We start from the raw sequence: 72,089 nt of genomic DNA, 5'->3' as shown, positions 1-72,089 counted from the left end.
TGCAACCATCTCAATAGAGCATGAGCTGGCCCAGACTGTGGACCTTCAGCAGGAAGCAGTTCAAATCTTTGCAACCAAGAAGGCACGAATGCACCACTTTGATTATTCAAACAGATAAAAATGCCAGTGTTTACTATGCAGACAAGAAAAGTTACATTTGCTGTTCAGGCGTTTGAAAGTTAAGTGTTACTTAAAATTTTTGAACAAGGCATTTTAAGTTGTTAGTTCTCCTTTATTGGGGTAGGCAGCAGAGCAGTACCATGAGAGGAGTAGAACAGGAAGAAGGCAGAACGGAGACCTTTCAAAGTTTTGGCCCAAGCGAGAGGGTATGGGGCGTCATTTGAGCTCCCCACCTCAGGTGCCAAAATGTTGTGGGCTGGCCCTGAGGCTGTGCAAGCTACAAACCAGCCACTGAAACATGGACATCTATGAGCAGATTGCATGAGGGATGCAGGACAGGGACATGCAGCAGTGCCATGTGAAAGTGAAAGAACTGTGGCAGGCATATCAAAAGGCCAGGGAGGTCAACAGTTGATCCAGTTCTGAGCTGCAGACCAGACACTTTTACAAAGAGCTGCATGCCATACTTGGTGGACAACCCACTACTACCCTGCAGATCACCATTGATATCTTCAAAGAGCCCAAGTCACAGGCCCCTGGAGTGAACAGCGAGGAGGAGGAGGAGGAGGTGGAAGACGAGTAACTGGTTAAAAGACATGAAACAAAGGATAGGAATAAATGGTCAGTTTTCGGAATGAATGGAGATAAATAGTGGTCCCCCAGGGGTCTGCACGGGGACCAGTGCTGTTCAACATATTCATAAATGATCTGGAAAAAGGGGTAAGCAGTGAGGTGGCAAAATTTGCAGACTGTGAAGAGTTAAAGGGATCTCAAAACTGGGTGACTGGGCAACAAAATGGCAGACAAAATTGAATGTTGATAAATTCGAAGTAATGCACATTGGAAAATATAAAGCCAACTAAACATATATAATGATGGGGTCTAAACTGGCTGTTACCACTCAAGAAAGTGATCTTGGAGTCATTGTGGATAGTTCTCGAAAACGTCTACTCGATGTGCAGTGGCTGTCAAAAAAGCTAACAATGTTAGGAACCATTAGGAAAGGGATAGATAATAAGACAGAAAATATCATAATGTCTCTATAAGTCCATGGTACACTACAACTTGAATACTGCGTGCAGTTCTGGTTACCCCATCTCAAAAAAAGATATATTAGAATTGGAAAAGGTAGAGAAAAGGGCAACAAAAATGATTAAGGGTATGGAACAGTTTCCATAGGAGGAGAAATTTAAAAGACTGGGATTATTCATCATGGAAAAGAGATGACTAAGAGGGAATATAATAGAGGTCTATAAAATTGTGAATGGTGTGAAGAAAGTGAATAGGGAAGTTTTATTTACTCCTTCACATAACACAAGAACCAGGGGTCACCCAATGAAATTAATAGGCAGCAGGTTTAAAACAAACAAAAGGAAGTACTACTTAATGCAATGCACAGTCAACCTGTGGAACTCTGCCAGGGGATGTTACGAAGGCCAAATCTGTAACGGGCTTCAACAGAGAATTAGGCAAGTTCATGGAGGATAGATTGATGAAAGAATTTGTCCATTGACCTAGCTATCACCTCTTGAGGAAGTGGATTAACAGCAACAAGAGAACCCTTCCCATAGCTGTAGCGAGTGTCTACAACAAAGTGCTACGGCGCTGTAGCTGCGTTGTTGTAACATTTTAAGTGTAGACATAGTCCAAGTTAACAGAGGTAGCAATATGTTTCAGCAGCAGAGGGAAGAGCTAGCAGCAGGAGCACTTGAAGCAGCAACAGGTTATCATGGTAATTGTTATTAAATATATGCAATAGCAATATTAAAGAAAATAGAAAAATATTCCTCATGGATGTATGTTGTGCTGTCATAACAAGGAAGTAATGAAAAGAAGTAATGGAAGGAACAAGGAACTCAGCAACAGACAGATGGCTGCATAAATAGATATGAATACTAAATTGTTATGGGCTGTGCTAACAGAGTGCAATTAAAGTTTGAAAAAGTTAACGTTTATAGTTAAGGAAATCAATTTGATAAATATGGTCATGAACTTTTTGTTTACCTCTTCAAAAATCAGTAATAGAGAAGTCTAGAATGTTTCTAATCAGATCACAAATTCTTCCTGTTTGGCGCAGAAGTACCAGAGTTTTCTGGACCTTTAAGTTAGTCTCCTGCTTTAAACATTATCAGTAAGGAAAAATAATTACTAAAGACACTGGAGATCAGAATGGAGGAAGTGTCATATTTCAATGAAAATATTCTTAATGTATATAATGTTATGTACATTGGTTTCTACGGATGGCATATATTTTGATAGTGCCTAGCAGTCATTGTTTATTTTAAAGCTGTTTGTGTTTGTAACTAATAGTGTTCTATCAATACATTTTTTTTTTTAATTTGAAAACAAACACCACACTCTATGGTGGGAAACAATCCAGCAGGAGGAGCTTGTATTCCAATTACATATTTGAGAGAGAAACAGCTACCACATAAGTGGCTCAACCATTTATCTGTGTTGTCCTATCATGGTAAGATCTCCTCTATGTTGCTACTGTAGACAGCTCCTTTCACCTCAGGATCTCAAGCACTTTACTACAAGGGAGGGTATTAAATATCTCTATTTTACATGTCATATTAAACCTTCTCTCTTTCACTTTCTGCCAGCATCCAGGACATCCTCAGATATGAGCTATTTTGACAATTGCCTGTCCAAACCTTCCTTTGCAGGAAACAATCAGTGAACCCCAATTCCCGAGTTCCCTGGAGCCAACTCTCTGTATTATCCAGTCCCTCTCACTGGACACTCACAGAAGTCTGCTTGCTACAAAGAGTACGCACCAGTCTGCTTGGGCAGCTGAGAAGTCACCCTCCAGTTTAATGCACAGCACTGAGATGGTTGCATAATAAACCAAGAATGAGTTTATTAACAAAGAACAGAGATTTAAGTGATTTTAAGTATGAATAGAAGACAGGTATGGTTATAAATAAAACAAAATAAGATTCTTTCTAATGTCTAAAACTTAATCTTAGCAAGTAACAATCTTTGCCTAAGCAGTTCTCTTACTTACATCAAGTTGCTATCATCATAGGCGTTGACTTCCCCTCTGCCCAGTGGGCTTGACCCCCCTCCGCCCCTAGCCTCACCCCTGCCCCGCCTCTTCCCACCCCTGCACTACCCTCAACCCACCCCCTTCCCGCAAGTCCCCACTCCTGCCCTACCTCTTCGCCTCCTCCCCTGAGCGCACCGCATCCCTGCTCCTTCCCCTCCCTCCTGGAAAGTCCTAAGCACCGCCAAACAGCCGTTAAGCAGCGGAGGGCAAGTAGCACTGGGAGGGAGGAGGAGTGGAGACTGCCAGTGGGTGCGGAGCACCCGCTAATTTTTCCCCATGGGTGCTCCAGCCCCGGAGCACCCACGGAGTCAGTGCCTATGGCCAACATCCCTAGCCCGCCAGACTAAGGAACCCAATATTTTCAGAATCAAAGAGTGCTGTTTCCTTTCTTCCCTAAGTGATGGATAACTAAAATGACTCTTTGACCCCCTTATATTACCCAAAGTCTATTGTCTGTTTCAAGAACCAGAAAAGCTTCCTAGGGTGCAGATTCTGTCCCTCCATGCGATTGCTGAACAGTCCTCTCCCCCTCTTATTTAGCTTGATGGTTTTGTTTAGCTTTAGCACATATGTAAATGTACTTCTATTGCCTATGCCTGTTACCAAGCCAGTCAGACAAGTAAATACACATTTCTTTGTCTAGGGCAGGGTGGGTTGATGCTCTGTCTCCAAAAACATGTTTTAAGAATGTATTTCCAGTACACATCTGTAACTCATTGTGCACAATCCACACAGCTGGGGAGTGGTCCTTCTGCCACTAGTGAAGAGGGGAAACAGTGGAAGTGGTAGAGCAGCAATGAAGGAGAAGCAGGGCCGGCTCTAACTTTTTTGCCGCCCCAGGCAAAAAAGAAGAGCACCGCACCGCCGTACCCGCCCCCCCGCGAGCGCCGCCAAAATCCCCGCCCCCCCAGCACCACGCCACCGACGGCCTCCAAGCCAGGGTTCTGGCTACCACATGGGAAAAGGTTGGAAATAACCTCATCCTCAAGAAGAATCTCTCCTTCTCTCACCTCCAGTGGGGTAGATCCACAAAGGGGACTTAGATTCAATGTTGCAACACTTAATTTTTAGGTATCCTTCCACCAAGTGGAATCCTCAGCCCCAAGTTAGGCATGCCGGGTCCCTATATAATGCATGGGAAGAGTTAAGCACCCTAGATGCCATTCAAAGAAGCCAGCAAGCTGAGCAGGGGGCTGCCTAAGTTAGCCAGTAAAGAATGCTGAGGAGAGGAGCAGGGCTTAAACCTCACCACCAAAGGGAATTAGGTGCTTAACAGGAAGCACCTACCTCTGCTTCAGATTTACCATGAACAGTCCTTTCTTGCAAAACACTGAGGTGGTGGTGCCCCTTTATATCCAATAGTTCAGTGGTTAGTGCACTCACCCAGCATATAGGAGACCCAGGCTCAAATCCCCACACTGTCTGTTGTAGAGAAGGTTCTTGAACCCAGGTCTCCCTTCTCCCAGGCGAGTGTCCTAACCACTGAGCTATAAGGTATTCTGGGGTGGGTCTCAATCTTTCTTGTTGAGGCTGTTTCACTTTGCATAAAATACTTAAATAAGCATTAGGCCAGAGAAAGAATGACTACAGATCAGCAGTTAGGACGGTCTCCTAGGAGACCAAGGTTCCAGTCTCTACTCCAATTAATATTTAAATATTTTATACACATTAGAACACCTGGGAGGAGGGAGATCTGGGCTGAAGCCGCTGCTTCACATCAGCATCTGGAACAAGATGTGGTTCTTGCCCCACAAAGCAATGAAGATTACTTTGCATATCTTCCTGGATCTATGAAAAGGTTTAGTGATCAAAAACATCAGTACACAGGCTCCGAAAAGTAGAATGCTCCCACCAAAAATGCCTCTAGTGCTCATGTTTGAGCCAGTAGGATCTGAGGAGGTGGTTGATATACAGCTGACATGACCCCAAAGCAGCAGAATATACAAAGATGACCAGACAGACCACTTCCTGCTACTATCCCATGTTGCAGAAGATTGTTTGCAGCAATTCAGTTACCTTAGATGTGCGGGTAAGGGGGGGCGGGAGGGGGGAGTGTCCAGGCTGGCACTACATCAATGAACCCCCTAGGGTAACTTAAAATGGATAAATGTGCAGCAAACCATCAATAAGAGAATTTGGGTATAGAGGCATGGCACTTCCCACCAATAGGACAGTTCCACCAGTGGAACCTTCTAATGTAGACAAGCCTTTAGATCCCAAAGTGAGTCTTATGGAGGAGTCTAAGGCCTGGTCTACACTACGAGTTTAGGTCGACTTTAGCAGCGTTAAATTGAATTAAGCCTGGACACGTTCACACGACGAAGCCCGTTCTTTCGACTTAAAGGGCCCTTTAAACCGGTTTCTTTACTCCACCTCCGACGAGGGAATTAGCGATAAAATCGGCCTTAGCGGGTCGGAATTGGGGTAGTGTGGACAGAATTCGACGTTATTGGCCTCCGGGAGCTATCCCACAGTGCTTCATTGTGACTGCTCTGGACAGCACTCTCAACTCAGATGCACTGACCAGGTAGACAGGAAAAGCCCCGCGAACGTTTGAATTTCAGTTCCTGTTTCCTCAGCGTGGAGAGCACAGGTGACCACGCAGAGCTCATCAGCACAGGTAACCGTGATGGAGTCCCAGGATCGCAAAAGAGCTCCATCATGGACCGAACGGGAGGTACGGGATCTGCTCGCCATAGCGGGAGATGAATCAGTGTTAGCTGAACTCCGTAGCAGTAAACGAAATGGCAAAATATTAGAAAAGGTCTCCAAGGCCATGAAGGACAGAGGTCATAACAGGGACGCACAGCAGTGCCGCGTGAAAATTAAGGAGCTAAGGCAAGCCTACCACAAAGCCAGAGAAGCAAACGGAAGGTCCGGGGCAGAGCCGCAAACATGTTGCTTCTACGCGGAGCTGCATGCCATGCTAGGGGGTGCAGCCACCACTACCCCAACCGTGTGCTATGACTCCCTCACTGGAGAAACACACAGGGAAGCGGATTCGGGGTACGAGGAAGATGAGGATGAAGATAATGTAGATAGCTCACAGCAGCAAGGAAGCGGAGAAACCGGTTTCCCCAACAGCCAGGATATGTTTATCACCCTGGACCTGGAACCAGTAACCCCCGAACTCACCCAAGGCGTGCTCCCAGACCCTGAGGGCACACAGGGGACCTCTGGTGAGTGTACCTTTGTAAATATTACACATGGTTTAAAAGCAAGCGTGTTTAATGATTAATGATTAATTTGCCCTGGCAATCGCGGCCAGTACAGCTACTGGAAAAGTCTGTTAACATGTATGGGGATGGAGCAGAAATCCTCCAGGGACATCTCCAGAAAGCTCTCCTTCATGTACTCCCAAAGCCTTTGCAAAAGGTTTCTGGGGAGGGCTGCCTTATCCCGTCCGCCATGGTAGGACACTTTACCACGCCAGGCCAGTAGCACGTAGTCTGGAATCATTGCATAACAAAGCATGGCAGCGTATGGTCCCGGTGTTTGCTGGCATGCAGACAACTTCCATTCCTTATCGCTCTTTGTTATCCTCAGGAGAGTGATATCATTCACGGTCACCTGGTTGAAATGGGGCAATTTTATTAAGGGGACATTCAGAAGTGCCCCTTCCTGCCCTGCTGAACAGAAATGTTCCCCGCTGTTAGCCACGTGGTGGGGGGGAGGGGTGAAGTGATCATCCCCGAGAATTGGGTGTGGGGGCGGTGGGGGGTTAGTTGGGTTTGTGCTGCATGTTAACCCGGAAACCGCAGCCCCTCCTTTTACATTGCAAACCCATTTTAAATGGCCAACCCAACGGGTGCTTGGTATGGGAAATGAGGGCGCTACTGTTTGAAACCATTCCCACATGTTAAGAAGGTTAAAAAAGCCAAAAGACTGTGGCTTACCATGGTTGCCTGCAAGCCGAAATCTGTTGCCTGGCACTGCGTGAGTAATCTCTCACACCAAACCGGCAGGCCCTCAATATAAGAGGAAAAATGAGACTTTGTAACGAAAGCACATGTGCTGTGTAATGTGAACAGCAAAATTTAACGTGAAAGAGTGTACCCATTGTTCTCTAAAATGTGTCTTTTTTAACCACCTCTCCCTTCTCCTCCACCAGCTGCAAATGTTTCTCCTTCACAGAGGCTAGTGAAGATTAGAAGGAGAAAACGGCGGACTCGGGATGATATGTTCACGGAGCTCCAGATGTCCTCCCACGCTGACAGAGCACAGCAGAATGCGTGGAGGCAGTCAATGTCAGACTACAGAAAAGCACAGTATGAACGAGAGGAGAGGTGGCGGGCTGAATCGCGGGATGAACAGGGCAAGTGGCAGGCTGAAGATGATAGGTGGCATCAGCTTGCAGACAGAAGGCAAGAGTCGATGCTCCGGCTGCTGGAGCATCAAACTGATATGCTCCAGCGTATGGTTGAGCTGCAGGAAAGGCAGCAGGAGCAGAGACCGCCGCTACAGCCCCTGTGTAACCAACAGCCCTCCTCCCCAAGTTCCATAGCCTCCTCACCCAGACGCCCAAGAACACGGTGGGGGGGCCTCCGGCCACCCAGTCACTCCACCCCAGATGATTGCCCGAGCATCAGAAGGCTGGCCTTCAATAAGAGTTAAAGTTTTAAACTGCAATGTGTCCTTTTCCTTCCCTCCTCCCCCACCCATCCCGGGCTACCTTGGCAGTTATCCCCCTAGTTGTGTGATGAATGAATAAAGAATGCATGAATGTGAAGTAACAATGGCTTTATTGCCTCTGCAAGTGGTGCTCGAAGAAGGGAGGGGAGGGTGGGGTGGTTGGTTTACAGGGAAGTAGAGTGAACTGAGTGGGGGGGGGCGGGACCGAGGGTTCATCAAGGAGAAACAAACAGAAGTTTCACACCGTAGCCTGGCCAGTCACAAAACTCATTTTCAAAGCTTCTCTGATGCGCACCGCGCCCTGCTGTGCTCTTCTAACCGCCCTGGTGTCTGGCTGCGCGTAATCAGCAGCCAGGCGATTTGCCTCAACCTCCCACCCCGCCATAAATGTCTCCCCCTTACTCTCACAGATATTGTGGAGCGCACAGCAAGCAGCAACAATGGGGATATTCTTTTTGCTGAGGTCTGAGCGAGTCAGAAAGTTGCGCCAGCGCGCTTTTAAATGTCCAAATGCACATTCCACCACCATTCGGCACTTGCTCAGCCAGTAGTTGAACAGGTCCTGACTACTGTCCAGGCTGCCTGTGTACGGCTTCATGAGCCATGGCATTAAGGGGTAGGCTGGGTCCCCAAGGATCACGATAGGCATTTCAACATCCCCAACGGTTATTTTCTGGTCCGGGAAGAAAGTCCCTTCCTCCAGCTTTCGAAACAGACCAGAGTGCCTGAAGACGCGAGCATCATGTACCTTTCCCGGCCATCCCACGTTGATGTTGGTGAAACGTCCATTGTGATCCACCAGGGCTTGCAGCAGCATTGAAAAGTAGCCCTTGCGGTTTAGGTGGCTTGGTGCTCCGGTGCCAAGATAGGGATATGAGTTCCGTCTATCGCCCCACCACAGTTTGGGAATCCCATTGCAGCAAAGCCATCCACTATGGCCTGCACGTTTCCCAGAGTCACTACCCTTGATACCACCAGGTCTTTCATTGCCCTGGCAACTTGGATCACAGCAGCCCCCACAGTAGATTTGCCCACTCCAAATTGATTCCTGACTGACCGGTAGCTGTCTGGCGTTGCGAGCTTCCACAGGGCTATCGCCACTCGCTTCTCAACTGTGAGGGCTGCTCTCATCCTGGTATTCTGGCGCTTCAGGGCAGGGGAAAGCAAGTCACAAAGTTCCATGAAAGTGCCCTTACGCATGCGAAAGTTTCGCAGCCACTGGGAATCGTCCCACATCTGCAGCACGATGCGGTCCCACCAGTCTGTGCTTGTTTCCCGTGCCCAGAATCGGAGTTCCACGGCATGAACCTGCCCCAGTAACACCATGATTTGCACATTGCTGGGGCCTGTGCCTTGTGAGAGGTCTATGTCCATGTCCATGTCCTCATCACTCTCGTCGCCGCGCTGCAATCGCCTCCTCGGCTGGTCCTGGTTTTGCTTTGGCATGTCCTGGCTCTTCATATACTCCAGGACAATGCGCGTGGTGTTCATAGTGCTCATAATTGCCGCGGTGATCTGAGCGGGCTCCATGATCCCAGTGCTATGGCGTCTGGTCTGAAAAAAGGCGCGAAACTAGTATCTGACAGACGGAGGGAGGGAGGGAGGGAGGGGCAAGTGACGACATGGTGTACAGCTACAGGGAATTAAAATCAACAAAGGTGGCTGTGCATCAGGGAGGAACACAAAACTGTCACACAGAATGGCCCCCCCCAAAGATTGAACTCAAAACCCTGGGTTTAGCAGGCCGTTGATTTCATGGAGGGAGGGGGAAGCAAATGAATACAGAACAAATCTATTTTTTACATCTTAAGCTGGCAGACGACGGTGCAGCATGACTGATAGCCCTCGGCATCTTCTGGGTGCTTGGCAGAAAATACTGGGCGCTTGGCAGAAAATAGCATACTACGACTGATAGCCATCTTCATCAAGACAGTTCGACAGGACTGAGCATGTCTGCCCAGGTGCCCATGTTTGACAGCCACTGCAGTACGATGACGATGGATACCAATCGTAATATACCATCTTCTACCAAAAGGCAAGGGGCTGCTGCTGTGTGCAATGCAGCCCCACGTCTGCCAGCCCCACGTCTGCCAGCACCCAGATCGCCGATGAAGGCTACCAGTCATACTGCACCGTCTACTGCCAAAAGGCAATTAGCTGCTGCTGTGTAGCAATGCAGTACCACGTCTGCCGGCACCCAGAGGACATATGGTGACGCTGAGCTGGGCGGGCTCCATGCTTGGCGTGGTATGTTGTCTGCACAGGTAACCCAGGTAAAAAGGCATGGATCGATTGTCTGCTGTTGCTCTGACGGAGGGGGAGGTGCCCGACGACATGTACCCAGAACCCCCCGCGACACTGTTTTGCATCATTCAGGCATTGGGATCTCAACCCAGTATTCCAATGGGCGGCGGAGACTGCGGGAACTGTGGGATAGCTACCCACAGTGCAACGCTCCGTAAGTCGATGCTAGCCTCGGTACTGTGGACGCGGTCCGCCGACTTAATGCACTGAAAGCATTTTATGTGGGGGGACACACAATCGGTTGTATACAACCGATTTCTATAAAACCGGCTTCTATAAATTCGACCTAATTTCGTAGTGTAGACATACCCTAAGCAAAGGTCGGGCTAAAATTCAGGCCCCTGGTCTAAACATCAAGAATTGTTTGTGTGAATGTATTGGAAACTAATTGCCATCATGCAATTTAACATCCTATATTTAAATATTTGTGCTAGCAAACTAGATAACTACTCTTTCAAGTCAAGGTAATCTAATTTAGGTGAGAAAATGATTGACAGTCAGGATTAATAAACCTTCCTCCTGTATTTTTGTTTAGAAATACACAAATGCCTGCAAGTGACTTTGAACAGCAAAAGGAGAACACCACAAATCACAATGTTCAGTCTTCCAAAATTCCATCTCAATAACTTAGCTTCTTCAGTGGTAAAGACTGAAGACACTTGGATCTAGTAGAGGACTCTGCTGGAAGTTTTTGCCTGTATCAACTTGTATTGTTATTTATTGCAGAGCTATTTACCATCCCCTCCACAGACCATACCACAATTACTTTTGCTGCATGTCAAAAACCCTCAGGTTGAGCATTAACACATCTAACTGTTCACTATTACTTGATTTTCTATATCTCATGTTAAAGTGGCCTTATAAACCATTGGAAAGCATTTTATTATTATTACAGATATACTGTAACACTGACCTTACAGATGTATGAATTAGAGGTTTTAACTCCTTTGCATTCTCATGTCACAACAGCTATTGTAGTACCCATCAGGTTGCTCAAGACCCTCCCATACCTATACTCATAGCTTATTTATGGCACAACCCCTATTTACCTATGATCTTGGTACTCAAGCCATTACTCATTTTTTATTTTGTCCTGCCTGAGGCTGGAGTTCAGTTTTCCTTCTGAGACACAAAAACAGTGAATGCCCGGAACTAATATCCATAAAGAGACAAGAAGAAAGGAAGAGGTCTTGCTACTTCCATGGAAAAATGAAAAAAAAAAATACATCCAGAAAACAATAAAAGCAAGACCACTGGACCAGTAAATTGTCTTCTCACTAGAGACAGAATTTCTAGTAAATTACAAGATAAATAGAATTTAGCTTCCGGTGTCCTTTCTCTATCAGCACTGAATTCCCTGGTTTTGTAGGGATTAGCAGAGATGGCATGCTCAAAAAAACAATGGAAAACTCATCCTGATGTCCAAAGCTGACTCTAAACTCCATTTGCAGCATTGTCCCATAAATTGAGATCAAAGATGTAGACAACTGCAGGAAGTGTGGTCATTCTGGAAATTACTACCCATTCCTGATTCAAAATATTTTACACTGTGCTTTAAAACATCAGTTCATAATTCACTCAACTTCTCCCACACCTAACTAAGAAGGATTCAATACATTTACTAAATTAGTTTTACTTTCTGTACAATATACTGCATTTTTAAAATGTGTTTTTCCTCTCACTGTAGTATTTACATTGAATTTGGTCAAACAGTATTTTTACTAAGATCATCTACTCTATATACACAAGGATTAATGATTTGAAGACATCACAAAGCTAAAACTGAAACAACTTTATTCCAGAAATTCCTTATTTCTAATTTCAAAACACTAAACAGTTAAATGCATAATATGAAACTAAGGTCATTGTTAGTAAAATTTAACAAGGAAAAACATAATTACAATGATGTACAGTAGAATCTAATTGCAGGTGATCTCAAACCAAGTGTGTCAAATCTACACACAAAAAATTTAAGTTAAAGAATAAAAATCCATGTAGAAGTCAGTAGGCATCCAGAATATCTTAGTTGATGTAATGTATCAATGTTCCCACAGATAAAAACAGAAGGATTTTCTTATACTCTCTTTTCACTGCTGTTAAGGCCACTCATGATTTTTTTCTCTCGTGAGTGTTTTAAAGTATAGCACTCCAGTCCTTTCCAAAGTTTTAAGATTACATACCTTCCCTAAACAATAATGAGTGTTAAAAGGGAAAGTATGCTATCTATTCTACTTAAAGTTCAGTGAAAGATATCGCTGAACTGCTAGCCTTCCATCTTCCCCATCAAAGCAGTGCAGGAACTTCATGTATATCCTTAAAAGTCAAGTAACACAGTATGGGTCCCTATGTACATGTACCACAATACAAAAGCATATGTGCAGGTCAGAGAAGAGAGCAATTAGAAAATTAGGTCTTCAACAAAAGATGCTACTTGCTAGAACCCAAGGTTTTTGCCTTTGGCTTCAGCCTTTGAAAAAGCTTATTGACGTTTTCTTATTGCTGTACAGATGAGAAATAAGTAGCAATGAGGGAAGAATCCATTTTATGAAGAGGGAATTATGGGGTACACAGATTAAAAAGATAGTGGGGATGGAAACTTGCTCTGGAACAACCTTCAGGCAAGGGAGAACCTTCCTTCTCTTTCCATTCATGCTGCAAATTTAAATGCAATTTTTATTTAGCTAGGAGGTGCACCGTCTGCCCCATCAGTTGTCAGCATATATCCTGCTCTACCCCAATAATAAAAGTAGCCTTGAGCATCTAACTTTGAGAAATCTTCAACAACTACATCTGGAAAATACTGTTCTCAAGAACTAAACAATAAAATGTGAAATTCTAAGTCTAATTAATATTACACTAGTTGCTCCCAAACCTTCTGCTGCATTGGGCTGTTCTGAAAGGAAAGGGTCTATTTAACTGCCTACTGTACTATTTAAAACCCACCAGCAACTTCAGCCTGCTCCATTGTTGTAAACTTAACATTTAAAGTTTCAAAATTGTTTAGACATAAATTGCACACTGAACGTCACACAAATAAAACATACATCATTTTTCATTCAGTCAAAACCACAATAGCAAAATGCTGTTATCACACTTATTACTATGAGCTTACTGAAAACCTGCTCCGTTTTATTTTTATAATGCTAACTTTAGAGAAATGGTATCAATTCCAACAGCCCATTTCACTACATGGCTTTTCCCTCTTCTATTTGTGTAGGTGCTAAGCAGTGCTGGTTCTAGTGGTTATACAACAGATGTGTCTCAGCAGCCAGAACTGTAAAATTAAAGGAGAAAAAAAGATTAAGAAAATTAAAATAATCTATCCTTTCTCCAACAAAATTAAGCAGCAGCTTTTTTCTCTGATAGTTACCATCAAAACTGGTGAAAACACATAGTATAAAGACCAGGAAAAGTTTACTGATGATCTACCACAAGAAAAATATGACTTTACATGTCAGTATAATACCTCAAGTGTGTTACTGTATATTGTCAATCAGTTGTGTTTTTCTCTCCTAAAGGAATACGATCCCAAAGCTGTAGCAACTGTTCTCCAACCTGTGGTTCCAATTCCTGCAGACCAGAAGAAAGAAAGCATTAAATGTGTCATTTAAGTTAAGAGGCATGTTACGGATGACCACAACACAAAGAAGCCAATTACAGGAATGGAGGTAAAGACGAAAATTAGCAGTGTTTGGTTTTTGTTTTGTTTGAAAGAGTGAATCCCATTTGCTATTAATACATACTAAGTACAATCAGATACAGGTGTTCCACAAATATATTACAGAAATCATCACATTAGATACTCAAACACTATGGTGATAAGTGTGATATAAGAACCTTTATAGTACAATAGAAAAGTTGAGAATACAACCTAGCCTGGCTCAGCCAAAAAAGCAAAGGTAAAATGGTAAAGTGTCCATGTGGCTGTATTCTCAGAATTTTGAGATAAAACTGGATTCAGACTGTTTATACGTTTCCTCCATGACTTTTCCTAGAATAGTGGTCAGGGCTCTTTCCTGGTAGACCTGCTATAGAACTCTAACACTCTCACACAACATTATGGTATACAAAAGAACACTCTAAGCACAACTAAAAAAAAAAAAGAACACAGATGTAAAAAGTTGGAGTCCTTAAGCTCCACTCCATTCAAGAACAGTTCAGATGAATGGAGAGTGAAGCATAAGGAATTGGTTACACTTCACTAATTTGTGCTACCAACCTCCAGTGCGACTCAGGGTTGCACAGAAGCAACCCTAACTTGGGACATTGGCATAAGGATTTGTAGAAAATTGGGCACAGTAGAGCTCCATTCTGCCACACTCCTTCCCCTCCCATCCCATCCCGCGGACATAATTCACCCTCAGAACTAGGTGACTGGGGGTAGCTGGGCACAGGAGGTAGCAAAGTTGCCTCCACAAGTTTTCTGTCAGTGGCGAGTTTCCCTGCACAGGGTGAATTCTCCACAAGTTATCTCAAGTCCATGTTGCGCTTACGGACACAAAAACATCTTTGGGCTGAGACCAAGTTCAGGATCTCTCAAACCCGTGTACTGCCTGTATTGCTATGCGGACCCTAGAAGCATCCCATATGTGCTGTAAAAACCTGAGCATAAAGTGGTTTCACTTCGCATCAAAATGTGACAGACTTGCAAAGATCTGGCTTTCCTTCAATTGCTCATTATATTCAAAAGCAGCATTGCATGCTTTTTGGCCACATTGTCAGGATGGACAAAAAACACCCTAGCACACTATGCTCTCAAATCCTCCATCAATTCGTGAAGGGGTGCATGCCTTGATACTGCCCCTGGGGCCATCCCAGATATACATGGATTCGCAGGATTGAGCCAGATCTGGGAACTTCACTACATGATGCCAGTGGCAACACCATCAACTACGGTCACTCTGGCTGGTGCAATGGTCCCCAGCAGACTACATGTGTTTGATACCTCTAGTTGCTTGTGGCCTCAGTCTGGAGAATTGGGGCCAGAGAGAATCAAACCCCACCCACTAACTATCTCTCAAGATAGTGATACAGTCTCCTAAAACTATACAAAAAACTCAAGGTCTCAGCTTTGAATCTTCTTTGGGTGAGAGAGACTTTAACCATCATTGCTGACAAATCTGAGTATGGCTGGAAATGCATGTCAAGTTGTGGTCCTCTTAAACACTGTGAAAAGCAAGTTAGTTTCCAATTAAGTGAGGTTCTCTTGGACATGGGCAAACCTACTGTGTTGTTTTCAAATTAAACTAAAAGCTGGCTGGATTTTATGAGCTTATTTACTCTGTATAAAAACAAACAACCCCAATTCAGAACAAGCTTCAACCAAGCAGCACATAAAGGCAAGGCAAAACAGTGTAGGAGAAGGAGTAATTCCAGAGGATTTCTGACTACCATCTTAGCAATAGAATGTGGATGAGTAACACAAAACCATTATCTCTTTAGGACAAATGAGTTTCTAGAGCATAAGGACCTAAATTTTTTTTTAAAGTAAATTGCCATGTAGATACAACTGGCACATTTACAGGCTTTCGGAGGACAGCATTAGATGACAATTTTAATGTACTATATATCTAGATAAAATCACAGCTAGTCAATTTCTAACAAAATCAGATGTGCTAAAAATCCTCTCCAAGTCCATTTCCACAGTTCATGAAGTAATCAAACTACCTGCCATTTCCTTTTTGACATTATCGTTTAAAATATTACAGTCGAGCATGTAGCAGAAAGTGTTCAAAAGACCTATATTCTAGGATTTCCTTCCCTTTCATACCTAGTAAAAAGTATATTTATATTCCAGTTCATGCAAGAAGATACACTGACTTGATTGGTTTAGAGACATTTCTTAACAAAAAAACAGAGGCTTTACAGCATGTATAATTTATTGTGAGATAGTGTTCTCTACAGTTTTTAAATACATGGGTTAAACACACTGGGAATGATAAATTAGTATTGCTTCTGCAACACCACGTCTTCTGCTCTATATTGAAGATTTCAAACGTCTTTTGAAGAGAGGCTCCTCCTTCTTACCTAGCAAACCCTACAGCAAAGCCTTTAGTAAGTAAGTGGTAACACAACCCAGTGTGCCAATAACCTGAATTGAAGTTTACCAGATAGGAAAGGTAAGCGTGGGCAGAATCATAAAAGAAAAAAAACCATGCATTAAGATTATTATATAAAATGGAGAGTAATGAAACCACAAAAACCACCCCAGTAATATCCTTTTAAATACACCGTATATTCAACACTGAGCAGTGTAAACATATTTCAAATGAGAATAAATGCTACCTGGCCATCTCTGCTTATTTGTACTTTCTTATTATCATTCCAAGGGTTGAGTAAGTGGTGTGCAAACTGAAAGGGAAGACTTTCTTTCCGGATCCACTCCACCTTAAACACTCCTCCCAAGCCTGTAGAGCCCCAGTCCTGACTTTTCTCACGTCCTATCTCTGAAGACATTCTAGCAAAACCCTGTGGGAAAATATAAAATAAAAGGGAAACAACACATATTTAATTGAAAGACAAAGCTAATCAGATTGTATATAATCAAATAATACCTTTCCATCTTGGAATAAAATAATCATTTGTATTTACATTGACATTCTTGGATTAAAGGTACAAAGTACTTCACTCAAACATCAATCCTTCACCTCACCTCCATGAGGCACACAAGTATATTTTACTCCTTTTCCAGTTGAGAAAACAGAGGTATAGAATAGTTAAGTAGAGGAATCAAATTTTTCCATATGCAATTCATGTCCCTTGGTGCATATGAGTGGGATTTTTGGATCGGAATCGTCGATTTGTATACTGGGGTATTAGAATTTTCATATTTAATGAAGCTGAACAACAACTCAACGTACTTAAACACCTCATCCAGCACTATTTTTCTTTCTTTATTCAAAGACAGAAATAATCAACAAGATGTATAGATATATGAAAAGTATTTAATGATCTTCAAAAATATAAAAAAAAAAAAATCTAATAAAAATCTGTTCCATGTACTGGAATGTAATTAGGCCAAAACATGCAAAACAGCAAATTTAAGATTAGAAGGAATATTTGTTCAGCAGAAACTAGTTTTTGTAATCCACCTTGAAAACTTCTATGGTGACAACTGAAACTATTTGCAACTTGGCGTCAGTTTTTTCACCTAAATGCCTGATGTAATATATTAAACAGGGAGTCTAACACTGATGCGGTATTTTCGCCCCCCCCCCCCCCCCCCCCAAGATCTTGATAATTTAAACAAGAAAAATACTGACTAAAATTATTTTATTATCTTGTATATTGAAATGCAAACAAAGTCAAAAGTATAGTAAAGCAATAAGGTATATGGCAATAATATTTTAATTTTCCAGTCGATTTATATTTATGTCTAGAACATCTGATCACTGAACTAAAAAAAATCAGTTGTCTAGGTGCAAGCGATCACGACCTAATTACATTTGTAATTTACAAACAAAACACAGTCCCAACCAAGAAGCTCAATCTATATAGTTTATCCAAGAGAAGATTAAAATGTTACTTGATCATGGTCCACAAGTATCTGATTGCGGAGATTTCTGACCACAAGAGGCTCTAATCTAGCAAAGACATAACAAGATCCAATAGCTAGAAGGTGAAGCTAGACAAATTCAGACTAGAAATAAGGCACAAGCTTTTAAGATCCATGTTAATTAATCACTGGAACAACTAGAGATGTGGTGGATTCACCATCATGTGAAGTCTTTAAAACACAGTTGGAAGTATTTTAGGAAGACAGGGTCTAGCTCAACCAAAAGTTGTGGGCTTCATGCAGAAGTTACTGGGTGAAATTATATGGCCCGTGTTATGTCGGAGACCAGACTAGATGATCATAATGGTCCTACCATCTGGCCTTAAAATCTATGTATCTAGGACAAATATTTGGTGGGAGCGGTCTGTGTATTGGCATCTCTCCCAGTCTAGGGAGCCCCATGATTGTTAGAGGAAGTTGCCATAATAAGATCACAAATGTACATTTATTACATATATTTTTAGCAGTCAGAGAAAAAGAAAAGAATGAGGATACCCTTAATTATTTTCCCCCTTTGTTTTTAATTCCAGAGAACTCATGGAGGACACAAACATCATTCTAAGACTGAACTGCATCCAGAACTACTCGGCTTTTCAATGACTTTCCTGTGTTAGTTAGGGGAGACCCCAGAGGGATATGAAATGTTCTCTCTCCATCACTACTTCTTAAAACAGCTGTAAAGATTTAAAATCATAAGCAAAACTCCCATTCTATGCATGGTAATTTGTTGCACTGCTATGAGACCACCAGACTGACCTAATTTTAAATGCTAATTTAAGACTCACCTGAAAATGTCCTGATCCTTGAACTGAAAATACCAAGTAAACCATGCTGCTTTCCCAAAAGGCTCTATTTAGTTTTCTCTCATTACTTGGAGTTGTAGACCAGATACCTTTTTGTTGAGAAATATCAAGGTTTCTCAAGTTGCTGCTCTTCATAATGAAGTACCGAATTGGCATATTTGGTCTGGGTGAAGGAGACTTGGATCCCTGCAAAAATGAAGCAAATTGCGTTTCTAGTATTTGAACAAAGCAAAAATCCTTTGCTTAGCCATCTTTTCACTAAGTTCTAGAAGAACTACAGTCTTGCAGAAAGAGGAATTTCTTACAGCACCAGTGAAAACAGGATAGGTTTGTTTCCCCATCATGTAAAAATCAAGGAGGCCACCAAGCACAAGTAACACCTGTAACTCCTTCATCCACAGACTCTGCTCCAGTTGACAGCCTCCAAAGCAGAAATTTCAAGTGGTACTTCATTAACTTTCAATTTTAACAAGCAAGTGACAAGAAACGCCAACTGAAACTAGCTATCTGACTAATGGCAACTGAAGAACAGGTGTTGGTACAAGTCTGCAGACAGGCACTGCCATGTAAGAAATTCCCATTTTTGCAGATCAATTGCCACCAACACAGATTATGAGAAATGAGTAACATTATCCAAAATAACAAGGAGAGGAAGAAAATGGTAATAGCTAAACATCCCATTTGAGATGAACAAATTAATTTTTGGCATATCTTCCAAAGCTGTTAACTTAGGGAACAACATAACTAGGATAATAGTTCATAGAAGGATAGCCCTAAGCACTCTACAGCAATTAGAAGTTGACAGCCCTTTTGGTAAAGCAGATGATCAGACAGGCTACAGTCTATGATAGGATTAAGGTAAATTATTAATGTCCTTCTCGCATCCAGGAAATGAAAAATCCCCCCCCCCCCTCCGTATTTTAGGGTTAGGACAAAAAAAATAAACCTCCCAGAAATCAAGAGTCAAAGAATTAAATAAGGAATCAATTAAACCTGTTAGAGACAGAAGAAGCGTTGGGGAGTGGGGAGGAGGGTAGACAGATTGCTATAAAAAAGGAGCAAACAGAGCAGATCCAGACATAGCAGCCTCCCGCACTAACCTACTTATTGAAATGCAAGCAGCAGATTGGATCAGTATCTCTGGAAATACTGTGAGAAAGGGAAAGAGACGGTGACTGAAGGCATACTCCCTGCGTATGTGAGGGGAACTGAACTCAACCAGTCCACTGAAATATTTCTTCTTGTTGCACATAGCTATCACAATGAAGCTACAAGACATAAATGCAAGTGCCACAAAATTCAAATGAGAATCAGAGTGTGGCCCTGATGCACACTATTAAAGGAAGTGGTGGGGAACAGACTCTCAAACAAAAGCCACAATAGCAGGAGAAGTCCAGGTGCTAAATCTCAGTCTACTAAGAAATTGCACACCAACTTTATTGGCAATCATGGCAATCTGATACTTTTTCTAAAAATACAGAAAAGTTATGAAAAAATATTTTCACCTAACAAACAAAAGGTTTGAGTGGACTTATGAAATAGTGGCTAAATTCTGATTTAGGAAAATTTTTGTAGTTAAGAAGTTTGCATTTTTCAGATACATTAAACAGATAGGGCTTTCCACCTACAATTACTCTATCTCCTATAACAGTAAGCCACAAAAAAGGGAGATGAACATGAAGGAAGACAAAATGGAAGAGACCCAAAGAAAAGGGAAGAATGAGTAAGAGGTATTCAATGTAGCAAAAGAAAATTTCAGTTAAGATGTACAGTTGTACAATTGCTGATCAATTTACAGTCCAAAAATGTTAATGCTCAGCTGTGAACTAGAATGCAAGATTATTCCTTAAGAAAATGGTAGTTGAATTCTCCTAATGTATTATTTGGCTTTCAAATTGTGGCAAGCACTATATTAGTCTGGGGATATTATACCCATCATCCCAATTTGAGTGATTAGACATTGCTTTTTAGCTCCCTGCCCTTCTATGTATGCTTGGTACCTAAAGGTAATCTCAGATTCAGACAATTTACTACCAAGGCAAATTATGGATGCATGCTAGTATACCTCCATAGTAAGGCTGCACCAAAATTTTCCCATTAAAGGGACCTTTTTACATTAGAGAGATGAAAAGGCCTATTGGGTCATGCTACTAATTAATTTGATAATCTGATTGCTAAATAATTAAGCACATGGCATTTAATGATTTTCGTACATTATTCTAAAACCATTAGGATAAAGCAAGGTGAATTTAATTCAGTAGTAATGTATACATGTAAATAAGGAAGATACATATTCTTCCACACACGTAGCAACATGCCCTGTATGCTGCATGCCAAAAACTTTCCAATTTGCTCTAATTCATCATTCTATGAAGAATTCCTCTGATAATGAATTTTGTTGTGTTCAAACTATAGTACTAAGGGTATTATTGTAGAGTGTAAGCGCTTAGGGGCATGAACTCCTTTACATTTGTATAGCACTTTATACATTGGGACCAGGATCCTCGATTAGGGTCTACAGGTACCCTTGTAATACAAATAATAGGCTGCTCTTTTTACCTCTGAAGAACGTCAGCAAGATTACTTCAAATATTCTATAGTTTAATACTTCCGAATAAGAGGATACTTTACCTTTCCAGATGATGGAGGAGAAGGACTGGCACATGGGCTGGGATAACTACTACTGTCTGTGGATTTCACAGATGACTGATCTGACCTGTCATCTGAACTTCGTTTAGAATGCAAAATACCTCTTTCTTTGTATTTCTGTGGCGGGTGAAATGCTGGAGATGTAGATTTCATTAGGACTCTGAGGGAGGATAGGTGAAGATATAAAACTGTTCAACATAACAAATGGTTGGTACAAACAGCAATCATAGCAAAAAAATTTAAAGCTTCAGCTAAAGCACCAAGAGTCTGCAGAATGACTACATGCATTACATTACTTACACAGGTTAAACAATTTTCAGTTATCTTTAAATACCAGTTATTTGTTTTTGGAGGATGGGGCTTCTGCTCTTTCTTTCCAGAGACAAATTTGCTGGAGAGGGTGCATTGGCAGCAAGCTGTCCCCTCAGAGGACAGACATATTTGGAAAATATAGTATTCTGTCACACACAACCACGCTTCTTAGGACAGCAAGATCTTTCAGTTGATCTTCCTTCCTAATGATGTATGAAACAGATCGCCCCCTTCCCTACCTCTCAATCAATCTGGTTCTGAATTTAAGTGTAACGCTATTTGACAATTAAGAAATGATTTTGGTGGATTTTTTTTTGTAAAGTTAGAACATTTTACTTTTGAAGGGACTTGACATTATGGACACATACAAGCATGGTGGGAGACCACTGCAAGAAGCAATTTTTAATGCCATCACAATATACCATATGTACAGCTCTGCTAGGTGCCTAATGAAAGCTGTTGTATCACACAGCAGAGTTAGGTGTTTTATTATTAAAGTTTACATTTTTCTTAGTATTAGACTTGCATTTAATAGACACTAAACCTCAGACCAACTATTTTTAAAAAGGCCTTTGAAAAGAAAAGTGCTTGTTTTTGCACAATAGACCTATGCCTAGCATCATGATCCATACACCATGCAAGGTTTAAACAACTGTATGACAAATTTGAAATTTACCCTGGTATAATTAAAAACATCTGTTTCTATCCATGTCTTTGTAGAATACTTTACAGGAATGGAACCTATAGCACAGCCATAAACCTACCAACACAACAATAAGAATTTATTTCACATCTAGTTCAGGCATGACTTTGATTTCAATCTGGTCACCTTTGTAGAATCTATTGTAAAAATAGTTATGGGTCTATTTTCTCCACTTTGCCCCCTGAAATATAACCTGAAAGAATTCAAAGTACCTTGGAAATACATAAATAAAATTAAGTAACATTTTCTTCAAAGTATAAAAATGATTACGCCAGTAAATTTGATAACTTGCTCCTGTCTCAACAGGGCATGGCTTTTCATAGTGCCATTTATGAGTAGATGTGGAAGAAAGAGATAAATGAAAACAAAGTGGGGACTGAAGAATTAAAATGGAATAGCAAGAGTGTGAGGAGGAGAGAAAGGTGAGTAGGCACAGGTGGAATAAGAAAGCGAGACCCACACAGAATGACCAATTTTCACTTTGTGAGTAGTCGCCTCTGAAAACAGAAATACAGGTAACACTTTTCCACCTACAAAAACTACCATTCATTGTCTCTGGAAGGTTTCTACCAACTTACTTTTCAGCATTAGAAGAGTCATCAGAGAATTCTGTTTCTGCTGAGCTTTTTCTACTGCTATTTGATCTCCAAGAAGATGCTAAGGGAAGTTCTTCAGAAGACATAGGTCTTGGTCTTTGCCCAATTCCTGAAGGTTGCTGTAAGCCTGCAGACTGCTCTTCAGTACTTAAAACAGCTATGATTGCTCTTATAGTTGCTTCATCAACTTGAGACCAAGGTTTAGAAGGTGCTCGCATGCGGCGCAGAAATAAACTATGCCATTTCTGTCTGAGTTGCAGCAGCAGACTGGCAGCCTGTAATGAATTTCACTTCTGTTAAAAAAAGACTGATAGCAGATAGATGGCCCCCTGCCCCCGCAATATACTAAGCAGGCAATATTCTAGAGAGAAAAAATGTCCAAAATGTGGCATACAACATTAATGGATCTCAGTGCAGCATAAGGACATTAATTTGTTGCAATAGGAGAAGTGGATTACATTACATTTATTACTTTAGTTCTTGATTAATTCAGGAGAAGGCAGGTTGTGAAAAAACCCTTCAGTCTTGTATAAATATATCTGATAATTTGCAAAGACATAAAGAAAAGTTGTGGGCAAGTAAGCATATTTATGTCAATATACATGTTGTACCCAGGTCTTGACTCGTCACTCTGAATCCTAAAAACAAAACAAAACAAAACAAAAAACCTTGTTGCTTATTTCAACCAAGCCTTTCTATTTAGGTCTCCTAAGGGTGGGGTGCATGTTTGTGTGTGTTTTAAAGAAAGATGCACAATTATTTTCAACGAAATTCTGGAAGACCCAACTATTTAAAAAAAATCACAGTAAAGGGAAGAGATTCAGAAAGCAAACGGTATTTGCTTCTTGAAAAGGGGTAGAATTATTCAGTTAATACATTACCTACCTCAGGATCCAGTTTGAAATGTAGCCATTCATCTAGCTTCAACGCAGCCAGATTAGCAGTTGTTCTGTCTTCTATCTCGCTATCACTACTATCATTAGGAACACCATCCACTAAATTAACATAATTCAAAAAATTTATTAAACTGTGTACTTATATTTTAAATATGAAAATTAAATTTCTTCCCCCACTAGTTTTGAACTTTTCTGTTTAACATTTTCTCTTTTTCCCCCTATACTTCTAATTAAGGTGAATGTTAAAATCTAACTTTTCTGTTTAATTTATGACTATAGAACTCTCACAAGCGAGTTTGTTAATTTGGAGTATCTACCTCTACTTCAGTATCAGAGCAGAAAATACTGCTTTTATTCCTCAGGTCCCATGAGGGTCCAATCCTTATGCACCGGACAAAAGGCGTTCATTTTTTTCCCCCCTGTTATTCCATTATTTACTCTTTAAATAGTATAGTTCATAAAAATTCCAGGATGTTTTCTATGAGTCCATTCCTGTATAAGCAGCACTGAGGTTCCAATATGTCAGAGTACTGTATATTATTTGAAAATTTCTAATTCCAAGTACACTGTACCTCTAAAGGATGAGGGCTCCTGTAAAGCATTACTTGGCAACCGAGCTGGACCACAGAAGAGGGACACAGTGACAGGCGTCACAGATGAACAGCATCTGATGTTGGCTATCCTGTGTGCTCTAGTCATTTCATCATACATAAGCCAGTCTGTGGGGAGTGCTTGAATTGCTGCAGCTTGACCATTTGCTGGAGGAATCTGTTAGCAAAAACAAACAAGGCTCCTGTACCATTTATTTGTTAGATAATCGAAACATTCAGGAACGATTTAAAATAAAAGGTTAGGGTTGCAGGGTTGTCACAGTCATAAAAGCGTCCCTGATATTGTGATTTTTCGATTAGTCCATGACAATCTGGCACCCGGGGTGACAGTACCACTCATCATGAGGGAAGAGTGGCCAGGCCAAACCTGAGCAGCACTGTGATGCCATACACCAGGTTGTAATGGCCACATCAGGGAGCCAGGCCCAACATTGTGGGATAGGAGTTGCTGCTACAGGGCCCTCCAGCCCCACCTGCAGGGCCGCCCATTCCCCAGGGGCAGAACCCATTTCCTCCCTGCCCATAGCTCATCCACACACTCTTTAAATGCCATGACTTTACACACGATTTCCTCCCAAACCTGTGACTTTTACTAAATTTACTGTGACTGCTCTGAGATTTTTTTTTTTTTTATAAAAATGCCATAATAAATCTGCAGCCCAATAAACTGTATTACAGTTTACAATTGTAAAATAAAGTACAGTAAAAATGAAAGTTTCTTTAGTTAAACAAAAAAAATCCAAAGAAAATCTAGGTTAATGCTTCAGGGCAGAAATCCTAGTTGCTACTGTCAATCCAAACTCAGTCAACACTACATGCCAATAAATCTTCAAAACAACTCCATGACATTTTTGTTTGGTAATTGTGTCTCATTCCCCAAGGTAAGAGGATTCTGGTTCTGGTCTAGGTGAAGATGACTAAACATATAATGCTTTTAAAACATAAGCTGACTCCAACCCATCCAGGACAATTTACAAAAACAATTTTCTTTATCTTCCCTATAGTGGTTAATTTCATGCACGCACACACTCTTTTAAAGGAATGAGAACTAAGAGGAGACATTTTTATAACTCTTCACAAACAATGAAATCTGTTCTTGTGTGTGGGTTATTTGTTTAGAAAGGTTACCTTTTTATATTGAGGCTGGCTAAGAACAGAGGTAGGATGAAATCGCACTCTCTTCTCCTTCGGGCCAGTCAATACAAGGTTTTCTCTATCCACATGCACTAGATTTGGATACATCCCAGCCACTAAAGCACCTTTCACTACAGCCCAATTTTCAGAATTGGTGTTAACATCTCGAATATCGCCTCCACCTCTGGCTCTAACAAAACCTAAACGGAGGAAAAAAGATTACTGGATGTTTTAAAAATCATAAAAACAACAAGGAGTCCGGTGGCACCTTAAAGACTAACAGATTTATTTGGGCATAAGCTTTCATGGGTTAAAAACCCACTTCTTCAGATGCCCAAATAAATCTGTTAGTCTTTAAGGTGCCACAGGACTCCTTGTTGTTTTTATGGATACAGACTAATATGGCTACACCCCGATACTTAAAAATCATACGTTTTTAAATTTCCATTTGAGTGAAAACAATGTATTTATGCTTTATTTTATGAAATCCCACACTGCTTCTTATAACTTTCATACTAGCTAACATAATACATATTATTTCCATATTTAATGCAACAATTTGATTGAGACCCTTCAAGTTAGTGGGCTTTGATATATACTAAAATAAAGTGGCTCTTTATGGCATACAAAATACTGAGAATAAAGAACTTGTACATGTAAGTTATTTAATGGAATAGAAATCCTAATGAAACATTAGACCAGATCCTGGACCATTTTAGCCAAAATAATTTAGAACAACCCTTACGTTGCTCCAAGTTATACCACAGAAGCCAGTTGGGCCCAAGAGAGGAAAGCCAGCTTAGAACCATCTTCTCCTTCTTAGGACCTGCACCATTCAAAGCTCAACCGGACTTAAGAATCTGACTAACTCACTGTGTGTTTGCTCGTTTCAGGTTAAACAGTTTATGTGGCATAATGCGATTATCAAACTTGGCTTTCTGAGTGCCTGTATTAATACGTACTACACAAATAAGAAGTTAGGATGGCCTTGAATTTCGTTCTTGTTAAAATTTGAACAATTCACTTCATAATAAATCTAGATTTAAAAAAATCCAGAAGATGTTTTTGAACAATTAGTTACCTGATGCTCTGAGCTGACCAAGCAACTGTGTTCTCATTCCTATGATGATTTCCATAGTAGCTTGAGAGAGAAAATTCTTCTCACAGAAGGCTCTCTCCCAACCATCACTTCGTGCCTTCTGCCATGCCTGCATGAAAATATTTTTTCAAATGCCTACAAATGTGTTTAAACTCAAAACTTCCATGTGATTTTTTAATTGTATTTTATTTGAGTATAGTGCAATGCACTTCAATTGAAGAGAGAAACAAAAGTCTAACGACATTAAGCCTTTTAGACTTTTTTTCTGTTATCATCAAGCAAAATTCTCTCTTTATATTTCGTCAAGTCAATATAACGCATCTTGAAATTACTACCTTTTGGTAATATATTAAGTGTAATTTAAAATTAGAAATACATCATCAATTAAAACATTTAGAGTTGAATTAGGTCAGCAAAATCATGCTTAATAGATTAAAAAATTTCCTCATATATAAAATTACTAGTGGGTTCAATGCAGGGAAAGTCAACTAGGAAATACTGAAATCCTTTACAAAGGATTTACAGTCCAGCTATAACTTTAAAGTATTCCATTACTTTTATACGTAATCTAACTATTGCCATCAATACTCCTTCTGTAGATGAAATAATAATACCTGGAATGCCCTGAGAAGCGCCATATGGTCACTAAATGTTCCTGCAGTAAAACGTTTTCTACACAGCATGGCTGCACGTTTTTGTGAGGCCTGTGTAGGTAGGACAAAAGGGTCTCGATATGCAAGAGTGCAAGCAATGGTAAGAATAGGATCCAGGCACTTCAAAACAACAGCACACAACACCATTTTACCAAGGTGTGGCTCTACAGGTAAGTCAGCCAGATGATAACCAAGTTCCGTGAGATCTTCCCAGGTATCCATGGCATCTATTGTCTGATTTAAAAGAGAGAGAAGCAAGCAAGTTTAGCATAAAAGCAGGAAGAACACACCATCCAAGTGACAAGATTAGTAAAATACCATATACTAGCAACATAATCAGACCCAAGTTTGTAATGACTTTTTTATTCCTCCTCCCCCTTCCTTCAGCCAGGAAGGTCAAGAAGGCTAACATCTCTAGGAGTAAGTAGTGGCAACACAGACCAAAAAAAAAAGTGCCTGAGAACAATTTAAAAAGATGTTACAGCTGACTATTTGTTTATGTCCTTGCTTGCCTGTATAGTATGGATAAAGGCTTTGGATAAATGATGGTTAAGTTTGGTGAAGAATAAATGAATCTCTTCCCCTACCCAGGGTATAATGTTAGCCCAGTCAGCACAAAGTGAAAGCCTGAAAACACTTAACAAGAAGACTTTCATTAAGACACTACGCAAGGAGGGAGGGGTAGCTCAGTGGTTTGAGCATTGGCCTGCTAAACCCAGGGTTGTGAGTTCAATCCTTGAGGGGGCCACTTAGGGATCTGGGGCAGAATCAGTACTTGGTCCTGCTAGTGAAGGCAAGGGGCTGGACTCAATAACCTTTCGGGGTCCCTTCCAGTTCTAGGAGATAGGATATCTCCATATATTTTTAAAGGGAGGCTTTATCTGGGAACGGCGTGCGTCTTGAACGTAGGTCTCCCACCTAGATTAACATCTATGCCACCAAGCACAGAAGCAACAAACAAAATATTAACGTATAAATCTATTTCATTTACTCACCTTAAGCATCTGAACAGCATTTCTCACAATTAAGGCTGGTGGAGGATCTGGGGCTTTCATCAAAAAGTCTGCAATTGGACAGTTAATTGGTGCTAGCAGTTTTGTGTGCAAACAAAGTTCCTATAAATTAAAAATGGAAAACTATTTAAGAAAACCTCCAAAAATCAGTTTCTTATACTGAATATGGACTTTACGTGCAACCTTAAATATATGTAATAGGATACATCATTCAAATCTTAACAAGAGAAAATTTGTAATCAACAAAGCAAATGGTAAAATACTGTATCTTTTCCTTCCACAACACACATTAGGCATGGAGTGAATGCAAACTGTGCAAGAAAGCAACTCTGCATCAAAGATATTAATGTAGTATTCTATACAATACATAAGCACCTACATTGTGCAAGCAAAACAGGTAAGATTACACACACAGGTTTGGCCTCTTTACAAGTTTGTTGACAACGGGGCTAGACCAAAAAATAAGAAATTTCAAGATTTTCACAGCCACTAAAGAAATCTTTAGACTAAAAGATCGTAGTAATGCAGATGTCTGCATGTATGCATCAAAGATTGAACACTATGTAAATACTAATATAGAGAGACAATGGACGAAGTGAACAATAAAAAATAAGTTCTATTTTTCATTTTTAAATTAAAGAAAAAAATTAGCTTAAGTATCACACATTTACAGATCATTTATCCATTACACTATCCATGACACAAATACTAAAATACCTATAAAAAGTGATTGGATATATAGCTACTTTTAAAGCTATTTGCAGTTTGTCTTTTCTTTTAAGTAAAAATAGCACACTATAAATACACTGTCACTCTGAAATCTAGCTGATTTCAAAAAAGTGAGTTGAGTATCACATACTACATATGCCCTGAGTTTCCCCCCCAAAATCTGTGAGTAACAGTAGTATTTTCCTTTATAGCACTATCAAATATACAAAATAAATTGGAAAAATCTGAGAAATACATTGTTCTCATCTCTTATTTATAGGAATCTTCAGTGTTATTTATGATTATTGGAGGTAAACATTTCAGAAAGTGTGATTTTTTAAATTGATAATATCCTTTAACAAATTACTAAATCAGTTCTTTTAAATCAAAACTAGTCCAGCTTCAGGAGTAGAGCGGCTGTGTTACTATACGCTATAATATATCAATTTAGTAAAATGAAAATGATAGTAAAATGATAAAATGGAACCTCAACTTCAAATTTTAACTATAGACTGAGATCTTGCAATCTAATTTTCCTGTATTATCTCTGATATTTGTATAGCCATATTAAATTAAATTATTAATTTTTTTCCAGGGACCTTTAAACACTGACTGAACTCTAGAACTATCCACCTAGAGCTCATCTTATTTTATTCTACACTTGTGCTTCTCCAGAGGCACTCCAAGTGCCCATCTTGTTTTCTCCTCCCATCCTCCGCTTCATACTTATGAATGACTTGCCTTAAACAGCTTCCCAATTCAGATACCAAGCACCCATCCATGGTTTTATGTTACTCCCCAGCCCCTATCTCTGCTCCCATAATGCCTCTACACTTTATTGGAACCTGATCAATTATCCCATATCATATTTTTACATCTTTATAATATACCGAGGTTATAAGTATTCAAGACGGGACTTTTTTTCAGCATATGTTTTGTAAAGCAATGTGTAGACTTATGGTAAAACAACAGAAAAAATAAATAGTTTTCAAGTGAAGATCCACCTGTAGTGGCATTCTTAGAAGTTCTGGAGTCTGAAATTCCAACATATTCTGAAATCGGAGCCTGCTGAAGAGTCGGAAACAGATCCCAGGCCGACAGCGTCCAGCCCTTAGAAACAAAAGTATTACTTAAAAAGACAGCTGAGAATCAAATACAAAAAGTGTGTAAAAAAAAAAAAAAAATGCTCATAATGAAAACACAAAAGGAGATCTACAGTCAAGCACATTTAACGTAAAGATAAATATACTACTTTTTTTTTTAAAACATGCAGATTTAGATTTTCCAGGAAAATGATCTAATGTTCCCAAAACAAAAACATTTAATCACCAAACTGGACAATTATGACTCCATTGCAGGATCAAAAGAGAGCAGGTGGAAACTCTTCAGGAAGAAACACCTGATTTAAATACAAATGGATTTGTCAATTATACTAAGATCAACTCATGACTCTGGCAGCAGCGTGCGGTTGCTAGATAGTGGTGAGGGTCTGTGATATACAGAAGGTCAGATTAGATGATCTGGTGGTCCCTTCCTGCCTTAAACTCTATATGATTCTATGAGTGAAGAGAGGCTTTAAAGTAGGTGTAAGTGTAATTTTCACTCTCTAAGGCCCCTTTACACTCCCAGAGTGGCATGAAGTGATGCTTGTAGTATAAGTGAAAATAAGGCCCAAATGTTTTCAAAAACCAGCAAACAGCAAGGCCTGGTCTACAACAAAAATTTAGATCAACCTAGCTACATCACTCAGAGATGTGAAAAATTCACACCCCTGAGAAAAAATAGTTAAGCCGACCTAAGACCTGGTATAGACAGTGATGGGTCAACAGAAGAATTCTTCTATCTGTAGTGTGGACAAGCCCTCAGAATTGTGAATAAAAAGCAGAGAAGTGAATTTCTATTTCAGACTTGTATATTATAACGATTTTCCCAATTCAAAAGTCTGGTTAGGTGAAATCTTTTAAAGTTATTCAAGCCTGATTTGAGTCTCAATGTTTTCTCTATAGTAGTAACTCCAATATTATAATAGAGACACAAAGTTTTTAAATTATTTTAATTGCATTTGGATGAAAGGAATTCATTGATAGTTCACATCATAATACTTCCTATTATAAAGGCAGTGGTCTGCCTCCTTGCCACGTTTAATGTATGCAAAGTTCGATGTTTGTGAAATAAGATTCAACATGAAATGTACATTACCTGCCTTTTCTCTGGATGGCACTGGCTTTTGAAATCCACACCATTTTTAGCATGGTAACACAATTCAGCGCATCAAAGGACTTCTACAATATTAAGGTAGAGTTCATATCACAAGAGCAAGAGATGGATTTACTAGGGTACATTAAACAAAGCAACATAAATAATTACCTAAATTATCAAACTAAATTCAACTACAATAATTACAGTAATTGGACCTGGGCATGCTTAAAGCTTGTTAACTATAACCAAGTGTTTACTTAGAACCTACTTCTCTTCCTTTACAAATATATAGACACCTTTTTAAAATTAAAGTCAAAGCCAAAATCTGTTCAATGTAATTTTTCTGGCTATCAGGTTCTTTTAACTTATAATGCCTAGTATAGCACAGAAAGTGAGTTGTATTTCCCCTCGCTTTATCATAGGGCTAAGCATAAACATCTCTGGTTATTGTACTTGATTAAATTTTATTTCTTCTTTGCCACGTTTGTAAATTTTTACCATATTTTCCTAAATTTGGTATTTGAGTGCAAAATACAATCATACTAAACATTTATAACATTATTTTAGTGGTCAAAAGATTTGCATTCAAGAATCCTCAATAAGTTCAGTTACATGTGCCAGTAATAATCCTGCTAATAACGTTTTCCTACCGGTACTGTTAACATCTTTACTTAAAATATGTACCACTTCACACTTCTCTGCATTATTTCTTTCAGCAATATTAACCCAAAGTTTACACAACCATACCTCTTTCATCTTGCCAGAGTCAATAACAAAGACAACATCATTGACTGTGATGCTGGTTTCTGCAATATTAGTAGAAAGAATCTGCAACAATAAAGTTATTTTACAGTAACTGTAGAAATGAAGACAGCATAAATAAAAGTGAACAGCTGAAAAAAGTAATTTGATACTTGCTATTTTGCGAATGCCCGGAGGTGTAGTTTTTAGCACCTTCTTCTGATCTGATGTTTGCATATTTGAATGCAACATAAAAACTTGATATCTAATGGCAAAATAGAAGTGAAATTTAAAATATATATATTTTTGATGTTAAGAAGCTTTAAAATCAGCAACAGAAACTAAAGAATTTACCTGTGAGCATTATCAGCAAACCTCTTGTCATCAAACAGAATGCGATCCCTCAAGCCAACTATCTCATCATATCCAGGAAGAAAAATTAAAACTGCTCCTTTAAAAAAAAAAAAAAAAAAAAAAAAAGAAAAAACAAATAACATAAAAAAAACAAAAAAAAAAAAAAAAAAAAATACTTAAAAAAAAAAAAAAAAAGTCAAAGTAGGATACAGACGTTACATAGGAAACTCATTTTAAATCACAGAAAAACATGCTCCAGTAATATGTATTTGTAAATACACAAAGGATTTACATGCAGTACTTCAGTGTATGTAGTTATTACTATTCCACAAAGACAAGTGCGATCACGGATACCTCTGAAACAAGCTGTATCCACAGTACGGTGGAGTCGCATCACAGGCGCATTTAACTTACGCAATTTTAACTATACGCGCTCGGCAAAACAAAAACAAAAAACAAAAAAAGAGAGAAAAACAACAAATTTAAATACTGTACCTGTAGTGCGGGCGATTCCACCCACCATTCCACTCAATGAGCGTTTGACTATACGCGATTTTCGCCTTACGCACTGACTTCACTACCTAACCCCTGCGTAATATGCGACTCCCCTGTAATTTACTAAATAAACATTTTTAATACATGCTTACCAGCATCACAACTATGACAGATGTTGTAAAGTAGGTGCATTATCAGATCCAGATCCACTTTTTCATCATCAAAACTGTGATGATAAGCTTTCAATAGTTCTCTGTCTTCTGTACTAAGATCACCACCATTTGCCTGCACTAGAGAACTTTCATCCAGATTTCCAAACTCTAATGAAGCACTGAAATATATACACACACAAAGTCACTAAGTGATTGGGCAACAAAATGGCAAATGAAGTTTAATGTGGCTAAATTTAAAATAATGCACATTGGGAAAAATAACCCCAACTCTACATACAATATGATGGGGGCTAATTTAGCTACAACTAATCAGGAAAAAGATCTTGGATTCATCGTGGATAGTTCTCTGAAGACATCCACGCAGTGTGCAGCGGCAGTCAAAAAAGCAAACAGGATGTTAGGAGCAACAGAGGGTCCTGTGGCACCTTTAAGACTAACAGAAGTATTGGGAGCATAAGCTTTCGTGGGTAAGAACCTCACTTCTTCAGATGCAAGTAATGGAAATTTCCAGAGGCAGGTATAAATCAGTATGGAGATAACGAGGTTAGTTCAATCAGGGAGGGTGAGGTGCTCTGCTAGCAGTTGAGGTGTGAACACCAACGGAGGAGAAACTGCTTCTGTAGTTGGATAGCCATTCACAGTCTTTGTTTAATCCTGATCTGATGGTGTCAAATTTGCAAATGAACTGGAGCTCAGCAGTTTCTCTTTGGAGTCTGGTCCTGAAGTTTTTTATTGCCCTTATATAAATCGAATACTGCGTTCAGATGTGGTCTCCTCATCTCAAAAAAGATATACTGGCACTAGAAAAGGTTCAGAGAAGGACAACTAAAATGATTAGGGGTTTGAAACGGGTCCCATATGAGGAGAGATTAAAGAGGCTAGGACTCTTCAGCTTGGAAAAGAGGAAACTAAGGGGGGATATGATAGAGATATATAAAATCATGAGTGATGTGGAGAAAGTAGGTAAGGAAGTTATTTACTTATTCCCATAATACAAGAACTAGGGGTCACCAAATGAAATTAATGGGCAGCAGGTTTAAAACAAATAAAAGGAAGTCCTTCTTCACGCAGTGCACAGTCAACTTGTGGAACTCCTTGCCTGAGGAGGTTGTGAAGGCTAGGACTATAACAGGGTTTAACGGAGAACTGGATAAATTCATGGAGGTTAAGTCCATTAATGGCTATTAGCCAGGATGGGTAAGGAATGGTGTCCCTAGCCTCTGTTTGTCAGGGGGTGGTGATGGACGGCAAGAGAGAGATCACTTGATCATTACCTGTTAGGTTCACTCCCTCAGGGGCACCTGGCATTGGCCACGGTCAGTAGACAGGATACTGGGCTGGATGGACCTTTAGTCTGACCCAGTATGGCCATTCTTATGTTACATAAAATAAGTTTATCCCTCAAGAAACAAGAGTGGAAGTGTGCATCAGACAACTAGGCTTCCCTGTAGCCATGAATTCAAAATAAGATCAGAACTACCAAGATATCCAGTTCTTATTTCATACTGAAATATTTGAGATGGTGTAGGTAATTTGCTGTTGTGAATATTCTGTTATTATTATTCACTGACTTTAGTGATTTAAGTGCCAATGCCATTCAGCACTTAACATGCTTAATGAGCTGAAATGCTTTGTTTAATCAGGGTTTTAAATGGTTATACTTTCACTTGTTTTTAATGCCAGTCACCCAATTTATCTTTTAAAAGGAAAACAGTAGCTGGAAAATGCATTTTTTCCCCACCAGCATGTAGCTATACCAGCTAAATAAACACACAGCTGCAGTTTGAGTAGGTCATAAATCAGTTTAACAGTTACGTTTTAGCAGTAGTAAAATTATCTAAAACCAATAAGGCTTTTATCATGATAAAAAGAGATCTTCTATGATCCAAGCTATTATTTTTGAATGTTCCAGTGTATATATTATATATGCATATATTACTTGTCAATACATAATATCATGCTAAGACAGTACAGTGACAACCACATTTTGAATAAAATATTCCAAAAACAGAAATGCAGTTTACATTATGTTGCATGTTAGCTAAATCCCATTTCAACTAGAGGACTTTTACTCTGGAAGAGCTGAACTGATTTAATTTGTACTCTAAAGCCTTGTCTGCACATAAAAATTGTAGCATTTTAACAATACTTGTACAGTTAAAGCAAAACTACTTTAGTGTGAACATACTTATATCACTATAAAGGTGCCTTATACTGGGATAGCTATGCCCATAGAGAAGGGGAATAAGCTATAATGGCTCTTTTATATTGATATAAGTGTGCCCATCCTAGGATTATAACAATTAAACAATTTTGACAGAAAAAAATAACACCCTTATTAAAAACTGTGAGGACAAAGCATTAGAAATTTCCTCCTACTCTCAAGTCAGATATATTTATTTTTCTTTGATACCAAGGCTAAAGCACAGTCAAACAAAAATATTTATAGAAAACATTTATGCATGAAAAAACAACATACATAGTCTATTACACAGACAATTTGACTATCTTGTGCGATTTAGGAATACTTTATATTTGTTCAATTTGGCCATGCCAGCAATGACATTGCCAAAGTGCAAGTGAAATGCACTGAATAGATATCTGTAAGTATCTTTTCTCCCTTCATTTTGCTCAAGTTGATTTGTTTTATAGCTCATCTAAGGGTATGTCTTCACTACCGGCTGGATCAGCAGAAATATTAGTCCTGTTTGCTATTTACTATTTAAATGCTGGATGTTTTGATGTGGGTTTGGTTTATTTTTGGTATTTCAACACCAAAATCCTCCTTAACAACAGGCTTATAGTTTATAGCTTAGCATTTCCCCACAAATGGGGCCTAAACTCATTTTGTTTTCTATTTCATTGCAATCCCTTTCCTGACTCTCTCCCCATCCTTTAACATATTAAAAAACAATTTAGAACGCACTTTTTTTCAACACCAGGAATTATATGCTGAGACCACTCGATGGTTCTCCCTGATCCCCCCAACCCCCCGCATGCTTCTACAAAATCTTGAGAGAAACTCCTTCAACAAAACATCTGCAGCACAGCTATATTTCACATTTTTCTGGCCACAATGGAAGCGGCAGCCAGTATGTCCCTCGGCCCACGCACCTTCCAGCAGCTCCCATTGGCCTGGAGCAGCGAACCACGGCCATTGGGAACCGCGATGGGCCGAACCTGCGGACGTGGCAGGTAAACAAACCAGCCCGGCCCGCCAGGGGCTTTCCCTGCACAAGTGGCGGAACAAGTTTGGGAACCACTGCATTACAGAGTTCTGTTTCATGCCCACTATAGCAGTCTTCATTGCTGGGTGACTATGCTCTGTGTAGAGACCAAGAGCAGTTCAAACACTTGGTGGGAGCCCTGGTACTGTAAGCCGTTCTCACTCTTTGCTTTTCTGCTTGGACAGCATGTTAAAGTTCTCCTACTTTTGCTTTTCCTTCTCTTCTGCTTCCAGGTAGGGAAGTTTTTTAAATGTACTTTTTCCTCTTTGTTATAACTTTTGTCTTGTTAAACTGGTGCTTTGAAAACCTTCTTAAACCCTGCACAAGCGGCGGAACAAGTTTGGGAACCACTGCTATAATGTATTTGATATATATTTTTAAAACCACCTATTCTTATTACAGGAGGTTTACTTTTTAAAAAGCAAGAATTATCTTCCGGATTTATTATACCTAGTTTTGCAAATTGGCTTTTGCGTGTCAGATTTTAGAAGCTAGAGAACTAAACATTGTTGTACCCATTAAAGTTATGTACGAATATAATAGGCATTTACATGTTAAATAACTGTTTCAGCAAAGCAGGAATACCTTACCTGTAAGATTCCAGAAGATCTACAATCTCAGTCTGTCCAAAATGTTTAGCCCAATCCAATGCCATCCTGCAACAGTTACAAAGTATTCTTTACTGTCTCATTCAGAACTACAAATACCTAATATCAGTCAACTACAGATTCTATGTACTCTTTAAACACTTGTCGTACTCTCATCACTGTAGTATCCACCAGATATATGTTTTCACACTTGAAAGCACATGATATCCAAATAATAGAGTATACAGAAATCCCCGCAAAGTAAGTTTGCCAGCTCTGTGCAAGAGCAAGAACAAGCAAGCTATAGCGAAAAATAATTTTTTGCTTCTTCTGTTGGAAAACATAAGCCTATGTACAATACTGAGTCACACTTTGTATTTTTCCTTCACTACTGCCTATACTCCACATGTAAGTGTTCTGAAATGGCATACCTAGTATTCTCTGAAGACTAAGATTCATATGCTCAAAGATGTGGTTTTTAAAATTAAAATTCCTCTGTTCATTATTTCCTTATAAAGCCAATTTTACTCTTCTCTCCCTAAATCAAATCTGTTTTGCATGTTTCTGGTATCAGTATCTGCCGGATATAAATCCACTGGCAGACCAATTCCTACTTCATTTTCTATTACAATGATCTACCGTGATCTTAAGTTATCTTTTCTAATATCTAGAACAACAAATTAATGGTTACAGATGTGTGAAAGTCAAGGGATATTATATTTATAGACAGTACCACAAGTCATTCCTGAAGAGAAAGAAGGTCCAAATAATACCATGTACTCTCTTTTCAGTCTTGCATATATAGCTCCCAATTAATACAAATGGCAAAGCATTTTGACCCTGGTCCACTGCCTATTGGAATAAATGGAAAAACTCTTGTTTACTTCAATGGATTCTGGATTAGGTCCATTGAAAGGGGAACCATATGCCAGTACACTTAAAAACAATTCCAAAGCAAAGATTTTACAAGTAAATATTGAAAAGCTTTTGAAAATAGAGAAATGACATTAGGCAGAAAGAGTAAAGAAAACAGGGTAGAATTTAAAAAAAAAAAAATTAATTTGTCAAGACTATACGGTAACATTAATCAAAATATGCAATTATTCCTGGTTGTAAACTGAAAACTTGTCTATTTAGAAAACAAATCAGATTTTGAAAGAATTCAATTGTTTTTTTACCAGCCATTGGATGATTTGCTGTGGACATTTGCTCCCATTCCAATCAGCTGTTCTACCTGACTTAAGAAACCTCTCCCTGAAGCAATCATTAGTGCAGTTGCACTGGTTTCACTGTGTCTGTAATCAACTAATGAGGAAAAATTGAAACGTTAGTGTTTTGGGCAAAAAGGAAATTCTTCAAACAATGTTACTGATTCCTCCAAACATTATATTTAGCAGCATTGCTAAAGTCCACCCACCTACGAAAAGATTAGTTTCTGGATGAAGGACCAAAAGATTCATTTTTCCCATTGTCGATCCTCATGAACTTAACATTGTATTACACAAAATGATTCTATAAAAATATGTACATTTCAAGAATACTGTGGTAATAATCAATAATCAAGGACACAATCCATTAATCATACAAATCTTAAGTCAATTCTCAAAGAGGTATTTGAATGTAAAATTAAACAAAAATTAAGAAACTAAAAGTGATGTAGAATTCTTAGCACTTAACTCATTACAAAATAAAAAAATAATGCAAAGTCTCTGTAGGAAGCTGCACAGCCCAGTAAGAAAAACAAGTTTACTAAAATAAGAGAAACCTACCACTGACATTTTCAGTTAAGATAAGGTGAAACACCTGAGCAAAGGCATCAACATCTTTATGCAACCATATATCGGAGAGACAAGAATCCATTTCTTTTATCAACCACGGTTCAAGGCAATTCACATCTTTTTCAGTCTGAAAAAAGATAATAGACTTGAAAAACAAAAAGTATTTGAATCTTCACTAAAGCAGTTGCTAATCTAATGTTTTACATTCTTCACACACCCACTCTCACCCACCCTCCGACTCACCCACCCCTCACTATTTTAATAATGTGATACTACGCCAATCCACTACATTATCACAGGAAAACAAGTTTCCAGCTTTCATAAAGTCTGGAATTGTGGCATACAAAAGTCATGTCCTCAAACTAAATTATTATTATTAAAAGGACAAGAATGGTAAATCTGGGCACTACCTAAATAAAAACAAAATAAGTTTTTAAAATAGGATAAGATCTAATGCTTTATAAGGATTTAACAAACAGTTAAGTCATTTTCACTTATCTGTAAAAGAGTGGAAGAAAATATTCTAAACAGCAACTGAAATAAAAACTTTTCATTTAAAAGCATTTGTGTCCCTCTACAAAACCTCCATATCAACAATTTCACTAGAAACCCATTTTCTACACTTATTAAACACAAAACTGTAAACATCACTGTCTCTAAACATGCAGAGCTATAAAATTTATAATTCTATATGTACACCTCTACTTGTAGCCTATGCTTGATTCAGTCCTTTACTATATCAATTTTGTGACAAACACTTTCAAGGAGCTGAAAGTTTCTCAGATGAATACCCATATAATATTGGAGACCAGGACTTATCTTCACATCGTCACTCAAGAGTGAGACACACAACAGTTAAGAATAGACTACAAACAATGCCATCTAAATTAAACTAATTTGGAACTGCAAAGAGGGTTGTAAAGAAAGAAGTAACTTCAGGCAATTACTGCAAGTGAACGTGTCATTTATTCCCTTCCTACTACTGCTTACAAAGGAACAGTCCCTTATTTTTAAATATATACAAGTGTAAGACTTTTATAATATGGTTTAACTAATAAAATGCTATGGTTAAAGGACATACCATTATAAGCAATCTCATCTTTCTACATAACAAACACTATATATTAAGTAAAGATGATAATTGGATGGCAGGTACAAAGTTTTAATCAAAAATACCTTTAATCTGTACTTGAATAAATTTGCCAGGACGGCCTTAAATCTGAACTTTTTATTGCATTTTTCCATCAAGTATATTCTGTCAGACATTTAGATAAATAGCCAATGTTACTTAAGAGTGTGATACATTAAAGATTAACTGTAAATGGTCCCTACAAATCCTTTTATTGTCTCAATGACTTCCATATCAATTTAGCTTAGTTTACAACAAAAAAAATGATTTTTCCAGAACTGCCAGTTCAACTTGAACTCTGAAAGGGATGGGTCACTACACAAGTATACGCAGTATAACTGTTTTGTCACTGAAGCAAGCAAATACGACTTAGAAGACACAAATGAGGGGCAGGTGTGTTGAGTAAAGAAGATTTTTACAGTCACTTTTGTGACCATAATAATATTTTAACATTAATTCATTGTTCTTAGCAATGTGATGTCTTCTGAGAGATATTCATTCACGCCTGCCACCAAGGGATTAAAAAAAAGTCTTCCATTTTAAATATTACTGTTAACATTTCAAGCAGAGCACACTACTTTTTCCACAGGTTTATAGGATCTATCCATAATTTAGAGACTAACAAATTTATTTGAGCATAAGCTTTCGTGGGCTACAGTCCACTTCTTCGGATGCATAGAATGGAACATATATTGAAGAGCTATATATATAATATACATATACATATACACACACACACACACACACACACACACACACAGCATGAAAAAGTGGGAGTTGTGTTACTTACTTGGCCTCTGAGTTGGTAAGAGAAAAAACTTTTGAAGTGATAATCAAGATAGCCCAGTATAAACAGTTTGATAAGAAGTGTGAGAATACTTACATGGGGAGATAGATTCAATGTTTGTAATGGCTCAGCCATTCCCAGTCTCTATTCAAGCCTAAGTTGATTGTATCTAGTTTGCATATCAATTCAAGTTCAGCAGTTTCTCATTGGAGTCTGTTTTTGAAGCTTTTCTGTTGCAAAATTGCCACCCTCAGGTCTGTTATTGAGTGACCAGACAGGTTAAAGTGTTCTCCTACTGGTTTTTGAATGTTATGATTCCTGATGTCAGATTTGTGTCCATTTATTCTTTTGCGTAGAGACTGTCCGGTTTGGCCAATGTACATGGCAGAGGGGCATTGCTGGCACATGATGGCATATATCACATTGGTAGATGTGCAGGTGAACGAGCCCCTGATGGCATGGCTGATGTGATTAGGTCCTATGATGATGTCACTTGAATAGATATGTGGAAGAGTTGGCATCGGGCTTTGTTGCAAGGATAGGTTCCTGGGTCAGTGTTTTTGTTCAGTGGTGTGTGGTTGCTGGTGAGTATTTGGCTTCAGGTTGGGGGGTTGTCTGTAAGCGAGGACAGGTCTGTCTCCCAAGATCTGTGAGAGTGAGGGATCATCTTTCAGGATAGGTTGTAGATCTTTAATGATGCGCTGGAGAGGTTTTAGTTGGGGGCTGAAGGTGACGGCTAGTGGTGTTCTGTTATTTTCTTTGTTGTGCCTGTCTTGTAGGAGGTGACTTCTGGGTACTCGTCTGGCTCTGTCAATCTGTTTTTTCACTTCAGCAGGTGGGTACTGCAGTTTTAAGAATGCTTGATAGAGATCTTGTAGGTGCTTGTCTCTGTCTGAGAGATTGGAGCAAATGCGGTTGTAACTTAGAGCTTGGCTGTAGACAATGGATCGTGTGGTGTGTCCTGGATGGAAGCTGGAGGCATGTAGGTAAGGGTAGCGGTCAGTAGGTTTCCGGTATAGGGTGGTATTTATGTGACCATCGCTTATTAGCACAGTAGTGTCCAGGAAATGGACCGCTTGTGTGGATTGATCTAGGCTGAGGTTGATGGCGGGATGGAAATTATTGAAATCATGGTGGAATTCCTCAAGGGCTTCTTTTCCATGGGTCCAGACGATGAAGATGTCATCAATGTAGCGCAAGTAGAGTAGGGGCATTAAGGGACGAGAGCTAAGGAAGCGTTGTTCTAAGTCAGCCATAAAAATGTTGGCATATTGTGAGGCCATGCGGGTACCCATAGCAGTGCCGCTGACTTGAAGGTATATATTGTCCCCAAATGTGAAATAGTTGTGGGTGAGGACAAAGTCACAAAGTTCAGCCACCAGGTTAGCTGTGACATTAATCAGGGATACTGTTCCTGATAGCTTGTAGTTCATCTGTGTGTGGAATATTGGTGTAGAGGGCTTCTACATCCATAGTGGCCAGGATGGTGTTTTCTGGAAGATCACCGATGGATTGTAGTTTCCTCAGGAAGTCAGTGGTGTCTCGAAGATAGCTGGGAGTGCTGGTAGCGCAGGGCCTAAGGAGAGAGTCCACATAGCCAGACAATCCTGATGTTAGGGTGCCAATGCCTGAGATGATGGTGCGTCCAGGATTTCCAGGTTTATGGATCTTGGGTAGCAAATAGAATACCCCTGGTCGGGGTTCTAGGCATGTGTCTGTACAGATATGTTCCTGTGCTTTGTCAGGGAGCTTTTTAAGAAGATGGTGTAGTTTCTTTAGGTAATCCCCAGTGGGATCTGAGGATAATGGCCTGTAGAATGTGGTGTTAGAGAGCTGTCTAGCAGCCCACAAAAGCTTATGCTCAAATAAATTTGTTAGTCTCTAAGGTGCCACAAGTACTCCTGTTCTTTTTGCGGATACAGACTAACATGGCTGCTACTCTGAAACCTATCCATAATTTGTTTATTAATATGTGGCTATAACAGTTACATAAGGCAATTTAATTTTATGTGGGGGAGAAAGGATAGACTACTAATATAGATATAGCATATTTGAAAATTGAATTCTGACAAAAAGAAAAGCATACCAATTGACTGAACACTGTGTCACCACCATCATCCAACAAGTCATACTCTTCAGACACACTTGGGACAGATCTCTGTCTTTGAGATTCTGGTTTGCTAGTGTTGTCTTGAGCAGAATACCATTCTGTAAGGGTGGTTTGCTGTTTCTCCTCTAAAATATTTATAATTTTAATAAAGCATTAATAAGCAAACATTTTATTATCCACATTTTAATACCCACTTTTATTTATTAAAGATAATTAACTTTAAAATTGTATTGGATACATTACCACGCATAAGTACTTTCCAAAAAACATACATAGTAACCCTGTGGTTAGAATGCTGGCTCAAATCCAGGGGCAGTTTCTAGTAACTAGCAAAGATCTTCCAAAGTTTCATTACTGGAAACCTTTGCTTTAAGAGTAAGGAATAAAGCCATAATATACAGAAGGCTCAATCCTGAAATGATCAGGACAAAGTACTATTGACTGTAATAGAAGAGGAGTTCCAAGTAAGGAATTACTACAGGAATGGACATAAAATTTCTTACTTCTCTGCAAGTAGAAAACTTTTGAAATGATCAAGAGGAATTAAATAGCTCCTAGACAAACATAATGGAGACCGTAACTGGTCATTATACATATTTCTCAGAAATATAAAAGCTTTACTAGGTCAACAGTGATTTATCAGTTCTATATCAAGTGAGCAACATGAATGATGTACACTATATAATGATGCCTCATGTTAATGTTAAGTTTTAAAAGATATTTTGTTAATAGGTTATACACTGAATAAGTTGGGGCTGGTTTTTGTTTTTTTTTAAAATAGGGACATGTATGTCTATTTAGCCTCACCATAGTCTTCTTTAAACTGGTTAATAATTGTGAGTTTTTCTAGATTCTACTTTTCTTAAATATCCACCAATTGGAAAGACAAACAAAACCCCTATATATCAATAGTCATTGTTTCTGTGCACTGCAGACATTGTGTTGTGTGGATACAATTACATTCTATACGGTACCTGTTGATATTATGATGCTTGCACACAGCTAAAAGTAAACAAGTGAATTATGTGGGATTCTGATTCATTAGAAACAGTAAAACAATGTTTACCAAGTGGAGAACAAACAAAAAAAATGTAAAAAAGAAAACAGCAGGAAATTAAGTGTTATTTCGAGTTTTTACAAAATGTACCACAAAAAGGTAAAACATTTAGGGCCAAAAAAAATGCTTCCTTTGATCCACTGAAGTTTACTATTCAATATTTTGAACAAAAATCTATTTCTAAACAAAAATGTTTGTCATGTTTTACTACTAGAAAACATTTGCTACCAATGTCTCTTTTCCCCACCTCAAAATAAGTATACTAACCTCGCTGTTTTTCTTTTTTGTATTTTACCATCTCTTTATTTGTATATCCTGTACTTCGTAAGGTATCTTCCAGAAACATCTCCTTAACGTCATATGGTCTTCCTTGAACTGAAAATAGAAACAATTAATATTTAGTATTTTTAGATTTTCCTTGCCTCCATTAGTTATCCTTAAATGATGAAACCAATACATCTGCCTTGGTATGGAGAAGAAAAAGATTTCAACAAATTTCTAAGGGCTATTTTAAAGATTCAATAATAATTCTTTCAATAAAAAGTTATAACTTTGGTAGAGGTTCATTTTATTCATAATACTGGAGTCAAGGCAGATGAGCATTTTACAAGAAGGTTGAAAATACCAGCTGGGAATTACATGCTCAAAGTTATTAGAGCTTCTAATTTTCTCTGCATCAAGCTGAACTCGTTCTCTTGTCTTTATACCCCACTTTATTCCTTTACCTCTAAAACACAGAAAAAATATAAAAATACTCTGTAAAAATAATGCACTAATCTAGAATGGTTACAGAAATGTTTCAAAATCCAGCAAGCTCAGGAGTGTGTCAGCACACAATTTCAACTTTGATTCGCTTAAGTGTCATAGGTTTAACAAAGCCTTATTCACATATTTTGTTATGCTTTAATGCGATAGATAAATTCTAGTTAGGAAAAAAAGGATCTTAAAATTAGTCAGATTTAGTACTTGCGCATATAATATCACTTGACTTACTGTTTATCACTGGGCAGCTTCCAAAATATCTGATAAAGAGATTTACATCCAGGGCAGCACTAGAAAGAATCAGTTTCAAAGTTGTCTGTTTTTGCAATATGTCTCTTAACTTTGTTAGCAAGAAGTCACTGAATCGATCCCTCTCATGTACTTCATCCTGTAACAAGAAGAAAAAGGACAAACATCCCAGATCCAGGATCATAATTTTTGAGAAAACTGTACCCTTTGCTAACCTATATAGATGGCCAATAAATTACACAAGTATTTGTCAAAGGAAATACATCTTTATATCATGAAGTAAAAAACTGTAGAGGAGGGATTTTGCACAAGTATCTCAGAGCAGAATTTGCCTGCTGAAACTTATTATTAAAGATGACGCATGATCCACAAAACACTGCTAGATTTTTAGATCCTCAGTTGGGTTTTCAGACTGGCAGTTACAAAGCAATCTCCTTACTCGATAACTGAACAAATCTGATCTGCAAATCACTGAGACAAACCTGGATCCCCACAACTTAATTTTTATAAAATAACTTTTCAGATTAACATTTACCATAAGAGCAACAAAACAAAAAAAAAAAAAAAATCAATCCTCCATGAAGGATAATTTAGTCACAGGTAGCTGGCCAGAGATTATTTACATCTTGTAACTTTTTCTAAAAAGTCAAAAAACTCAGAACCACTAAATTGTGAAGGTATCTTGCTCTATGTAACCATGTGTTCCTATGATTGTTACCTTTGTTATGCTTTCTGTTACAATCTAAAGCAACACACATTAAATTGGTGTAAGCTCTTTGGAGCAGGACCTCTCTGTATGTTTGTACAGTGCTTAACACAATAGGGTCATGATCCTGACTGTGGCCAGAGTGCTCAGCACTTTGCAGTCAGGGCCGGCTCTGGCTTTTTCGCCGCCCCAGGCGAAAAAGCCTCCGGCCGCCCCCCCCCAAAAGGGGGGGGGGCGGCCAGAGCCCCGGGGGGAGGGCAGCGAGCCCCGGCGGGGGCTCCGCTCTCCCCCCGGCGGCCAGGGGCAGGGCGCCGGGGGGGAGGGCGGCAGGAGCCCTGGGAGGAGGGCGGCGAGCCCCGGCGGGGGCTTGGCTCTCCCCCCCCCCCCGGCGGCCAGAGCGCCGGGGGCAGGGCAGCGAGCCCCGGCTGGGGCTCAGCTCTCCCCCCCCGGCGGCCAGAGCGCAGGGCGGCGAGCCCCAGCAGGGGCTCGCCGCTCTCCCCCGGGCGGCCGGGGGAGGGCGGCCAGAGCGCCGGGGGGAGGGCGGCGAGCCCTGCTGTGGCCCGACTCTCCCCGGCGGCCGCCGCGCCGCGCCGCCCCCCTCCAGGTGCCGCCCCAAGCACCAGCTTGGGTGCCTGGTGCCAGCCCTGTTTGCAGTACAGAATGCTTATAGAAGTGTTGCTTCAATTTAGACTGCAAACAGAAATGTGAGACACATGGAATTCTGATACATGCTCACCAGACTCCATAGTATCAACATGAGCTGTCCTAAGACTAACTGTATTTAGCTCCAAAGAATGTTGCAAACAATTCAGGATTCTATCCTCCCCTCAATATATCTGTATACTCTTATTAATTTCAAATATACACTAAAAAAAACTGAGCTCATTAAACTAGCAGGCAATATTTTTAATGCAGAAAAACATACAAACACATGAACTACTATATAGACCAGCCAAAGGCAGCAAATACAGTAATTATGATTCAGATTCTGCTCAGCTGACATAAATATTTGAGACTAAGTATACTATACAGCCAATTAATGAGAAAAAATAAGGCCTGATCTCACAGTTGTCAAGGACTCTGGAATGTCACTCTACATGAACACGTAAGGGTTCTTACCACAATAACATGTGTCACGGTCGATAGTGTGCTGTCTCCAGCCATTAGCGTACGAAGTAATACACCGTTAGTGCAAAATGTTAGCAGCGTCTTTGGAGAAACCCTAATTAAACAGTTATGAAACAGACATGTTCAGTTCTTTGCAATGTTCTAAATTACATAGAATTTAAAATATGCAATCTATCTTTCATATTCTTATTAAAAATGAATGCTACTCAAAAAAAAGAATTAACACCTGGTCACTAAGAAATGACTCCTTAACGTAAGGTCAGATTCAGAGTAAAAATGCCTAAAATCAGAACCTTAAGAATATACCTGTATGCCAACCTGACTTTAATTATATGTAAAATCCATAGGATGGCTTAGTTTGTAAAAACATGCTCTTGAACTTTCCAGCTTATACCACTGAAAAATATTTTCAACTGTCAGTGCTTGAAATGAGCCAGGTCACACCAACCTGGCTTGCAAGCCAGTCTTTTTAGGCTACAGCTACACTAGAGAGTTTACAGTGGTGGAGCTACAGCGATGCAGGTGTGCAGCTGTAAGTTCTCTAATGTGACTGCTCTAAGCTGACAGGAGAGAGCTCTCCGGTCTGCTTAACTATCCAGCCCCGCCGACACAGCACTGTCTATACAGCGCTTACATCACTCTGAGGGGTGGCTTTTTCACACCCGAGTGCCATAAGTTATACTGCAGCAAATGCTAGTGTAGACCGAGCACCTAGAGGCTTCCATCTTGTTCTCCAGAATCTCAGCTCTTATGTCAGTAGAGCCCAAGTAATTATATTTTAAATATCTGCAAAATTGTATTGTGCTCGCGTCTCATTTTGGTGCCCCCATTAGGCAACGCGAGGTGTGTGGGCAAAGCCTGGGAGACTGCCACTACTTTTCCCCCACCAATTCAAGCCCCAACAAATGCTTGACTAACATCCACCTCTAGCAAGAGTTTTTTTCTTGCAGACATATAAAGCGTAGCAGCAAAGGGAGACACACAGGATAACAGCTAGGAATCCATTCAGCCTCTCAAAAAGAAGAAACCAGCCTAAAGGTATCTTACCTCTCCATCCCTAACCTACCTCTGTTCAGATTGACATCTGTGACTGCCTCTCCAGCTTCTCTTCCTGGGTACCCCCCTGTCATCTAATGCTTAACAGGACTAAAAAAATAAACTACTTTCCCTCCCAAATGCTCCCTTCTTCTTCTCCTCTTGTCAATTACTGTTGGAAATTCCACTATCCTCCCAGTCTCTCTCCCATTCCCCTCGCACATTCAAGCTCCTTCTAGAATCCTGTTAGCTCTTTTAGGAGATATTGCCTAGGAAAACACCCGCTCCTGTCCATCTCTGCCACCAAACCCTACAGAAACTAATTATTCCTATCCTAAGCTACTGCAACCTCCTCTTCTCTGGCCTGCCAGACAGACACTCATTTTGCCCCAGCCCTCTTCAGACTCTCAAAACGGTCTTGCAAGTCCATTTTACTTGACATTTTCATAATCTTTAGCCCCTCTTAAAAACCCTTCACCAGCTTCCTGTGACTTTCTCCATCAAACGTACGCCTCTGTATTCATCTTCAAGGCCACCTACCTCCTTCATTGCTCTGCTTGTCACCTTCTGCACTCACCTTAGCACCTCCACTCCACTCCTCCCACTTGTCCCCACACCTCCTTCTGAATGGCACCATATACCTGGAAACCCCCAACCCCTACGTCCTCTGTCCAGCCAATCTTTCCCCCCCACACTTTAAAAAACACAGGTCTCCCAACAGTTTGATAAACCTCCTGCTGAAAGGGTTAGCTAATGAACAAATTAAAATAAAAACAAACAAAACAGGCAAGGGCTCAGCTAATTTTTGTTTCCTCCTATTTTCTACAAGTTTAAACACTATTTAGTGTGTATTACGTAATTATTTAGAACAAGGCCCTGTCTTACTAGCATATCTTCAGCACGCCTAAGACTTTCAGAACTATACAAATAATGAATAAAAATAAACTTTTTTATTTTCACTAAAATGAATTGGGGTTTTGTGCTTGAGGAAAAACTTAGATCCACATTTCCTCAAATTATTATTTATTTCCAGATCAAACTAAGGCTAAGGCTGAAGTTTTGTGTCAGCAGAAATTTCTGTTTTTTTGCACCTTCATAGACGTCTGATCAGATGGAACTTCATATTTTATACTTCACACAATGTAGCCAACTATCTGTGTTTCGTTGATCATTTATTATTCAGCATCACAGATAAGCATGTTGCTTAAATGACATGAGATGAACAGTACCTGCCCTGAGGAACTTAAATTCTAATTTTTCTTCAAAGAGTTAGATGCGTTCATACAACTTCTTGGTGTTTTTTATTTTTTTAAAAAACATAATTAATATTATTTATACCTGCTTTCTAATCGGATCTGATAGCCAATTGTCTGGCCAATCTTTTCTCTTCTTTCTGCGGCAACCCTTTCAGCCACAGCAATAGCTGCCAAACGTCTTGGCTGAGTGCAAAATATACGACATGGAATTCCATTTTTGTAACAGTCATCAAGAAGGAATTGAGGAATCTAGAAGAAAGTGGGTTTGTTTTTTAGTTTGATAGCATTGCAACCTTTCTACCTTAGCAGACAAAATATATAACTGAGCAGCACCACTGAGTAAAGCAGTTTGCATTGGCTCATTTTATAAAGAAGAGATGGAGATTCAGTCTGTAATAGCCCATTACAACTCTTTTTTCATTATTCATTTTAGGGTATTTTGGGTGTTTAATACTGGTACTCAACACGAAGGAGGCAGATCACCATAAATCACTGCAGAAATAGACAAGAGGTGAGAGGTCTGCTCTCTCCCTCTCTGTCGTTTATTATTGAGAGGAAAGGTCAAAGCTTCTTATCCTAGAGGCCAACCCCCATGACTGCAAGGCTTTGGGTGCTGAAATGTTTGACCTTTCTTTTCTCTCCTACATACTAGCCTTTCTTAGGAGGCTCTGCTGAGACTACTCCTCCTGTTGTTGCCAAATGAGAAACACACAGGGATCCCTCTCGGATTCATAGCAGAGGGCAGAGCTGGTTCCTGATACAGGAAGAAGGCATCCAAAGCCAAAAAGAATTTTTTCTAGGAGTGATTAAATAGACCCATAATGGGCTATTACTGACAAAGTCAGGGAAATATTACAGGCACCTTTCAATTTGATTTTAGGTAGATGACGTTATTTTGGGCTCTAGCCTGTTTAAGAGAGAATTTGAAACATTTCAGATGCTGTTTTCTCAAGTTCCTGACCCAAAACAGTGAGATAAGGAGCACTGGTACACAGGATGATCTAACAAAATTTTAACGATGTTAAATTTCTAACCAAATATATAAAAGAACACTACAATTCTCTTAAAAGGGAAATAACACTGCAATTTTGCCATGACAACTTTTAGGAAAAGTTTCATGTAGTCACAGTAGAGTTTAAGACAACTCTACAGTCATTATTTAGAATAAAAATAAATACCAAATACAGAAAACAAAGATTTACTGAATATGTCTGCCCTTTCTGCATCATGACTGACAATTTTGCTATCCTCATCTAGTAATCGATTTATGCCATTGTTAGGTTTTGTTTGTTTCTAATATATTTAAATAATTATTTCTTATTGTCCTTAACTCTACTGACCACAGATTTTTCACTGATCCCTTTCTTACCACTTGTCTGCATTTCCTAACTGTAATTTGCAGTCATTTCTATCAACTGTTCTGTATGTGTGCATATGTCAACAATTTCTTAATTGCCACTTTCACTTCCCCTCTAAATCAGGATGGGTTGGGCCATAAAGCAAAAAAAATAAAACCAAGAATTGTTGACTCTTCTGGGATAAATCCTGCTCCCTTAACCATGCATTGGAACTTCCCATGTGCATAAAGTAAGCAGGATTTGGCCCTGTGTTCTTAGGTCAGTTCACTGTGTTAAAAACATAGCACATAATGCAGGGGCCATAAACTACAATAAAAAAAGTGTAGGGTTGGAACCTGCCTGGAGAGGTCAAAGTCCAGCCCCCCACCCAGGATAAAGTATACTTTAGACCATCTCTGACAGCTGTTTGTCTAACCTGTTCTTAAAAATCTCCAGTGATGAGGATTCCACAGCCTCCCTTGAAAGCCTATTCCAGACCTTAACTATCCTTATACTTAGGAAGTTTTTCCTAATATCTAACCTAAACCTCCCTTGCTGCAGAGTAAGCGGATTACTTCTTGTCCTACCTTCAGTAGACCTGAACAATTGATCACCATTCTCTTTATAACAGCCCTTAACATATCTGAAGACTTATTAGCTCCCCCCTAAGTCTGCTTTTCTGAAGACTTAACATGCTTAGGTTTTCTTAAATCTTTCTTCATAGGTCAGGTTTTCTAAACCTTTTGTCACTTTGTTGACCCCCTGTGGAACCTCACCAGTATGTCCACACCTTTCCTAAAATGTGGCACCCAAACCTGGACACAGTACTTCAGCTGAGACCCACCCAAGCCAAGCAGAATGGAACAATTACCTCCCAGGTCTTACATATGACAGTCCTGTTAGTGCAACCCAAAATGATAACAACCTTTTTTCACAACTGCATTGCATTGTTGACTCGTTCGATTTTGTGATCCCTGCCCATATCCTTTTCAGCAGTACTAACACCTCGCCAGTTATTTCCCATTTTGTAGTTGTGCATTTGATTTTCCCTTCCTGAGTGAAATACTTCACTTATCTTCATTGAATTTCATCTTGTTCATTTCAGAGCAATTTTCTAACCTGTAAAGGTCATTTTGAATTCTAATCCCATTTTCCAAAGTGTTTACAACCAGTCCCAGGTTGGTGTCATCCACAAATTTTATAAGCATACTCTCCACTCCACTGAATAGTACCTAGGGCTGTCGATTAATCACAGTTAACTCACGTGATTAACTCAAAAAAATTAATTGCATTGTTAAACAATAGAATACCAATTGAAATTAAATATTTTGCATGTTTTTCTACATTTTCAAATATATTGATTTCTATTACAACACAGAATACAAAGTGTACAGTGCTCACTTTATATTATTATTTTTATTACAAATATTTGCACTATAAAAAATGATAAATAAAAGAAATGGTATTTTTCAATTCACCTCATACAAGTACTGTAGTGCAATCTCTTTATCGTGAAAGTACAACTTACAAATGTAGATTTTTTTTTGTTACATAACTGCACTCAAAAACAAAACAATGTATAACTTTAGAGCCTACAAGTCCACTCAGTCCTACTTTTTGTTCAGCCAATCGCTAAGACAAAAGTTTGTTTACATTTATGGGAGATACTGCTGCCAGCTTATTTACAACGTCACCCGAAAGCGAGCACAGGAGTCCGCATGGCATTTTTGTAGCCGGCGTTGCAAGGTATTTACGTGCCAGATATGCTAAATATTCATATGCCCCTTCATGCTTCGGCCACCATTCCAGAGGTCATGCTTTCATGCGGATGATGCTTGTTTAAAAATAATGCGTTAATTCAATTTGTGACCAAACTCCTTGGGGGAGAATTGTATGTCTCCTGTTCTCTTTTACTCGCATTCTGCCATATATTTCATGTTATGGTAGTCTTGGATGATGACCCAGCACATGTTGTTCATTTTAAGAACACTTTCACAGCAGATTTGACAAACGCAAAAAAGGTACCAATGTGAGATTTCTAAAAATAGCTACAGCACTCGATCCAAGGTTTAAGAATCTGAAGTGCCATCCAAAATCCAAGAGGGACGAGATGTGGAGCATGCTTTCGGAAGTCTTAAACGAGCAACACTCAGATGCGGAAACTACAGAACCCGAACCATCAAAAAAGAAAATCAGTCTGCTGGTGGCATCTGACTCAGACGATGAAAATGAACATGCGTCGGTCTGCTCTGGATTGTTATCAAGCTGAATCCGTCATCAGGGTGGTTGAAACATGAAGGGTCATATGAATGTTTAGTGCATCTGACATGTAGATATCTTGCGATGCTGGAAACAGCTGTGCCACGTGAATTACAATGTCCCCTGAAAGGGAAAACAGGCAACAAAAAGCAGGCAGCATAATCTCCTGCAAATTGCAACCAAACTTGTCTGTCTGAGCAATTGGCTGAATGAGGACTGAGTGGACTTGTAGGCTCTAAAGTTTTACATTGTTTTATTTTTGAATGCAGTTACAAAAGTAGAATTATGTACAAAAAGTAAGTTCAACTTTCATGATAATGAGATTGCACTACAGTACTTTATAAGGTGAATTGAAAAATACTATTTCTTTTGTTTTTTACAGTGCAAATATTTATAATAAAAAATAAATGTAAAGTGAGCACTGTACACGTATTGTGTTGAATACATAATTGATTTCTGTAATTGAAATCAATATATTTGAAAATGTAGAAAATATCCAAAAATATTTAAATAAATGGTATTCTATTATTGTTCAATCACGCGATTAATTTTTTTTAATCGCTTGACAGCCCTAAATAGTATCAAACTCTTGCGGGAGCCCACTAGATATGTCCTCCGTGTGACAGCAAACCACATTGATAACCGTCATATAGGACAATGGTTTGCTGTCACACGGAGCATATATCTAGTGGGCTCCCGCAAGAGTTTGGTACTATTTAGGGCTGTCAAGCGATTAAAAAAATTAATCGCGATTAATCGCATGATTAAACAATAACAGAATATCATTTATTTAAATATTTTTGGATATTTTCTACATTTTCAAATATACTGATTTCAATTACAGAAATTTTGACTGTGTCAAAAGCCTCACTAAAATCAAGATATATCATGTCTAGAGCTTCCCCCATTCACTAGTCCAGTAACCAGTAGCTGACCTTCAGTTTGTGTCTCCACCATGACAATTTGCATTTTTGTTAATTTACATCTAAAGTATTTGTAGTGGAGAGTGTCCTTAGGCATGGATTCTGCAAGTTGATCCAGATGGACACACTGAAGTCAGTGGAGCTCCATACAAAGGCAGGAGTTCACTCATGTGGATCAGCTTGCACGATCAAGGTCTTTGAATAACTCTCTTCAAAACTGCTGATCACTTTAAAATTTTCTACTTCTCCGACTAGGCTATTTGGTTAGTAATTTACATTGTTTTTTGTATGGTCTTCAATTTTATTACAATGGGTTTCAATCTGACCTACTCAGGAAAGTTTATTAGGATGTAAGGAGAAAAAAATGAAATAAATAAAACATTTTAAAATGCATTTTGCATGGTCTGAAAAAGTCTAACTATATTGTTGATTAGAAAGATGTGAGAAGCACAGAAGCTTAGCCATTTAATATAAGCACCTGATTTCTGTCAAATATTTCAGTTGCAGAAGAAGACAGAAAATGTGATTTATTTTAATGGAGAACCTTTCCACTAACAGGCCAAATAAAAGCCAACAGAGTAATACGAAGAGATCCCATTTAAATAAATAATGTTTTAGGACTTCATTTTGACACACAGATAAAACACACATGGTTAGTTCAACAGTATAAAGAACTAATTCTGTCCTTTTAATTTCATTAAGCGAAAAGACATACCTGAGTAGTTTTTCCTGATCCAGTTTCTCCCACAATCAGAACAACTTTATTTTCTTTAATAATTCTGACAATTTCTTCCTGTTTTTCAAAAACTGGTAGAGATTGCCTGAAGGAATCAAATTCAGATTCCCCCCTTTTCACAGGAATCTGAGGGATGCCATTGTTAAGTCGCCCACTTGTCTTACTCATTTCTCTGTTCTCTAAGAAAAGACAGAATTAATGACATGGCACCAAAGGTGTCCCCCAAAATGCTATAACTCAATGCAAAACTGAACACTGATTTTATTTTAGAAACCTCTGTATTAACAAAATACCACGTTTCCATGTTAGTTCAGTAAAATATTTTAAAGTGACAAATGAACACATTCCAGAACACTGGTGGAAGTCATTCTGCTATTTGACAAAGGTTTCTGAGAGAAAAAAAAAAAAAAAAAATTAACCTTCCCAATATCTCACTGCCAAAGTCAGGAAAGGCTACAAGTGCTGTGAAAACATCAGACTCAGCACCACAGGGAAAGAGAACAATCCATTATATTTAAAAGCAACGCATCTAGGGAGAGGTGGCAACTGACTTAAAGAAGCTGACCTGTGAGGCTACCATGCTGGCCTTAAGTCTCTCCTGCAGACCCATTTCTTCCACAGTTCCTAGAGAAGTTATCATATATTAAAATAATAAATGACTAACGATTTTTAAACTACTCCACCATGATGCATACATGCCTTCTCTGAGTTAATGTATAATCATATTGTAACCCATGTACTTCTTATCCCACTCCTTTCCTAATGATTTGTTGGCCACATTCATTGTATCCATGTTTAAATTAGTCCCAAATCCTGCAGACAGAGTATGTCTACAGTACAATTATAAACCAGCAGCGGACCCTGGCCAGCTGACTTGGGCTCATGGTGTTAGGGCTGCAGCACTGTTTAACTGCAGTGTAGACTTCCAGGTTCAGGCTGCAGCTCAGACTCTAGGACCCTGAGAAGTGGGAGGGTCCCAGAGCTCAGGCTGCAGTCCCAGCTGGGAATCCACACTGCAGTTAAGGACCCTAGCAAGCCCAAGTCAGCAGGCATGTACCTGCTGTGGGGTCTAATTGCAGTGTAAACATACTCTTAGACATGTGTCTAATTTGGAATATGGTAAACTGATTTTGCTGAGTCTATACTTCTAGATATGCAGTGTACGGTGCCACATATTTAACACTAGCACATACCATAAACATACAAGGATCATAAAAATCTTTAGCATAAGAGGCTATTCTGCAAGAGTCTAATATCAAACTACCGATGTTCATCACTATTGAATAAACTAAAAATAAATTCTAGGTAGGTTTTCATGCTTCTTGCAAAACATCAATTCAAGCAGTTTTAGTATAAGCTTACTGAGAATGTCAAATCTATCAAGAAACACCTTCACACTATGAAAAAGTCAGAAGATGCAAATTCAGTACAAACTTGAGTCCTTTATTTCTACTTCTTCTTCACACAGGCTAACAGACTGAGCTGGACAGGAGCAAACAATTGGCTAAGCAGGCTGGATAGGTAAATAGACTTACTATTTGTACACTACTATATCAAATCATACACACCCTTCTTCATAAAGCACTGCCACACGGTTATTAAACAATGGCTCCCAACCACACAAAACTCTAGTCTTGTTAACCTTTTACAATACAACCTTAAGAACAAGAGGTGTGCAGTATTTAGAACCATCATAAAATCTGTAATATCAAATGAAGTAGAGTTTTCTGTGCACCAGACCAAACCTCCTATACAGAAATACAATTAAGCCCTCATAGCTGAATACCTGTTCAAGTAATAATCCTGTTAAAAGGTCAGTGTTCTGGCATTAGATAATTTATCAAATGTATATTTGAACTAGTTCTGTCATTTAGTGGAGATTTAAGAAGTCTGAATTGTAAACTCTTTAGGTTACGGACCATGTCTACAACTGGAATACAATTAATATAATACAAATACAAGCTTCCTTCTTATTTTAATAGGAAAAAGTCAATAATATAGCATGGAATGAGAAAATGAAAAGCATGTTATTTTCCAACAGTATGAACTCACAAACTCTTATCAGATTATACTGCACATACCAGCTTCAACAGCAAACACATTTCCTCGTTCTGTTTTTGGTAGAAGTTCAGTGCGTTCTTTATTGGTCACAGGAAATCTCTGAATTAGGCTCCTAATAGCATGTTTTGTATTGGGGGTCAAACTACAGGCCATTACTGTATGAGCCAATTCTGATCCATCTTTCTTCTTTATGGTTAAATATCTGTTTGCTCCTTTTCTGAAAAAAAAGAAAGAAATTTTTCATTTCACTAGGTAGTAACTATTTTACCTGTAAATACAAATCTTCTGACAATTAACTCCTGAATGATATTGAGGTGATCTACAAAAAAAGTTAAGTCTAATAATATATCAAATACCACAAAAACACACACAATAAGAGAAGCATCCAGCACACGATTAAGAGATCCAACAGGATGCCTAAGCAAAAGGTCAACCTGGTTTTATGATTCTGACTCAAAGATCTGCTATTATCTCAGTGGTCATGATCCTTGACAGTACCCCTTCAGAAGTTATTTCAAGAACCATAGAAGAAAAAAAATGTTTTGCTCAAACTCAGTCTCTTAGGATGCTTCCCCAACTGATCTATCAGCAAGTCCAGATTTTTATGTCCTTTATATACACTATGCTCTGTTTCCTCTTCTGCTGTGTGACCCTACAACTTTTGGGCCTTGATCATCTTCTGTTTATCTCAGCATGAAAGGGGCCCTCTGTATGAAGACTTCCCCTTTTCTACTTAGAAGATTGAAATGCGAAGCGACTTGGGGAGTGAACCCATCCCTGCAGTACCATCCAACCCCTTTCCGCCATTACTCTGTACAGATGCTCTCACAAATTTCTAGGAGTAAGGGAGGTGCTGCTCTCGATATGTCCCTTACCAAGCTCCCAGTCTTCATGCAGAATCTTGGTCAGGAGGCAATACAGTTCAGAGTGGAATGATTCCTGGCTCTGTGTGTAAAGAGAGTCCTTTCTTTGTCAATTTCACGGATCCATAAGGTAGAGAGGGGGCAAGGCTTCCCAAACTGTACAGGCCCCAAATTCCATCAACCAGAGAACTAGTGCTCAAAGAACCCAGCAAGGAACCTCAGTATCTTTTCCCTACTAGACCCTCCTGAATGATCTGGCCCTCGGTCAAACTACAAGAAATACTGGAAATATATATTGCCTTTTAAAGAGATGTGGACTTTCATTTTTAGTAATGAACACAACTAATCTCACATTAACTTACCCTTTACTTTTAGAAATCAGACCAAGAGACTGACTCAGTCGGTGAATAAATGCTCTTTCAGTACTAGTCAAAGAAGAAGGAAATTCCATTTCTAGAAAATTTAAAAAAATTAGCAGATATAACACAACATAATTAGCATATTACTTCTTCCCTATTTCAAATAAAATGAGAAATATTTGCTTATTTCCATGCCAAAAATAAGCAATCTCACCAAGAACTAGTGAGCAGAGATCTCTAACCTCCAAACAAATTAGTCTCATTTACCTTCTCCTAAGAGAGGAGGCCAACCTGTAGTTCTACTTTGTTAGTGAGAAGTATCTTCCTCCTTACACATATAAAACCCTTGCCACTACCTACTGTAGTGGTCCCTAGCTTTTTCAGGCAACTGCAGTCATTTGCCAGGCCCAGTGTAAGAGCTCAGTGGTACAAGTGCCAGGGAGTCATGTCCACCATTCACCCTTGAATATTTTGGCCTATATGGCATTTGGGCACTTAGAGGACTAGGATGCTACAAGAGCTCATTATGTTGGGCTAGAGATCACATAACTGATAGGATACAAGATGCAATAAGCATCCATGGAATCTCAAAAGAGAATAGGGCGGCACACACGCATGAAGTACCAGCACTCGAGACATGTTCTAGCCATGAATATTATAGCTCAGACATGATATGCTGCCAGCCCCATCACCCTAAATTCACCTCAATAGCTATTCCTGTTAATGCTAGAATGATTCTACCTGCTTCCCAAACCAAGAGCCCCACAGTGCCCTCAGAGAGTTTCGGCCACCAGAATGGGGCAGCAGTATAACCTTCCGCCTCCCCATGTCCTGTCCTGCCCTCGCCCACATAAACACCCCTACCCAGATCACCCCCCACAACCCAATCCGTCCCCTAACCCCCACACCTCTTGCCTAGGTCACTGCCCCCCAACCCAAGCCCTGCCCTCCTCCCCCAAACCCCTGCCCAGGTGTCCCCCCCAACCCAACTCCTACCTTCCCCCCAACCCCTGTCTAGGTATCCCCCCATCCCCTGCCCTCCTCACACGCTCCCTGTCCAGACCACCCCCTCCCCAGACAGACAGATCTCCCTGCTCACCCAGAAGCCCCCTCGGCCCCCAGCCCCCACAGGGCCTCACGCACCGACTCCCTCCCAGGTGCCTCCACAACATCCCGACCCGCGGTCACCTCTCTGGTCCCCGTAGCGGAACCGCTCCAGGGCGATGTTCACCGCGATCTTCACCTCCTCGTCGATGCGGATGTCCTTCAGCCCCCTGGCCCGGCTGCTGCCCGAGCCGGAGGCTAAGGCCGGGCCCCCGCCGGACAGAGCGCTGCTGGGCGGCCGGGGGGACACGCTGCTGGGCCGCGACATCTCCCTGCGGGGAAGAGACCCTCGCTCCCAGCCCGGCCCCGGGGCTGCAGGGCTCCCGCTGGCGGCCGGGGCAGGCCGCGCGCGCACCTGCCGGCGGCCGGGTGACCGGGCAGTAGTCGAGCCGGTCCTGCGGGGCTCAGAGGGAAAGTGAAAGGGGCGGGACCAGCCGCGACGCAGTGACGTCCCTTCGGGCGGGGGCGGGGCGAAGGGGGCACGCAGGAGATAGGACCGGGCGCCGCGCGAGACGCATGAGCTGGGGACAGCCGTGTGAATCCAATCACAGCCTATGGGGCAGCGCGCGGGCCTCTAGTCCGCAGCTATGTGTCCAGGCCCCCGCTGAGCGTAGTGCGCCGTCACCCCGGGCGCTCGCTCACCTCACCTGGCTACCTCGCGTCCCGAGGAGCTGTCTGTGGGCTGGCTCCTCCCCACATGGGTCAGGCTGAAGCTCCTGCTGCTATTGTCTGCCCCTGTTTCTGAGGCAGCGTTCCGTGCGGGTTTGTCCTCCCCAGCAAATCGGCCTAGGGCTACAATTTCCGAAGGGCCCCCACCGCGGCCCCTAAAGGTCCCCTTAGGACCTTCCTAAGTTGCTCTTCTCCCCCCTTCTGCTCTCTCTCTCTCTTTGTTTTAAAAGTTATAGTTTTTACAAAAACCTCCAAAAATAAAGCAATTAAAAGCTGAACAAAACAACAAAGAGAAAACAACTTTACTTGAAATAAATCCAGTGCATTAATTATTTTAACCCTTCAGAAATGCAACAGCTTCCATCCAAGACACATCACACGATCCATTGTCTATAGCCAAGCTCTAAGATACAACCGAATTTGCTCCAACCCCTCAGACAGAGACAAACACCTACAAGATCTTTATCAAGCATTCATAAAACTACAATACCCACCTGGGGAAGTGAGGAAACAGATTGACAGAGCAAGACGGGTACCCAGAAATCACCTACTACAGGACAGGCCCAATAAGGACAATAACAGAATACCACTGGCCATCACATACAGCCCCCAGCTAAAACCTCTCCTGCGCATTATCCACGATCTACAACCTATCCTGGAAAATGATCCCTCATTCTCACAGACCTTGGGAGGCAGGCCAGTCCTCGCTTACAGACAACCCCCAACCTGAAGCAAATACTCATCAGCAACTACACACCACACCACAGAAACACCAACCCAGGAACCAATCCCTGTAGCAAACCTCGTTGCCTACTCTGTCCCCATATCTACTCTGGCGACACCATCAGAGGACCCAACCACATCAGCCACACCATCAAGGGCTCATTCACCTGCACATCCACTGTTATATATGCCATCATGTGCCAGCAATGCCCCTCTGCCATGTACATTGGCCAAACCGGACAGTCCCTCCGCAAAAGAATAAATGGACACAAATCGGACATCAGGAATGGTAACATACATAAGCCAGTAAGTGAACACTTCAATCTCCCTGGTCATTCTATTACAGATTTAAAAGTCACTATCATTGAACAAAAAAACTTCAGAAACAGACTCCAAAGAGAAACAGCAGGGACTGGGAGTAGCCGGCTCATTACAGAAGCAGCTTTTCCTCTCCTGGAATTGACACCTCCTCATCTATTATTGGGAGTGGACTACATCCACCCTGATTGAATTGGCCCTGTCAACACTGGTTCTCCACTTGCGAAGTAACTCCCTGCTCTCCATGTGTCAGTATATAATGCCTGCATCTGTAACTTTCACTCTATGCATCGGAAGAAGTGAGGTTTTTACCCACGAAAGCTTATGCCCGAATAAATCTGTTAGTCTTTAAGGTGCCACCAGACTCCTTGTTGCAACAGCTGGAATTACTCCTAACTTTCTTTAAAATATAGTTGCCAAGCAGCAGAGATGCAGACTCTGCTGCTAATCCTAACCACTAACTAATATTTGAAACATGGTCTTTCCTTATTTCCAGATTACAGAGTTTTAAAATAAAGTTTAATATAAGGTAATTTAAAATACCTTAAGTTACTAAAGTAACACAACAAATTTGGCAAATTTAAATGTTTATCAATTTTAATGAAGTTAAATAAAAATGTTTAACCCTTTTTTATTTTTGTTTGCCTTATAAAAGACTTGGGCCCTATTACATTGTAAACACATTAAATTAATCTATGGATTACATTTGGGTTACTAAAAATAAAAAAATTTAAAACAAACAAAAAATGTATTATGTTAACTAACTAGCTGTTTAAAATGACATCCCACAAACCAAATACACCACAAAAATCACACCACAAAAACACCACAAAAAATCAGTATACAGAAGGAAAAAACAAGCATAAAAACATTGAAGTGCTTTATAAATAAAAAATTGGTCAAAATCAATCTGCCATATATAAACAACTAAGTTGGCAATCAGCTAAAAACCACTGTCATTAAATTTAGCTCTATGTAAAAGCAACTGTATTATTGCTGTATTGTATTGTAGTATTGCTGTACATCATTTACATAACATCACTCAACTGTTTAACCAACACACAAGTAAAAATCAACAAACAAATGGTAGCAAACAACATAAAGGCAAAAAACAATAACTACGAATTGGGTAAACAAATTCCATGTTAGCACCAGTCATAATTTGGGTAAGTGACACCGCATCCTAAGTAAAACACATGTTATTCAAAACAATCTGGTCCAGGGTCTAAGTACCAACATTAAATCCTAACACAGCAATATTTAATAAATTGGTTACTGTCCATTCAGTAGGTTATCTGGAAAACAGCATCCATAAAAAAAAACTAAATCTACATCAACTACTGATGTATCACAAAGCAATGCAACCAATAAAACAAAAAAGCTAGCTGTTCCTGTTTCCTACTCAGCAAAGCTTACCAAAGGGTAACAACCAGCAGGAAGGGTAACCTATAATATGAATGGACAGTATTGGGTAGTAACTAATTACAAAATATTTATATATAAAGGTCTCATTTGTAATGTCACTACTCCAAATTTCTGTTTTAATTCTCATATACATAACACTGTGGAACACACTATAATAATGCTTATCCCAGTATTTCAAAACACTCAGCCTTCTACAAATAATAATACAAATGGTAACTGTAATTGCCCTAATAAAAATATGTTGCTATCTACAGCACCAAAATAAAAAAGCCAAACTATAACACCAAATTTGAAAAAAAAGTTACACTTAAATATAAAGTGGTGTCATATGTACACATACATACTATACATATATATACCCATATACACTAAAAATATATGCATTATATCCATATTATTCATATGTATTAATTATCTGGGAGTGCCCCCAAGACTCAATCATAAAACTACATTCCTTAATCAAAATCCCAGACTTAACATTCCCAGGCCCACCATAAGGGCTGGTCCACACTACCCGCCTGATTCGGCGGGTAGAGATCGATCTTCTGGGATCGATTTATCGTGTCTCATCTGGACGCGATAGATCGATCCCAGAAGCCCTCCCCCGTCGACTGCGGAACTCCTGCTCGCCGAGAGGAGGAAGCGCTGTCGACAGGGGAACCTGCCTGCGCCGCGTGGACCCGAAGTAAGTAAATTTAGTTCGATCTAGGAAACGTCGACTTCAGCTACGCTATTCTCGTAGCTGAAGTTGCGTTTCCTAGATCGATCCCCCGCCCCAGTGTGGACCTGCCCTAAGGGACTAATAACAATTGGAAAATAAAATCTGTCCATCAGTCATACAAGGAAATGTGAAAACTAAGAAACAGATGGGGCGTAAATGGGAAAGTAAGGTGGCCACATAACAGTCTTCAGCCACTGGACCATCTTCAGTCCATGCATTATGCTTTTCCTGGACAATGGGTAAACATCCTCCCCATAAAAACACAAAAAGTGGGGGAATATAGTAGGAAAAGACCCTGAGACATAAGCTCTTGTATGAAAGGCCTGGTATGAGACAGGACCTGCTCACAGAATCTGGCAAGAACAGGGCTGATATTGCAGAAATACACATTCCTAAGAAGTGCTAAGTCACAGAGTACTCATGCAAACACATCCCAATAGCAAGTGGTACCACAACATCCAAGGATGGTATAAAAACATTCCCAAAGGATAATAGGAACACACACACCACTCCTAAAAGATAAGGTCAGGATGACAGTACGTAATAGAGATGTTTTGATCAAACCAACATGTACCAGTTGATGGGTGATAACTAGCCACGTCAGGGGGCAGTAACTAACTATGTCAGAGGGGTGGCACTAACTTGTTTGTATCAGGGTATAAAGATGTATCTCAGAGGGAGTATCTTTGTCTGGCCTAGGGAGGAACGGAAAGCCCTGCCGTTCACTGAGCTGATCCATTGTTATAGGCATACATGTATTAGTGGTCCGATAGATTCTGCGGGATACTAGTACCATGCTTCATTGACAATAAACCTGGCTGGGTGCCTTCATCCCTTAACGGATCTTGTGGTCATTGGGTGGTTCATTTGAGGTCTGCAATGCCAGCTGTCTGCACAGGGCTGAGGCAGCACACAGAGGGAACACACACATGTAACCAAACATCTATCAACATCTAACCACAGCTATTACTGTGTTAAACATAATTAGCCACAAGGTGGTGGTAGTACAGCAAATGTGTGTTTTTATGTAGCAAGATTCTGAATCCAAATCACAGTGAACCAGGCCTTGAAGTCCCCCTTCCAGCAAAACTAGTGAGATTTGCTAGATTAAAGACTTCAGTAAAATGGCCACATTTAGTCCTGGTGCATAAATACAGTGTTTTTGAGGCAGACCTTCAGTTGTGACAGAAGATATACCTGATTTAGCTGAAGAGGGAAGCAAAGGTGGTTTTCCCAATTCTCCCATCCTGGGGCAACTCTGCATTTTGTTATAAAAGATCAGGGTCATTAATTTCAGTAGAGTTGCATCTGTTTACACCATGGCTGAATATGGCCTATCATGTTTCTTCCAGCAGGTAACCTATTAACTGTATCTATAAAGACTCATCAGTGACTAGAGAATATTGAATCACCAGTTGTATGGACTTCTAACAGTTTTAATATCTGAATTCTAAGGCTTTTCTTAGTTTTTAGAGAAAAAAAATATTACAAGTAATGTTTTGAAAATATAATTGTGAGTAGTAGATCATGTCTGTAAACTTACAAGAAATTGTCATTTACCATTATGTTATTAGAACCAATCTAATGTGTATACATTTAAAGTATCACACAATTCATGGTAAGTAACTAAAAGAGGCACTGACATTTGTCTGTCCATCGACTCTATCCCATAAATATAGGTGGGAATGTATCAATACCAAGACTATTGGCCTGGTCACAGTGGCTCGTGTTGTCCCTGGCTGTAGGATGTGTACACAAGGAACATGTTGGCACAGCTCTGCTCTGAACAGTGATGATAAATTGGCACTGCAGAGTTCCAGGTTTGCTATGTCTCAAAGATGCTATTTAGAAATTTCTCCATTTACATATAATGTACTCGCTTTTTCCTAATCAGCTCCCTTGAAAACTCTCCCTGAGATCTGAAATATCAAACTAGAGTCTTTCCTTCCTATACCTCTTCAGTGGTATTTATTTGTAGACATTTCTATTGCACTCAATACATATCTGAGCACCTCATAGCTATTAATTAAGTTTCATATCCTCAGAACAAGGGAGTATTTTTTCCATTTTACACCAAGGAAACTAAGGCTTAGAGAGGGTAAGTGACTTGCAAAAGGTCTATGATCAAGAACCTAGATCTTCCATCTCCTCTGTCTTAACACTACCAGCTTTATTTCCTATAAAAATAAAGATTCTGCAGACCAAATTCTGTCCTCAGTTATACCTTTGCAAACCATTGTATTTAGCTAGTTCTCTTCAGTGAGTTATAACTGTATAATTAAGAGCATAATTTGGCCATACATTGCAACTGGATCCTATGTTACATCTATTGATGATACACAGCCTTCTTTTTCCATTGTTGTGTTGACTCTCCAGTGATATTAGATGTGAAAGTTTAAAAAGTTACTTTCAATCACTAAAGTTAGCAAATATGACTCATAATATACAAAGGGAGCAGATCTGTTGAGTAAGAAAGTATCATTTGTACATAATCCTTTGCCAGAGTAGAAATGCATTTTAAGGTTTGTGGACCAAATCCATCCCTAGTTTATCCTCATTGATACATTTATACCAGGGATTAATCCTTCTGGGAGTTTAAGACAGGAACTTATAAAATATCAATGAAAGAGAGAGAAGTTTGACTTACTTGAAGGACAGTATTTAAATATCACATTGTAAAGAAGAGACAGTGTTAGGGCACTGAACAGAAGTCACACTATAGATTTTTAGACTTTTTATAAAAAGAACAGGAGTACTTGTGGCACCATATGCTTGAAAATAAACATCTTGCAGCTAATAAATCATTCCCAAATAAGACATTGATCTGAAGTAGAGGAAACAGCTTCAAGATAACACAAAAGAAGTCTGCTTAGGCCTAATTTCTAATTTGGACCCAAGCCCACCCAACCTGGCCCTTCCCAGCTGAAACTGAGCCAACAGTGCCATCTGTATCTCCTACCCCTATGTTTGGTGCAGTGGTGGCCACCTGCTGCGCTGTGTGAACTGCAAAGTGAGGTGCTTCGACTCATCAGCACACAGTGCAGCAAAGTGGCAGTGGCTGGCAGGAGGCACCAGGGCATGCATCTGCTACTGCACCAACCCCAGTGGCAGAAGAAGGAGAGCCGACCTGAGCAGATGGGATTGTTTTCCCACCCAACCTGAATCCAATGCTTGTAGTCGGGTCCTGTCAGGTTCGGTGAGCTTGCAAGGCTCTAACACAAAAAGCCACTAAATGCAGTATAATTCTGTGCTGCAAACTGCAATAAAGCCTGAATTATGGTTTTCATATGAAACTGGTTGCTTTTCCAGGTGCAGTGCAGTTAACTAGTTGTTTCAAATGTACAATGAAACTCTGCAAGATGGCAAAGTAAGAATTCAACTCCAGTGCTAAGAGCAGGGAACTTAGGGCTAGAGTTTGCAACCCCTTCTCATTTTTGTGAGAACTTACACAAGTAGTCCCACTGAAGTCAGTAAGTGCTCACTAACAGGAGGAATGGCATCTTATCCTCTGTCAGGTGAGAGGATATTGATTTTTATAGGGTTAGGCTCACAACTATGGCTGACTCAGCCACCCTGTCATTCTAATTTGTTCAAAACTAGAGATGGACACATTTATTTTAATATTAAACCCACTGAAACATTGTGAGTTTAAAAATGTGTGTCTCAAACTCAAGGTTATTGATTGTGCTTTCCATTAGGAGGAGTAAATACATAAAAGGAACAGGGTGAAACAATCATTAAAAACACAAGTGAAAAATTAACCAGTGAGCACCATGATAAAGAGAGACCATTAAAAAAAAGCGGGGGAAAGGAGGAGTTGAGAAAAATTCTAATCAAAATATAAATGATATATAGACATACTGTATATAGGCCATCCACTTGTTTCTGAGGGTTTGTTGTTCTTTCTCAAATACACCTCTACCCCGATATAATACGACCCAATATAACACGAATTCGGATAGAACGCGGTAAAGCAGTGCCCCGGGGGGGGGGGGGGGCTGCGCACTCCGGTGGATCAAAGCAAGTTCGATATAACGCAGTTTCACCTATAACACGGTAAGATTTTTTGGCTCCCAAGGACAGCGTTCTATCGAGGTAGAGGTGTATATAGCTCATCTCCTCGCAGGTATTTGCCAGAGGATGTCTAGGGGATATTTATATGAATATAGGAAGTGCTATACAGCATTAGACCAATAGTCCATCCTGTCTGGCATTCTGTCTCCAACAGCAGCCAAAACCAGATGCTTAACAGGAAGGTATAAGAAATAGAACATTCTGGACAACCCATAGGCAACATATTTTCCTAACCCCAGAAATCAGTGTTTCTTTTATGCTCTGAAGCATGATGATTTATATCCCTCATACATTTTTAATTCTATCTCATAAATTTTCTCATTATTCCAAAGCCAATGAGTGCCTAAGTCTCTTTTGAAAAAGGGACTTTTGAAATTACTACTTCCTTGTTTTAATTGCCAATCTGTAAAATTAATTAATGTTTGTGAGGTGCTTAGACATGAGCTGTTAAAGTTCATAGACAGTCTGCAGGTAAAGTGGTAAGTGGATCAATGAAAGCCACTCCTTTTCCCTCCCTGCTTGTTCCCTGTGAGTGGATAAATGGAAAGAAGACTTGGTGCTATGTGAAGCAGGAATAGAGGGAAAGTCAGTAGAGAACATGTAAAAGAGAAAGAAAGGAGAGAATAGGCAGCAAAGATAAGTAAATGGACAGAACAAAGGAAAAACTATGCATACTGTGTCAAGATATGGTGTGAGGATCCATCAGGGGCTGGGGGCAATCACCAATACATCCCAAAGTGGGCTCCAACAACAGCAACAAAAAAGGTGAGAAGTACTGGTCTATAACATTTTGTGCACTATGGCAACAGAAGCCCATTTTTCATCAGCTGTTAAACATCTCCCATGATAATTTCATATTATTCATATTCTCCTGAGAATGTCAAAGTACATAACTCACTTTAAGAGAATCATTAATAAACAAACTACTAATAACAATTCAGTTACAGGTTTGCTTTGATGCCTGAAATAAAAGTGGATAATGGCCCTGTGTCATGGTGTCAGGTTTATAATCAAGCACCTCAGAAAATAGAAGTTATTTTTCTCTTTTAATTAGTTGATGATATAGGTCAATAGTCTGATCATCAAATCTTCCTATCATTATATTTCTAAAGAGACTAACATTATGGAACTGCTCTGTCTCTGGATGGACAATTCCTGTAACTTTAACCATAAAACCTTAAAAATAAAACCACCCTAAAAGGCTTTAAAAATTTGGCAATGAGCTCTGACATGATACAACTTACATTTGCAATAGCATTAGTTTTACTTTTCCACGCATATTTTATTTAAAAAAATGGGGGAGGGGTTGGAAGTGGGGCATTGTTTCTTGCAACAACGGGACAATTTGTGAAATAGGGTACTATTCAAGGGAAGTGAACAGGTTCAAAAGGGGGAGGGCGATGTATAACAAGCAAAAACTGACAAATAAGGTAGTGTGTTTCAGAAAAGGTAGAAATATGAATATGCAATTGTTGGAACATCAACATAAAACAATGTTAGGAAGTAAGGAGAGCTTTGCTTCTTCATACCAGTTCTTATAACAAAAACGCTGGGCATTCTGATATTATGAGGATGAGGATTGTGTAGGTACCTAGTCAGAAGGGAACATTCAATAAAATTGAAAGGCAACAAATTTTAAAGTGATAAAGGGAAATAATTTTTATGCAAAGCATATATTACTCTGTGGAACCTATAACCACAATTTGCTAAAGTCAAGCACTAAGTACAATTTTTTAAAAATATTAGATATCAGTGGGAGTAGGCACCTAAATACCTTTAAAATCTGTATCTAAGTCACTTCTGAACATGGTACTGAAGACTTGTCTACATGGTCGGGTGTGAGTCAAGTGAGGTGAATGTACAGTGCACTAGCCTGCCATGCACTAACTGGCAAGGACCAGTACATCAAATAGTAATTTGTCAAAGCACACTACAGAACTTTTAGTGCGTGGTAGCGGAGTCCACAAGGCCAGTTAGTGAGCGGCAGGCTAGTGCACTATAGACATATACCCCAGATTGCCATGTGCTAATTAATCATGTAGACAAGCCCTCAGGCTCCCTAAGTCACTCACATTACTTTGAAGATTTTATCCAGAGAGATTAAGGGTCAAATTTTTAAAGATATTGAAGGCACCATAACTTCCATTGGAATCAATGGGAGTTAGGTGCCTGTGGCAAAGTAACTCACCAGCTTAGGCACCCCCTCACAGCTAGGTGTAGTATTGCTGTGTTTTTTTCCACTGTAGTTCTGTCTGTGACGTTGCAGTCCATATGCTTTATGAAAATATGCTTATAAATGTGAATATGATGTAACTGGAATATGCTTTATGCAAAAAGTCTCTTGTAAGGTGTCATTACAAAGCTTATAATCTACTGAGTGTGTTCATCCTATTTGTTTGCATGTATTATTTCCGTGTCTGGAGTTAGGAGAATAAGATATAAACTTGTATTACTGATGTAAACATATTAAGTGGAAGTCATTAAGGGTGCTTCAGAATCAATGACCTGTAAATGGCTCTGTTTACTTGCAAACCTTCCTGTGTACATGTGGGCCAGCCCAAGAAGAATGGAGGCTGGGGTCTCACAGGACATGTGACCATGTCACATGATGCTGGAATCCATCTTAAATCTGGTACTTTACCATTTAGAAGGAGGGGTGGGGACCCAGAGAGAAAACAGATTCCCACCTTGTGCCAAAGCTATAAAAGGTGGTGGAGCAGGACAAAGGGGCAGCCAGTCATGAGAAAGCCCCTGCTTACCACCTGAGATGTCTGCTGGAACTAAGAAGGACTGTACCGGGGAAAGGATTGGGCCCAGACTAGGAAGGCGTCTAGTCTGTAAAAGAAGCTTATTGGAATATCTCTGAGGGTGAGATATTACCTGTAATCAGTTTCTTAATGTATTAGGCTTAGACTTGCGTGTTTTTGCTTTATTTTGCTTGGTGACTTACTTTGTTCTGTCTGTTATTACTTGAAACCACTTAAATCCCACTTTTTATACTTAATGAAATCACTTTTGTTTATTAATAGACCCAGAGTAAATGATTAATACCTGGGGAAGCAAACAGTTGTGCATATCTCTCTATCAGTGTTATAGAGGCTGGACAATTTATGAATTTACCCTATATAAGCTATATATAGAGTAAAACGGATTTATTTGTGGTTTGGATCCCATTGGGAACTAGGTGTCTGGGTGCTGGAGAGGTAACCTGCTGAGCTGTTTTTGGTTAAAGTCTGCAGCTTTGGGGGCATGACCTGGACCCTGGATCTGTGTTGCAGCAGGCTAGCGTGTCTGGCTCAACAAGACAGGGTTCTGGAGTCCCAGGCTGGCAGGGAAAATGGGCTCAGAGGTAATTTCAGCACATAAGGTGACAGTCCCAAGGGCATCTCTGTGACCAAACCCATCACACTGTCCAGGTCCACTCTTGATCCCCTTTGCCTTGTGTTTCACCCACTTTAAGGTAATTCAGAGTCCAGTTTAAAAGACAGGAAAAACCTAAAGTCTAGTAGCCTGTGCCAGACCCTCAACCTCCATCCCGGGCATGTCATTTTTGACTTCTTTCAGTCTGCAACTCTGCCCTTCTCCTGTTGGTCTGGAGAAGAGTTAGGGGAACCCGGGCCTGCAGTCTCCTCTGGGTTCCAGCCCACGGACCCTGTTTTAGACAGGTAAGGATTGTTCCTTCAATCATGCACTGCTTCCTTGTGCTGCTCTGATCTTTCCTTGCTTGTCAGCACCTTCTCCAGGTCTGAACACCATTATTCCCACTATGGATTTGTGGCTCCATGCAGCTTCTTTCCAGGTAGCTATTGAGAAGCCTCCTCAGCCAATCCCAACCTCTCCAGCAGTAGCTGACCTGGATTTCAAACAGTCCTGCTGGTCTTCCCAGTACTTTTCCTGGAACTGGACTTAGTGATAAATGGTCACTTACATAAAAAAAAAAAAAAATCACACAATATTCAGGTTACTTCCAGTCCAAAGAGACCAGTCACTTACCCCAGATCAATTGGTACCCTAGATCTTACACCAAAGACAATACCTGTAGCCAATCCTGTAATACACTATATAAAGGTTTATTAACTAGGAAAAAGAAAGAAGAGAGTTATTTACAGGTTAAAGCAAGCAAACATATAAACACATATGAGTTATCATCTAAATCCTACAGAGTTGTAATGATCTGTCAATTCAAAGTGTCTTACAGAGCAGACCCAGGGTAACCTCTGGGGATTTTCCCCTCAGTTTAGAGTCTCTGGCTCTGTCACAGTTCAAACAGCAAAGAGATGGAAAATTTTCCTGTAACTTCATTTTATTTCCTTCATTCAGCTTCCAAATCCACAGGACAAGCTTCTTTGCACGTAGCATTTCCAAAGTGTGGTAGGGCCATTTACCAATCCTTCGTATTGCAATATTCTTGATGGCCAATCAGATTTTGATAGTCTTTCTGGATGGTAGGGAGGGATGATTCCCGTGCCTAGGTTCACAAATATAGAGCAAACAGTTTCAAAGTTATAAAGCAAAACGTACATGTTTTCTTATTGCAAGGAATACCAACATTACAAGGGAGATTAATGGATGCAGCAACTTACAAGCATTTCATAGAGTCTAAACCAGTGGTCCCCAAACTGTGGGGTGGAATGTTTGGGGGGGGGGTTGGGGGGGGGAAGCAGGGAGGCAGCGCCACCCAGCCCTGCTCCAGCCTCAGCCCCTGGCTGGGGCGCCGCTCCCGGCCCTGCTGCCAGCCTTGGCCACGTTACCCCTGTCCGTGCCCCCCACTCCAGGAGCCGCAACCCCGCTCCTGGCCTTGGCTCATGGGGGTTGGGGGGAAACAGTGGTAAGGGGAGGCATGATCCTGAAAAGTTTGGGGACCACTGGTCTAAACACTAAATACATTCTTATAAGACTAATACCTATTTTGAGCAAAACTAAACATACAAGTGAACTGGTCTGGTCTCCAGCTATGAGTTTATCAGTTCTTAGCAAATGCCTTCAGTCTGGGCAAGAGCTGGCATCTAGTTTGCTAGCATCACAGTTCAGGGAGTTTCTCATTCAGTCTCCTTAAGGCAGGAGTCCCTTAGCTCTCCTCTATGGACCTGGACTTGTAACTTGGATCAGCTGTAAGGCCTCAGTCCACTGCTTCTTCATCTGGCTCCTGCCCCCTCCCCCCAATTGGTGCCAAATTCAGAGGGTTCAGTAAGCCATCCTTCCCTTACAGTTGTCTCTCTCCTAGTAGCTAGTCGAGACAGGTCCATCCATATTCCAGGACTGGTCCATTTGAACTGGGCTTCTCCCTTCTGAAGGCTCCTTCTCCAAGATTGGCATGCCTTGCGGGTGCAGAGAAATGGGACTGCTTGTATAACATAAAGCTGTTATTTAACCCCTTCTTACCTGGTGCAGGGTTTGTACACATTAGTCACCTAGGGCCAGATTTTTAAGGTATTTAGGCACAGTGACACTTTCCCATGGTCATGTAGGAAGTCTGTCCCGGAGTCAAAAACTAAACCCAGCTCTCCTCAGTCCCAATCCACTACCATAACCACAGGACCATCTAGCAGCAAATTTGAAGTGTGTGGGTGGCTGGTGGATATGGAGACCAACAGTTTTCTTCAATTACCTTAATCCTCTCTTCCATGCTATACTTTCTAAGTTAGTCTGGTGCCCCAGTTTGGGAAATATGGGTAGAAGTAGTAAATAGCCCAGCTAAAGTTATTTTGTGTTACTAGAAATATTGTATAGAAAAGTATTGAAAATGGGCCACATAATAAATAGGACAATAAATAATAATACATTGAATTTCCTTGAGTCAGTCACTGTGCTGCCCCTCAATTCCCAGGCTATTACAATTCTTTTGAGGATATGGTATAAATGACAGGGCATGTTCTACCCTCATACATGCACCTGGTGCTCATT

At 40.0% G+C, this 72,089-nt stretch overlaps 1 protein-coding gene across 1 annotated transcript; it reads right to left on the bottom strand.

Annotated features, from left to right (window-relative positions):
- Nucleotides 1-11,887: 11,887 nt before the first annotated feature.
- YTHDC2 (YTH domain containing 2) lies at nt 11,888-58,638 on the bottom strand. The gene is made up of 30 exons (XM_024200649.3): nt 58,340-58,638; nt 57,155-57,245; nt 55,950-56,146; nt 53,848-54,047; nt 48,696-48,862; nt 46,314-46,416; nt 44,471-44,627; nt 43,745-43,852; nt 42,397-42,545; nt 38,386-38,521; nt 37,795-37,921; nt 36,620-36,685; nt 32,782-32,960; nt 32,135-32,231; nt 31,958-32,045; nt 31,787-31,867; nt 31,040-31,122; nt 29,845-29,950; nt 28,115-28,234; nt 27,081-27,353; nt 26,449-26,575; nt 25,362-25,567; nt 24,195-24,390; nt 23,612-23,721; nt 22,709-23,001; nt 21,098-21,275; nt 18,449-18,652; nt 16,394-16,576; nt 13,575-13,678; nt 11,888-13,382 (listed from the first exon to the last, which is right to left on the bottom strand). Exons 1-29 carry the CDS (start codon nt 58,521-58,523, stop codon nt 13,598-13,600), a joined length of 4,290 nt encoding a protein of 1,429 aa, XP_024056417.1. The 5' UTR covers nt 58,524-58,638; the 3' UTR covers nt 11,888-13,382; nt 13,575-13,597.
- Between the last annotated feature and the right edge of the window lie 13,451 nt (nt 58,639-72,089).

This window comes from Terrapene carolina, unplaced genomic scaffold (assembly GCF_002925995.2).
Source record: "Terrapene carolina triunguis isolate 2854851 unplaced genomic scaffold, T_m_triunguis-2.0 Scaffold69, whole genome shotgun sequence".
Lineage (NCBI taxonomy): Eukaryota > Metazoa > Chordata > Testudines > Emydidae > Terrapene > Terrapene triunguis.
This window is presented reverse-complemented; position numbering and strand designations above follow the sequence as displayed.

Coding starts and splice junctions, on each gene's coding strand:
- YTHDC2 (XM_024200649.3), bottom strand. CDS start 58,523: ATGTCGCGGCCCAGCAGCGTGTCCCCCCGGCCGCCCAGCAGCGCTCTG. Junction 23,722..24,194: donor GGAGCCCTCATCCTTTAGAG/GTACAGTGTACT, acceptor ATGTTAATTTAG/TGGATGGTGTTCCTAATGAT. Junction 23,002..23,611: donor ATTTCAAACTGGATCCTGAG/GTAGGTAATGTA, acceptor AATTCATTACAG/GCTGCCAGTCTGCTGCTGCA.